The sequence below is a fragment of the Pollicipes pollicipes genome, unplaced genomic scaffold (assembly GCF_011947565.3).
Source record: "Pollicipes pollicipes isolate AB1234 unplaced genomic scaffold, Ppol_2.1 Scaffold_7261;HRSCAF=8764_pilon_pilon_pilon, whole genome shotgun sequence".
Taxonomy (NCBI): Eukaryota; Metazoa; Arthropoda; class Thecostraca; order Pollicipedomorpha; family Pollicipedidae; genus Pollicipes; species Pollicipes pollicipes.
Window position 1 is genome coordinate 29,717,903 of NW_023597054.1, and position 72,089 is coordinate 29,789,991.

A 72,089-nucleotide genomic window follows, 5' to 3' on the forward strand; every position below is an offset into this window, starting at 1 on the left:
TAAGGAGCATGCCGCCTAGCGTAGCTTCTGACGGTAATTCTAAATTCAAATATCAAAACGATTTTAATTTTTTGGGTCATGTTGAGCTTTTGAAGGTCAAATAAAGTGATAAACCCGATGTGAGATTGAGGAATAATGTCTTTGACGAAGTGTCGGGGTGAAAACTGGTTGCGTGAGAAGGTCTTGGGGGTCTTTCGACACCAATCTGGGATTATCCTTTTTTGACCTTATGTGACAAAAAATTACGGTGAAGGGACCTGACAAGTAAATATCAACAAGCTTGGATACTTTTCTACTTACCCTGATAATTTGGTGTGTCCAGCTTTTTTAGTATTGGAGATATCATGGGGTTACATTGCGCGTCGCATTCAACTAACCACCCGAACGCGTGTAAACCACGTGGCCAAGGTTAACACCCCGTGGTGTCTTCAAGTTTAAAGACTGCACCAGCGCTGGCGATTGGTGCGATATGAACTCGTTGCCGCGCCAGGCAGGTGTCCGGCCAGTCGGACACCTGCCTGTTGTCTCCAGAGTTCAGGGCAGTGTCGTTGGTGGGGCGAACTAGTGTGTTGCTATCAAGTGCGAAAGGCCGTTGGTCGGTTTACCGTGTCCGCTATTCGCACAATTTCACGGGAGCAGACCTCGGAAGAAATCTGGTTAGCCTCTGAAGCTAATCATAATTTTATGCGTAAGGAGGTAATTAAACAAAGTTAATGCAATGTACATGTACTACGTTACAAGACAAGAAAAAATCGACGATTAGGAAATCTAACTCACAATAGTGTGTACCTAATCGATATATGAACATCAAATTTGAGCTGGCCTTTAAACAATACAACATCCTGGCCTTTTCCACGCAAGCATGTATCCTACCCCGTAAGTTGTTCAGTGCACTAGCGAGGAACGTTATTCACGTAGATAAAACAGCAGTATGAGCCCTATTCCTCGGAAAAACCAGGAGAACGGAGATATAGTTAGGTTGATATTTCGGCAACATGCCCTTATCGAAACCTCTATCTTCTGGTATTGTTAAAGGCATAATGCCAAAATACCAACCTACTATATCTCCATTCTCCTGTTTTTTTCCTCGAGGAATAAGGCTCATACTACTGTCTTATTCAACCTCGTGGTCGTCCTCCCAAGTAACATGCATGCAGAACCCAAGTGTGTGCGAGCATTTAACCCTTGCCCTGATTGGGGTCGATGTGACCCCCAAGGGTTTTTAGAATCCCTCTCCGGTGTGCTGTGCGAACGCGTCCACATGCTCCGTATCCTATGGGGCATTCACATTTCACGTGTGTTGACATCAAAAACATTTTCCTAACTTTTCTGGTTTGGGAGCAGTGAGGGTTTTTGCGAAACACTGCACGGCGATCGACGGCCGGTGTGGGCGACGGGCTGTGGATTACCAAAATTTATGTTCCAAACACATAAGAGTGTACACCGCTGTACATCAAATTGAAAAGGAAAACGCCTGCTTATATCTTGTGTCGTCATGCGGTATGGTATCGTATGTATTCGTATGCACCTGGCAAAATCGGGTCAGTTAATGACCGAAGAACATACAAAACTGGTACCAATCGTGAGACCTTGTTGAGACCAATCCAATGGTGGTTTTCTCTAACCTTGATCTTTACTAGTTTGGAGACGCCAGGGATCATCATGAACTGAACTGAATACGAACTAAATACAGAATCAAACCCATTCTTAAATGTTTGCTCCGAAACCGCTGAAAGGAAGGATATTGGGATCAGAACTCACGCTAAGCGGCGCTTTTTAAGTGAGCCCTGGCCCCTACCTCCTATCATGAAATGCTATGGTGGGGTCAAGGCGGTTTAAACACTCGCTCAAGTTCATGAGATGCGCTAGCGCTATAGGAGCTGTGTGATGACTCTCGATAGGAACCAGGGCACTTTGTCTAACGTTTTGGCCATTTTCGCCATTTTCGGCCTGATGCACGAAATACCCAAGGCTCGAGAGCTATGCTGCTGCCGTGCTCCCCTTTCAAATGACGTCATACGTTTGGCAGCTCGGCGCATAGCCGGCGCTCGCACCGGGCTTCTCAAAAAGCTGCGATGTTTTTTTTTGCCTTGATCTGTGTAAGCACAGCACGGTGATCTTAAGATGATTTGTGTCGGGCGGGGCGACACTATCAGCTCGCCCACACACATTCACTTTCGCTTGGCGCCGCTTACATGGCGCGTTTGATTACAACAGGTGCCGGAAAAAAACCGCGGGGCGGCTGAACGAAGCTCACTGCGCTACCGACCAAATGCCAAATTCCGTTCTCCAGCGGGTGGCCGGCTGGGCTGCAGGTCTCTTTGCACCGGATTGTTCGCAGGGAGGATCTTGTCCGACCGACAGAATGTCGCCTTCGCACGCGCCGGTATGTCATCCGCCGATCTATCGATGTATTCTATTTTTTAATATAAAATGATGTATACACTCCGGTGGCCGCGTAATGAGCGCGCTGGCGTTGCAAGCTTACTAATGTGGAAAGTGGATGCACTGGCGTGAATCTCATCAGACCGGCCATCATATTCCTTTTCAGGTCATTACCTCTGCTCCCGCGTAGATCGACAGGATTTAGTACAAATTGCATGCTCGACACATGCAACAGCTAAACGTCACATGATATAAGCAAGCAAGCAAGCTATTGGGCTCTTGCTTTTTCAGATGCGCTATAAGTTTGTAGTTCTCATGCTGTCAGCCAATGGTCCTCAATATGCCGAGAGGCACTGGCTAAGCGACGTCATCAAGACAACATTGTTGAGGTTCTCAAAAATAGACGTTTCAAGCTGTGGTCACGGCTACTTGCCCCAAACTCCGGCCTGTGGTATTTGCAGGCAAAGCCTTTGTACGTAACCCGTGCGTCAGTTACCGTAACCGTCAGCGCAACGTCAGCAATCCACGCTGAAATCATCGACAGGCAACTGTCCTTTTTGTCCTTGTCCTTTTGTCTTTGTCCTTTGGAACAAGACGGCGTGCGGGCTTCCCATGAAACCCTCCCCTGTATGCCCAGCGGGATGTCAAGGGCTTGTATTAAGCTTGGACTTCTACTGACAGCTACCGATCTTCAATATACCAGTGGGTACTGGTCAAACGACGTTATCAAGCAAACGTTGGTAACGTTGGCAGTACTGGACGCTTCAAGCTGCAGTCATGGGCACGGTTGAGCAGCACTAGCAAAAATATTGCATTTGAAGATCGAGACAGATGATTCCGAAACACTCTCGAGATCTTTCGATACACTGCCACTACTAAGAAGTCAAAATCATGAATAATCTGATCTCTCGCATCCTAACAACCAATACAGGGTCCAACGCTGAGGACTGCGCGAAACACGGGTGGCTAAGCTTGAAGGTTGCGATGAACCTTACCTAAATAGACTTGAGTAAGACAATTGCTTATCATAAACATCAGGATCGAGAGCTTGGGCGTGAGAACCTGGATACCCGGGATGTTGGTCAGGTTCGCACAGTGTTCATGGTGCTTGTTGGATAACTTCAAATAAGATTCCAGAGATCATGGTGCCGAAAAGCCAGGACTCCGAGGCATTTCTTGCTGTATAAAGAACCTTTAGACCAATTTTCTGATCAAAGCGCATTCTAGTTAATAGTTTGATGATCTCAGGACAGCCGCGCATCGCGCATCGCCCTAATGTTGACTCCACCGAGCTCAGTTCAAACACAGTTTGCGGCCATTGCATTACTCAGGCTTTTAATCATATCCGTACACTTGGAGCCCAGCCGGGGGCGCAGCCAGAATTTGCAACGGGGATTTGCCGCAATTCGTAATGAAGGAGGAGAGGGGGTATCTTTTACCGGCGAGTCCTAGCCCCATGGTGAGTACCGATACACTGCAGACTAAAAAACCCACAAGCGCTAATAGGCACGGTACCTAGCGTGTCAATTACTATCGAAATTGGATTGCCCTGGCGCCTCGAACGATTGTATGAGGCGCGCACCGTTCACATTCACTCGACTATCCAACAGTACTGCTAATTACTCACGGCTATTGGGCTCGACATGTCGCCGCCCGTGGCAAAGTCTATTAGCTTTAAAACCAAAATAGTTGTCCTGACCACCAGGTTCCGAAATTACATTCAGTTCGATCGTGGTGAAGAACCGCGCTCGAACCTGGCGGGAGGAGGAGGGATAAAGCCCTATGAGTCCCCCTCCCTTGGCTGCGCCTGTGAAGTCAGAGCTGCGGATCAAAGCCTGCCCGCTTGGCGCCGCGTTGGCACAATTGGTGCGCAGTCCACAGCACGGCGCCACTGTCGCGCCGGTGCGTCGGTGCGATGCGTCGCCGTCCGCGTCGGCAGCGGCCGCGGGATCGCCAGTGCCGCCAGTCAGTTCGTTGGTGGGGCTCCCGCAGCGGGGAGCGCCTGGAGACATCGCTGGTGGGCAGGCGGCACGCCCGCCCAACACTGGTGAGTATTGGTCGGCCACCACGTGGTTTGACGTGCGGTCAAACAATGACCCAACGCATTACTCGGAAACGTGTAGTGATAAATGCCATGTGTGGTTGCGTGCAGTTTCTGAAAACTGGTCCCGGCCCTTAGGAGAGAACAAAAGTCATAAAATCACGGCGTGTAGCGAGATTAAAATAGCCCAGGTGAACTTGTACTGTGTACACAACTGGCACTGTGTGACGTTCTGAGGCAGTAGCTGACAGTTAGCACCATGCACTAGCTGGTCTCAGTGGTTGTCAAAGACTGTTGAAGGCTGGCTGCTTGTAATTCTTAATTTTTCTAGCTTCCTGAGTGTGTACTTTCTTCCTAAGTGCATGCTCACACCTACTGTGCTTTGTAAAGCTATGGAGCGCATAGGAGCTATTTATATTAACAACTTTATTCTAAATGTGTAAGTCTTGATTAAAACTGATAGAAACCAACGCCCAAAATGTGGCGCACCTGTTAACTAATTCCCAAGAGCACATTATGAAAAAGATGATTGAAATGCCATGCAAAGGGACAGACGCTGGGGCAATGTGATACCCACCTAGGCCCCTACTGACCTCGATATATTTTGCTCTGGAGCAGGGCTGTAGTTTCTTATTCAGCTGGATGGGACTCTAGCCCTCCTCCCCTCTCCAAGTTTGAAAAGACATTTGGTCAAAGTCAGGGAAGACATGGCTCGCACTTTTTATTTGGGCTTAACTATTTTCTCCGTGCACCCTCCACAAAGTTATGTATAATACTACAGCATCTGGGAAGTCCGACCGCCGCATGATCGGGACTCTTAGGTCAGTGCAGCAGGGGCGGAGGCATTGTTTCCTCCTCAGAGCGGGCCATCCCTTCATAGTTAGCACCGCTACATCTACTCACCAACGTTCAGTCTGATTAGAGCAATAGAACACTGGGTACTTCAGATTTTGTCTAGTAGGTATCCACATGCTATAAATGTACCAGAATCAGGATTAAAACAAGATTTAGGATGTTATACCAAAAGTTGGCAGTGCTGCGCTAGCAGCATATTTGCTTTGTGGCGATCAAGCGTAATCGCGTTTATCAGTCGCAAAACGCTTCAAGTGCGGCGCGTTGGTGAGACAGGTGGCTGGAGGATCGGATTGTTTTAAAGTAATTTCAGAGGCCTGTAGCCTAATCTAGTATATTTTTTTCTGTGCCAGGTTACACTATGTATCGGTTTACACATCGTGACTTATTTCAAACATTTTAAACATTCCCAGAACTCCATAAAAGTTTCGTCTGCTTACCGTCTGTTTTGACTTTAACTGTTTTAATTGTTTTTGTTTTAACTTCTGTTTAAGATTCAAAAGCATTTCGGTGTTTTTTTCGGTTTTGAATGGTGTCCCTACTAGGTACTCGCGAGAGGCACCATGCACTGGACCTCGGATCCCACACCAGCCAGCTGGCGACGAACGGTTGTCCCCCCCCCTCCCCTCCCCCAAAACTCCAGGCTTGATCCGCCCCTGGAGTCCAACCGAAAACCGCCCGCCGCACGCCACCAAAAACATGCCCACCATTCAAACTAATGGGCAGTACAGCAGTCAGCTGCCTACATGAGCAGCTTCATGCCGTCAAATATGGCAAACATGACGGCTTTGTGTCCAGACTACCTCTTTTCTCACTCAGCTCCGTGTTGCGACTTTCCGATAGCGTTGAACGATGCGGATGACACTCTCTGGGCCTGTTCGATGCGGTAGATTGGCGTATGCGGCAGATGCTATTGGCGATGAGGCACGCATCTCACGATAAGCGATAGTCTTAGTGGATCGTGGAAAACGGTCCAAAAGCTATACAAACTAAGAACCTAATCGTAAACGAAGATTGCCTCATACAATGCACGCTTTGTAACACATGACATACATACAGCTCAAATTCGAATGTAAACTGCAAAAAACATTGACCACTCACTTGTGTGGTCCACATCACATCGCCACATCACATTGTCCACATCAGCATCGCCTATTCGTTGGATGTTTCTAAAACTTATGGCCCAAAATATAGAATGCATACAATTTGCTCTAAGGCCTTGGCTAACTATAATCATAGCATTGTCAATTTAAAAAAGTTATGTTGCAACCGCGTAATACTTGACACTGAGACAGCTTTTGTGGCGTGGGACAAGCGAGGTCATGACATACGTGACTGGCGTGAGACGAACGAATTGATGACATACGTGACTGGCGTGAGACGAACGAGTTGATGACACACGTGACTGGCGTGAGACGAACGAGTTGGTGACATACGTGACTGGCGTGAGACGAACGAGTTGATGACATGCGTGACTGGTGTGGGACGAGCGAGGTGATGAAATACATGACTGCTACTGCCATGCAGATGAAAACGAAGCGCGGATAAAGAATCTTCGGGGACACCTACAAATAGTCATCATTATAGCGTTAGAGTATTTCTGCTCCAAGCCTTTGCGGGAGATGGGCCCGGGCGACGGTAGCTAGCGTTCGCATTTAATTCTATGCATAACAGTAGGTTTTGAGCCTTGCAATGTGCAGTAATTTTAATCGGTAAAATCAGGTTAACATTATTGCTGGCGGTAATTAAGACATTGCGGACAATGAAAATGTTTCAGGCATAATGCTATTTTTTTAGACATTGGTCACAGGGACCAGGCCTTTTGCCTATGCCTGCCTATGTGGTCTTGGTTCCTTAAGTTTATTTTGCTTAGATCGCGGCTTCTTGTGTTTGCTTGCGTGGCATGTGCATTTGTTTTGAAAAGCGATCTTGCCAGCTGGAGGCGCTGTAGGCGTCAGCAGCCTTCTGCTTAGCGTAGAAAAAACGCGGGAGCCGCTTGTCTTCTAATTCACTATTTTTCCGACGTTACGTCCGTCTGTCTGTAAACACGGACGGTGCGTCTGGCTGTTTGTGCACACATATAGTACGTCTGCCTGTCTGTGGACACATACGATGCGTCTGCCTGTCGGCGCACACATATGATATGTCTGCCTGTCTGTGGACACATGCGGTACGTCTGCCTGTCGGCGCACACATATGATATGTCTGCCTGTCTGTGCACACATGCGGTACGTCTACCTGTCGGCGCACACATATGATATGTCTGCCTGTCTGTGCACACATGCGGTACGCCTGTCTCTGCACGCAGATGTTGCGTCCGTCTGTCTGTGTACACGTACCGTGCCCCTGTCTGTCTGTGCACACCTGTCTGTTGAGTCTACCTGTCTGTACACGTACGGCGCGGCGCCTACCTGTCTGTGCACACATGCAGTGCGTCTGGGGACAGATGATGTGTTTGTCTGTCTGTGCACACATGCGGTGCGTCTGCCTGTCTGTGCGCACCGATGATGTGTCTGCCTGTCTGCACACATGCGGTGCGTCTGCCTGTCTATGCACAACTATGGTGCGTCTGTCCGTCTGTCTGTGCACACAGGCGCTACGTCTGCCTGTGTGTGTACACAGATGGTGCCTCTGTCTGTCTGCGCACATGCGATGCGTGTGCCTGTCTGTGCACGTATATGGTGTGCATGCCTGTCTGTGCACACTTGCGGTACGTCCGCCTGTCTGTGCACGCGGATGCGCAGCACAGGCGGTGCCTGGAATGCCCCGAAACGTACTCATTCGATGGGTTCAGCATGCGCAACGATCCTCGACACAAATTCATGCCCATCCGATACCCGTGTTGGTCAAAGAGTGTGCAAAAAGGGCTATTTTTGCACTTAGCGCGTTGGTACTTTTGGTATATGTAGACGACCTAGGACCTTTGCAAATGCCCAGCCGTTGGAACCATATTATGGCGAGGGCAGTGGTAAGTTGAAGGTTCTCATTGACAAAAAAAAACGTTATGTCTCTGGTGTAGGTGAATGCGCCGTTCACATTCTGAAGTCTGCTATATGCTATACATTTTTCAACTAAATGCCTTTAATCTTCATGCCATTTTAACTCCGTAACGTGTATAGCTATTACATTAACAGACGTCCGAAGACTAGCTGATGAGCATTCACAAACTGTACTTCCACCTCCACAATGACCCACGTGGCCTCCGGTCGGCGGGACTGAATGTGGAGCAACCCTCTCGAATTCCTTCGAGTTTTGGCGTTCTTGTAAGCAACCAATCAGTGACTGGCCAAATCGAGAAACAGTGTCATGCTTTTTAGCTGTTGACGTTGCGGGTAGAGATGAGCCGGACTCTGGATTCGTTATGTTCTCGCTATTTTCCCAAATGCGGGCGTGTGTAGTGTGCCACGCCATGCAGGTTGTGCTTACAAGCTCCCAGGACGACAGAAATAGGCAATACGTCCAGCCCTCTGGCGGAGCAGTCCACAGTTTATTTTCTGCGGCGGCGAGTCACTTCAAGTGCACTACAAGGATGCGCGGTAACTTCTGAATCAAGAAGGTTGTGGACCATTTCTGACGCTTCTGGTACTCGGAGCACACCAGCTTTCCGTCCCCGTCGAGTACCTTCTCTTTGCTGAAGAGGTCGAAGCAAGTCTGAAAGCGCACTCTGCCCGTCTTGAACGGGATCGGGAGGCTCAGGTCCCAGAACGGTCTACGGGTCTAAGTCACTGGGTCTAAACTGGGTCTAAGAACGGGTCTAAAGTCAATGACGCGTGGCCGCACAGCGTGCGCCGCAGCGGGGACCTCGGCTGTCCGGCAAGCAGTTCTTCAGGAGCAGGAAACGCTTCCGGTCTTTCATCAGCTTCAGATGGGGTGGTCGTTCACAGATCTCGCTCACCGAGTCGAAGTGCATAAATATAAACGGACTCCGGATGCCAGCCAGTGTAAGCGGCGCATATACCATGCTTTTTCAGAACACACGCGATCAAATGACACACATTGCCCACACTTTGACCCAATCACTCACAAGAAACCAAAGCAATCGAAATGCACTAGCTTTGCGCAGATAGAAACTTCATGATTCTCCGGGATAAAATATTTTATTTAGCAGCGTCTTCAGCTTGCGTATGTCGAGCGATTCACATATTTTGCAGTGGAAATGGTCTTTGGCTTTTTGCAAAATTTAAACAGCCGGAAGGTTTTCATTACGCTAAATACCATAGGTTTGGTGAGCAGATAGGCAATGATCATGTATGAGAGTCTTAGAAGTTGGTATTTTTGCGCCCAGAACGTACTCGTAAAACGTAGCCGAATGGGCCTTTTTGATTCACCAACATGCGATGCCTGTTCTCATGTGTCAAACAAGTTATGCAATACAATAGGCCAGACGCCAGACATTTACCTTTCTGGCCTGACATTCACCCATTGCAAATTACCCGATGATCATGCAGGTTTTGGGAAAACCGACCAAACCAGATTTTTTTCGAAGCATTGTGGTTTTGTCATGCTACCCGTACATTAAGAATATTTTTTTTGGCAGCTAATTTGACCCTCATACTCAAAGCTTCATCCGCATAAGTGTAGTGTTTCCTCGTCCTGCTCCACGTCCGCTCATGACTCAGCTAAACGCAGCAGCCTGACAAAGGGCATGACATTTCGAGCTCAGCCAATAACAAAGCGAACGGAGACCGTCACTGGACAGACCACCTTGCACCACCCCGGCCCTCGTTTTACACTGGACTCCCCCGGCCCGGCCCGGCGCACCCCACCCCACTGGTGGTCTGTGTGCTCGCGGCCGCCCATCGACTTAACGTGACAGTGCTCTCCTGCAGCACGCCGCGCTGTCGAGCGTATCCGTAGCATCCGGCCGCGCGTAGCGAAAGACGGCACGGCCTCCGAACTCCGTACAGACTTAGATACTACGGTAGGGTAATGTAAGAAAGCCATCTAGGCTGAAAATTTTATTTGCTCCTCTGATCCCGTTGGTGAAGTCGATGATGCTAATCTCTTTGGTGTTGATGTTGATGTTCTTGCTGATGCCGATGGTCTTGTTGATGTTGATGTTCTTGTTGGTCGTGATACTTACGCTGCCGTTTTTTTCTCGATGTTGTTGCCCCTCTCAATGTCGTTGAGTGATTTCTCGATGAATGCGGCGAACAAGTTGTTTGATGTAGCCGTTCGCCTCGAACAGTTTTTGTTTAAACGAGCAGTCTCTAGCAGTGACACAGTGGTATAGACGGTATGTACGTTCATGGTACGCCGAATATTTGAACGGATAAGGTCTTTTCTATAGACATGGAATGTGTTGATGTGTAATGGATGATACTCTGAGAATGGTTAGCTTTAATGAAGGGTTCAGAAGAACATGTGAAGTTTGCATCCGCCGTCACGAATACATTCAAGAATGCAAGCTTTTACAATAAGGCTTGCCAGTGGGGGAGCCCGTGTAGCAGGCTTGCCGCGGAGGAGCCCCGCGCGGTAAGCTTGGCCGCGGAGGAGCCCCGCGTAGTAGGCTTGGCCGCGGAGGAGCCCCGCGTGGTAAGCTTGGCCGCGGAGGAGCCCCGCGTAGTAGGCTTGGTCGCGGAGGAGCCCCGCGTGGTAAGCTTGGCCGCGGGGGAGCCCCGCGTAGTAGGCTTGGCCGCGGAGGAGCTCCGCGTAGTAATCTTAGTTGTGGAGGAGCCCCACGTAGTAGGCTTGGCCGTGGAGGAGCCCCGCGTGGTAAGCTTGGCCGTGGAGAAGCTCCGCGTAGTAGGCTTGGCCGGGGAAGAGCTCCGCGTAGTAGTAGTAGGATTGGCCGTGGAGGAGCCCCCGCATAGTACGCTTGGCTGTGGAGGAGCTCCGGCGTAGTAGGCTTGGCTGTGGAGCCCCGCGAGGAAATAGGCTTGGCCGTGGAGGGCCCCCGCGTAATAAGCTTGGCCGTGGAGGAGCCCGCGTAGTAGTATGCTTGGTCGTGCAGGGCCCCCGCATAGTAGTAGGCTTAGCCGTGGAGTGTCCCCTATGTGGTAGGCTTGATCGTGGAGGAGCCCCGCGTAGTAATAGGTTTGGCCGGGGTTCGCTCGACGTTCGCTGTCGGCGCAGCTGTCCTGTTATTGAAAATACTAGCCAGCGTGCTATAAGAACGCTGCCGTTGGGCCACACTGCCCCCGAATTCCAATCTCCGGGGTAACACTTTGAGGAGCACTCGAATTCCCATTTCAATCAACTTGTCCGGTAGGAAGTCGGTGATCGCTCCGTCGTGTCGACCGTACCAGCAGTTTTCGGCCTTCGCCACCGATGGGCCCGTCCGGCGACAGCATCTGCATCCTCCTCGCCCATTTTGCGCATGGGAACACATTCACTGTGATATGACATGTACCCTACGGCCGGACCGGTCGAGGATGTCTGCGTGTGGCCAGCGTGTCGAGCATGTCACGGTCCAGAAAGCATGGGGCTGGAATATGGGCTCAGCATGTTCCCCGTATAACCAACATCAAAATGTGTTAAAATGCTCGTAGTTCCTCCCGAGTTTCACTAATAGTTTAAAATATCGGGTCTGGGCAGAATGGGCAAGCTGATGACATGTCGTGCCCAATATTTCTCCATCTAGAATTGCAGTCGGCTGTCTAGCTAAAGTCGGCTGCTGTTCCTATGGCCATGGGGGCTCAGGTCGACCCGAACCAACTCCGTCAGCTTTTTGTGCGTCGTTGTTAGGGCTAAGGATTTCATTTCCGCTAGATAGAGGAGATAGCACGCCAGTGCAAACCACGCTAGGCGTCTCTTTGCGCTGCATACTGGGCTACTACCGCACCTGCATCGCGAATGTCGCGGGCGTCGCGCCGAGCTTGTTGCTAGATATGGTCTGTATGTGCGGACCCCTGTTATTGCTCACCGAGTCACTCCAACATAACAGTCAGTGTTATTTCCTATGCCAGTCAGCCAGTAAATACGAAGCTGAGACTTAAGTGATTAGCGTAGTGGCCAGTTTATTGCAGCCTCATTTGCCTGAAAGCTCTTGACATGCTCGTCGCCAGGCTGCAGGCTGCTTCGCCGGGTAACATTGCCTTGCCATCGGAGTACATCTGCTGACTCGGTGCCCAATCGGCTTACGGTGGTCTGTTCTCATAACGCCATTGACCATCGACAAAAGCAGAGCGTTGGCAGGTTTCCTGGCTCGCCTCTGAACAGACACTGCGGGCTTATGAGCGAGGGCCAGCCGCAGGTCCGCCCCCAGGTGCAGCGAGCTAGCCACTACACTGGCGGTATAGGCCGCAGCCAGGCTTCGTGAGGAAGAGGAGATACGCAGTCGGGCATTCAACTGCCCACTGATCACTAGGGTGCACAGAACTGACCGTCACGATCGCCGGGAGCAGGCTGCAGAAGACGCTGTGACTTCGCTGTTACGGTTACGCACGTCCTGTGCATAGTTTGGACTAATCATGTCATGTCTGTCGCCGCCCCGCACTGCTATCCCAGCACTGGCCAAGGCCAGGCGCCGTAACGTTACGAGTTGTGATGCTTCACCCCTTCGTTCACCTCCCGAGCTTCTGACATCACAGCCGGCTATGCAAGCTTAGAGCACATTGTTAGCTGAATACGCGCATGTGAGTGCGTTACATGTGAGTGCGTTGCCGGTGACACAAGGGTGGGACCCCATGATCGACACGGAAGCTCTTAGAGGGATGCATCATGCATTGGTCACTCCCCTGACGCCAAAGGCTCCCTGACCCGGCCATTTGTCCCAGATAGACGAACGGGCCCTCATTGATGCGAAATATCACATATCGTCGCAATCGTCCAATAAAGCACTCCATTGCCGCGTTGTGGACTCACATCGTAAACTTTCATTTCCTCTTGCGTAATCAGAGGGCCTCGACCAACGTATGAAGCCCCGACTTTCGGGGTCCCGTCCCTGTCCCTTTCCAACAAATGTTGCGGTGGCTGACTCGAGGCCCCTTGCAAACAATGGGCCCTGTATTTTAAAGCATCGTAAGCCCCTGACCAACAAAGATGCTCTCTTCGCTTCAGGGGTCCCAAACAGGGACGCAACTTTCCCCCAAAAGATTAGCCCTCAGCCCAGCCCGCCCGCCTACATCGTAATCCAGCCCGCAAAAGCCCTCCATGCTACAATGCTGATCCGCCATTTACCTGCAAATGCTAATTTATTGCGAGATGCATGATATCATTTCACCTTAATGTTAGACGAATACACTTAAAATGTGCATTACAAAGCTGGCCATCTCGTTTAATGCATATCATTATTTGACAAACACCAGTGATGTTACTCAGAGAGCAGCAATCGAAGTGCCTGCACGATGGAATTCATAATATACCGAAGCAGAGCTTAAACACTTTGATTGCAGTTTTCAACCACAAATGAGAATGATAAGGGTGGAAATTAAATATGCCCATCACCGAAATGTCCTGAAGGCTTTAAAATTCTACTTCATCTCCACAGATCGCAGGCCATTTCTTTAAAATTGCACGCCCCAGCTGATAGCTTTGCACCGAGGGAGTAACAAATGCTGGCTGTTTCAAGTCATGCGAAGTGTCACTTCATTACAATGCACATAAGCTCAGTCATTATTCCATTTCGTCACAGTCGCCACGGTGTCATATTTCTCATTGAAAAGGCACAGCCAGCCTCCCATATGGTGTTTGCTGTCCTCAAGTGGATACTGCATGTGGCCGCACCATATAAAAACTACATCGTAGCATTGACCTAATCCTGATTTTTTATCGTACCACTATCTGTGTTCCAGTCCACAACAATCCCTACGCCGCTCCTATGATATGGCCTTCAATGCAAGGAAAGCAATAATATTTGTCCACGAATAGTTGCCCCTCCAGTGCTTTCATCGACATTTAGTAATGCCATAAAAACCATGAAATATTGTTGCATCTGTAAAAATACCTTCGTGAAAACAACCAAAAGTTACCAAAATACTTTCCAGGAACTCTTTCTACAGCACAAAAACCCTTTTTTGTAATAACCTACATGAAATTGGGCTCAAGGAGCTTGGGGGACATACTAGCCGTTGGGGCCCAGATTGGACATGGTGGTTGGGGTGGCACTGCCCTACCCAAAGGAATGGAAATCGACGCCCATGGCAGTGAAGACCAGTCTGATGCATTTCAACGCATGCCAATAGTTACAGCGGGATGTGCACATCATTTCTTATGCTTGCCTCTATGTTTCCAAATGGGGCATATTCCCTTTAAAAGCAATCAGATTCATTCAAAACAAGGTCAGCAAGTTCAGTGTAGCCTCAGCATGCTTATCAGACGTCCATGTTACAAATCAACGTAAGTATTCCAAGTGACTCACACATTCATAACGTGATACGAATGACCTTCTTAGAGACCACATTTCACAATGCATATGTGATCGAGGGTGCAACACTCTTTGAGCCTGTGCATGACGTAGGAACATCATGACGCCGCGAGGTGTATCGTTGTCGATCACGAGGTCGTGATGTTATTTGCGGACTGGTTCATGATCGTTGGAGTATGTTTTATTTTACTAACTTGCACCTCTTAAAAGGTGCAAAGAAATTTGTGCACGGCATTGCAAGGCATTGCATGACATTGCAAGGTATTGTGCAGACCCACGCGGTTATCAAGTGAAATTCCGCTACACATGTATGACATGTCACAATCACTATCGCACATCGCATGAAAACCCCAACACAAACTGATCCAGTGAATACAAAAGCACGAACATGTTTATTGTTATTGCTTGTTTTTGCTGCACAAGGATATAGGGCTTTTAAAGGCTTCACTGGTACGCACTTGATGCCGATGTGATCAATCAGTCCTGATAATCTTGACACCTTGGCACTTTGCAGTAACGGGGCCACGCGTTTTGTTCCGGGCCACAATATTCTCCAGCGCGGGTAAACGACCTAAATTGTCTTCCTGCATCGTTAAACCAGCAGTGTTTTAAATGCATTCTTTTAAACATACACTCAATGCAGTGCCTTTCGTTCATCGTGGAAAGTAGTTTTCACGAATTGCTTAACCAGGAGGGCACTCATACATCGTGGTGAACACATTCTCGCGCGTGCTCCATCATACAAGTGGAGTATTTGGCTTTCGCATTATCGTAGGTTGTTACCATGCGGGCGTCTAGAGTACGGTTCTGGCCTAACATTTACCGGATCTCCTTAGAATGCGTCGTGTCGCTCAACGCAAATAGTCGGGATCTACTTCAGTGCCTTTGCATGGAAAAGTCGGATTGTCTAAAGAATGTCGATCAATGCGACGCCGACGCGTTGAGATCAGCTGGCTTGCAGCCGAGGCTTAGAGTCAGGACATCGCCGTGATGTTCACGCCCGCTGCAACACAGGAATGACGGGAACAAAGGTCCGATTGCAAGGCCGCATACGCAGGTGGAGAGAGTACGGTATCAGAGTACAGTGCACAGTACAGTAGAGAAAGTACAGTATCGCCGCTGACACATGCCAACGTGAGGCGTCGACAGGGGCTCAGGCAAGGCCAAAGACCAACACTTGTCGACGGACAAGTGAATGAAAACGCGCCGGTCCGGTCTGGGGTTGATGTGGACGCGAAGCATGGAGCATCGAACCGAAAGGGCTGCCGGTCAGGCGCGTAACGGCCACGGTCGGCTTCGGGTGTGAAAGCGACGGAGCCGAAGACATCTAGTATGCATTTAGCATGCGCTTGGGCGGGGTCAATTTGACGCCCCGAAAGTTTTTCCAGAACAATTTCCGAGAGGTGCGGCGTAGCGTAGCTGCTCCAATTTTTTAACAGTGAGGGAACTTTAAAAAAGATGAAAATTGGAGGTAATTTGTAAGGTCGCTGACCTGTGGCAGGTCGAAGTTAGGCCGAAGTTGTCAGCGAAGGTAATTTCTGGGTAATCGCTCAATCGGATGTAATAACGGAGTGTTAGATGAAGCCATACAGCCCTAAGATAGTTTCTAAGACAGACAGGCAATTTAATTTAGGCTTTTGACAAATTTCATTCATCGGCCATTCCGTACGGAGGCCAGACCGAGGTCAAAAACCAACCTGCTTTTCATTGGTTGTTTGGATGGGTAGTTTCTGGTGCTGAGTTAGGTTTTCGATAAAATCGACCACAGTGGACATCTTCCATGAACTTATGAAAGGTCAGAAAGGCCACTGACCAAAAATGACCCATATCAATAGTTTTTTTTTAGGAACGTACCGCCTAGCGCAATCCTTCACCCTTATTCAACTTCAAAATCAAAGCAATCTCGTAGCTTTTTGGTCACCATGACCCTGTTAAAGGTCAAACAAGGTCACTTATCTCAAATAAACAATAGTGACATTTTGCTTAGAAAAGGTATCTAGGTTCAAGGCGGCTGCATGAGGAGGTTTGGGGCTGTTTGGACACCAACCTGGAGTTTGACCTCCTTGTTTGACCTTATGTTACCCAAAAGTCACGACCTAAAAGCCTCAGATTTTGAGACGAGTGAGGTCGCAAACGTTCAGTCAACACTATAAATTCAGTATCTCTTAGCTTTTGAGCACTCAGCAGGTCAGAGTAACCTCAAGCCGAGGGTGTGGCATTCAGCCGGTCAGCTGGACGTGCGTTAATTAGAACCTCCAGCGAGATCACCCATTAGGGAGGCTGCAGCGCGATCGCACTCATTGAAACTGAGTGAGGCGCGCAGCTGATCTTCGCGTCGGGGAAGCGTGTTAAGGCGCATGCTAGCATAAAAGGGCGACTTATGTGGCATGAGGTGAGCTGGGCGATAACAGGCATGAGAGCTATCAATTATCATCAAGGTGATGATACCATAACCGAAGCTAACTGAAAAGATACTTTTGAAACCCCCCACAAAGACGGACAGTAGGCAGGGGCTCACTGCTGTAGCGCTTGTGCGCTAGCTCACCAAAGTGGCTTCAAAATTGCCCGCGTACGTGCCTCAGCAGAACTGACAGTTTCGCCGAAGGAATAATCTTGCGCGTTTGATGACTTGATCAAAAAATTGCAAAAACGCAAGCGCTTTGGATGAATGATAACCACAGCGAGGTAAATCATACGCACGTGTAATTTCCATTACCAGAATGTCTGTCGGGTTGGCTTCGTATTGCTACATTTGAAACCGGTCTCGAGAAATGTGAAGTTGCACGCAATAAAGCTGATAATTGGCATACACACGTTATGCCAATGGGTCGCATTCCTCGGATCAATCTTTCGATCGATGCCATGGTTCAGTGATTTATATATTATCAGTCCCTTGTAGACGGTCAGTGTTTTTAGGCGGTGCACCGCTGACCTACGCTTTCGGAGATCTGACTGAAATTTCTGAAAAGAAAGAGTTTGTAGACAGTAGCCGGCTCGCCTGCAACGTGCAGTTGGTGTCACGCCTCATCAGTTCCAGCCAGAGATCTTCTCTGAAATTGCATACAATCACATCATCACGTGTGATTGATGACGACGACAACGACGACGACGAGGAAAGCCCTTTACAACACATATTGTACAAACAGTAGCGTGCGCCCGAAGCAATGCTCGTAATGCCCCCGATAAGTGCTGGCGGTACGTGCCCCCCCCCCCCCCTTCCCCATACACATACGCGTGCCAGGTTAATGACATGTTTTAATTTGTGCGTGAGTAAATGTTGACAGCTTGACATTACACATATGCACATAAAACACATGAACATACAATTTTTTACGGCTCGCAAGAAATTGCGCTCGTTTACGGTGCGCATAGCCCGGTGTGCAGTGAATAGTTTTTGAGTTGAGCCCCGACCACCACCATCACCACGATAAAAACTCTACATGATAAGCACATTTTTAACTTCGGTGGCGGATCTAGCCTACACCAAAAATCAAACATAGACTTTAGACTTAAAATTAGACTTAAGGCTTATAGCACCAAGATATCCTTAAATGAAGGTAACAAAACACAAAAACCTGATTTATGACTGAAGTGTAATGGATTTGGCGGTTTCAAATTGTTATGTTCCTGACTTGTGATGAGCTAAAGGAATGCCAATTTTTGGCCGACATTTTTACTTACCTAGGCAATACTTATTCCACGTCGGATCTGAGAGCAATGAAGTTGTAACTTTTTGGAAATCTCCATCACTAAACAACATGGCGTCGTCGTACACATTAGAATTGCGCTAAAGTAAACTTGATCTGTAATCTGGGGTGGATCGTGTGTTACTGCATGTGCATTTGCGGTGTGTTTTATTTGTTTGTGTGTACTAGACCTGCATGGTATTCATGTTTAAGCCTTGGATGTTCAGCCTTAAGATGCTGCTACTATGCTGTGAAATGTCGTTAGTAGTCAATATATGCGTATATATATATATATATATATATATATATATATACCCACACCTATACTATCGTTTATCTGCGCATGCATATGGGGACTTTGGGTATTGAAAACCTGCAAGGCTTAGTGTTTTATTTTCGGTGTGCCTTTCCAACGTTTCTGCTGAACCAGCGATGGAGCGTACCACCCGCAGCCATCCTTCACTTCGTGCATAAATGAGCCAATGAAGTACCAATGCAGTCACATGCCACCAGTGGAGGACGCGCCTCTATTCTCACTCAATCTCAACGGGAAACGGCTGCCGTCGCGCTTGAATTAAATAAAAAATACATATTTTCCGCAGTGCTGAAATAACCTGTTTTAAACTCACCCTTTACACGTCAGCCAATCACCGGGTTCAGCTGGTTGGCTGACGGACGCTGTACGCGCATGCGAGCATTGGGACACGGGATGATCTGCTCTACCGACTCCCAATTCACCACGCCCCGGAGTGAAGATGGTGTTGCGCAGTGGTCAAAGTGTAGAGAGCTCACAAGCATAACTGGAAATGCGGCCTGATGACAGGTGAAACACCACTCCGCACTCCACATCTAGGGCGGACGAAGCGTAAATGGAGGGATTTTCCCGGAGATGAGGTGCTCCAAACTTATGCAAAGGTGTGCGCCAACCCCAAGTGTAGACACACCTTATAGCCTATCCAGATAACTGTTCTCAAGCCCGAGCAGGGAGGCACCCTTGACCCAGTTCACGAAACGACAGAGTCAAAAGAAAACCTAACGTCCAGACGAAGTTTTGCCTTTAACTTCTGAGCGACGTCGTTGGGAGCTGAAACAAGGTATCTGCCAGTTTAGACATCACACGGGGTCTATCCTAATGCTGGGGAAAGGGCGGCATCCGAACCGTAGCAGAGGAACACCCGTATCGACAACGCAACGCGCCCGTATTGTGGGATATTGCTTGCCTGAAAAGCACGCATTCGTACCGACAGCAAAATGCATTGCTGCCGACAGGGCCATCTAAAAAATAAATAAGCATGTTGTGGAATGGCTGTCACTTTGGTAAATGAACTCTCTTTCGCTGCCGTGATTGAGTATTTCCTTACATAATGACAGTTATTAACCGTCACCACGTGGGGTCTTTCACGACCGCCTGTGGCGGCTAGATCTGGCTTCGAACTAATATCAGACGCCATTAGTTGGCGCATATAGATTCGAGGCCAATCGACAGCACCGTCCTTTTTCGTCGTGAAGGAGACAAGCTGAAGTCATTTGTGCAACGTATGGCGTTACACGTTACAAGAGCATCCCCATAGCGATGCGTATTACCGAGTGCAACCGAACCTGTGGGGGACGTAGTTTCGTTTGCTGACCGTTAATACTGGGACCGCGGGGAAATATCTCATTTCCTGTCTCCAGAAATGTGGTTATAGGATGTCGCCGTTCAAGGTGAAACTGAAGGCATATCAGGTTGCGTCAGGAGCAGCCAAGTCAAATCATGTCATTGGAATTTATGTTATGACTGGCGTCCGGATCAATAAATTGACATTGACCGGGGTTTTACGATGCAGGGAACGGTTACTCCAGATTGAGCCTCGTGGGTTGCTAGGTTCTTGAGATAGAAACAATGCCGCAAGTAAGTTTTATGCTGTTGTTTGGGCCTGCATTGTTGCAACTAGAAACATCTTTCACTTTATGCTTGGTGCGGTCAACCATTTTAACACGCGCCCGTGTGGACGGTTGGATACCGTTCGCTCGGGTGGGGTCAATTTGACCCCACTGAGACCTCAAGAACTAAGAGACCTAGAGACATCAAGTTCACAGAGTACATTGGGCTGTACGTGAACTCACTTAGATCAAAGTTTGAGGTTCCTAGGTCATGAACTTTGTGTCAAATAAGTCAAATAAGGTCAAATTCCAGTTCGGTCTCCAAAGTGCCCCCAGAACCTAGATAGCTGTTTCTAAGCAAGAGGTCACATGCTCATTTAAGATCAGTGACGTTGTTTACCCTCTTGAAGGTCATGGCGACCAAAATGATACAGCACTGCTTTGAATTTTGCATTGGAATAAGCGACAAAGATTACGCTAGGTAGTACGGTTCTAGAAACAAAATGTTGACCCGGGTGTTTTAGGTCAGTGGCATATTCTGACCTTTAAGATGTCTTTGGGAGATTTATGATGCGGTTCCTGCCATCAGTAAATTTGAAATGAACACCAGGAACTGCCGCATACAGCAAGTCCTAGGGTAATAAAACCAGTTGCTTCTGACCTTGGTCTGACTTTCATACCTGACCCTAGGTCGATACAATTTGTTCATTCGTTTGTCGTGCTGCCTAAGAAAGTATCTAAAGTATGTATGGCTACTTCTAACACTCCACTGCTGCAATCGATTGAACATTTGCGTAGAAATTGTCTTCGCTGAGTACAGGGCCTGGCTTTGACCTGGCGTAGGCCAGCGACCATGCGAGGTACGTCCAATTTTCTTTTAACCAAACGATGCGCTATTTAATTTTCTAGAGTCATGCAAATTTTTGGTGCGGCTACACCGCCCCGTTTGGAAACCATGGCGTAAAAACTTTTGAGGATCAAATTTACCCCCGCCGTAGCGCGTGTTAGAGTGGTGTACACCGTGTACACAGTGTACTCTTTGTTCCTTTTGCACACTTTTTGCTTGTAACTGCGTCAGACGCGTGCGATTTGATCAGCTGTACCAGTTGTCTCAAAATCCTTATGAATGGCTTGGAAGTTTGATCTGAAGTAGCCGATCCTGTGGGATAAATTCATTTTGACTCCCTGCTCACCGCTGTGAAGGGAATGCATTTCACTGATCTTGTTTTTCAACGTGGGTGTTTTTCAACGTTTGCAACCCACTGATGTATTAAACTTTTGTGTAGTAAATGCTACGAAAGCTTAAAACACTGTCTAGACATTGCTCTCAGAGCCTCCCCAAGGAGTTACCGCCAACCCTGCTGTCACCTCCCGACGAATTTTCGAATTGCACCACGTGTCCGCAGTGGTGCCGCAGCAGCACTCTGGCCGTGATCACCAGCATTATGATGATCATCATCATCATCCGTTTATTACTAGGGTTTGGGTATAGATGGCTTAATGCGTGACCGGAGTCAATGGTTCCATGTTATGCGATAAAAACGATGCTGGTGAAATGATGCGATAAAACATGGTGAAACACCAAGAACACAGGAAGCGCGCACAGAAGCAAACACTGCCACTGATGACGCATTAGACAAGTCTCGAGATGAACATAGCACGGCCCTGCGAGGCACGAGAGCTGGTGACATGCGATTTCAGGACGAGGAGTGTATTCGCGGCGACCCGAACGACCCATTGAATACCGTCTACGTCATAACTCATAGGATCTGCGCCTTTTGGTGTTCGCAGCGGCCCGAACGACAGATATTCTACATGACGTCAGATGGAACTGTTGCCAAACGCGCGGAATATTTTTTCTGTTACTTGAGCAAAGTGTGACAGAAATGCCACAGCGGATTCAATTGTAAACAAAACATGTTTTTCCTCTCATGTGGTTCTGCCTCTCAGTCTGAGGTGTGGCTGCCGCCTGCTACCTCAATCAAGTGCAAAGTGTGATTTTCGCGATCTGGATCGTCTTGTGGGTGCGGGGCTGGGATGACATTGGATCGGCTTTGGAGTAGCTGGTCTGGCGCGGCATAGGTGATCCTATTTCATGCCATGACAACGCTAGCGTCTTCAGCGTTTTAAATGACCACTGAACCCCGGTGGTGGTCTAGTCGCTACCGACCCCTCCCACCGTTGTTAGTCTGCGGGTCGCGAAGTCGGTGGTGGCTGCCATTTTGGGGTTTCCTGCTTTCTGGCTTAGTCGCAACAACTGTATGAATTTATTGTATTATATTGTCGCCATTATTACATTGCCGCGCAGGACATTGTCGTGCTGTACGGCACCGTCCTAGAATCGCCTGCCGCCGGTCGCTGTGACCTTGCGGTGCCGCGCTGTCTTCATGTCTAGGCTTGACCAATGTGGCAAAGAGGGTGTTGTTTGCTTTTGTGCGCTCGTAACACGATAGTGGTATGTTTTTTATCGTTGCCGCATGTTCGCTTTTATCGTATAGTATGGAGCCCATTGGCTCGAATGCAACATTAAACCATAGATCTGGGACGATTCGCAATGGATGCAGGGCAATTATGGTCATGATGGTAGCGACCGCGGCCAGTCTTGCTGTGGTACGCTGCAGTCACACGGTGTGGTTGAAAAACTCGTCGACAGAGGGCAGCACAATCGGTAAAAATTTCTTGCGGATCTGGGTTATGCAAGGGTCTGCGCATGACCGCTCGCGTCGAACTACCGCCGTTCACCATGTGACGCGTAAACGGCCCGTTTCAGGCTGCTGGGGGCTGGCCAGCCATGTCGTCAGCATACGCCACGACCGCCCTGGCCATTGTGCTCTTCGCCCACGGTATGTCAGCTATGCCACACATGCGCCGCGCAGCCTGGGAAGCCCACACTGGAGATCAGTTTTTGTACTTGGATGGATTTGTCTGAATCAGGATGAGATGGCATGACTCGATGGCACGTGCGGCATGTTCTCTTGAGCTGAATCGTTTGATATGTTCTGCAATCTGTAGTTCAACGGTTATGATGTTTTTACGTGAAGGCTAACCTTGGGTGGACCCGTGGCAACGTTAACTCTGCACCTGCAAGTTTGCCCAAATTTTACGTGGCTATATCAACTTGATGTTTTGTCGCAACTTCACTGTAACTAAGGCTGTTCGGTTCATCTGCTTCTTGAGCTGAAAATTTTGGAAACAATATTAAGCATTGTTTGGAATGACCCATCAAAGCCATATATCGGAGGATTTTTAAACCCTTGACCTTTGAAAACCATGTTCGTTTCACAAGTTTGGAAGTCCTTAAGCCAGTACTGTCAATGTCGAGCCCAAACCGGAGTGCAGGGTCGGATATTGGTCGGAGAAATATACCGTACGTGTCTGGTATCAGTGCATCGCGAGCTTATCTGTTCAAAACAGTCTGAAATCCCAGAAGGGAAGGGAGGGTAGGGGTTGGGATAAATCTATCCGTTCTCAAGAGCTGCACGGGAAGATCGTTAATGCCGAGCTGGTATAACTTCAAGAGATGTAGGATGAGCACCAAAGCGAAGCACCTCAACTGAACAATCAACCTTCGTTGTTACATTGCGATTATGGCGATAATGTTGGCCAGCTCAAGACGTCAGGCACTATAGTTTGCGACGAAGCTAGGCTTAGATCACGGCCACAGTGCTTCCAGGAAGCCTGCTGGAAGTCCACGGGACATGCATAGATCAGCTGCAGGAGTGGTGCGCCGCCTGCCCGCCAGTGACGTAGCACCTACCACGGCCGCGTTTGCGTTCATTGTCGAGCCACGTTTGCCGGAAATACGATCCGTTGTTGCCTGCGCTGCCAGCCTGCGCACGCCGTTGCCGTGACGGTGTGTGTGTGGGGGGGGGGGGGGTATCGCCGGCTATCAGAGACCATTCTCCACTCTCCCCACCTCTATCGCTGTCTACAAAGGCGTCCATAATGCCGAAAACGCCATCATGACCGCGGGTTGCCGGGACGGGTGGCGGGAAGTCATCAAAACATCCAAGATTGTAGCGTCCGGTGCTTATATCATCCAGGATTGCAACATCCAGTGCTCAAAACGTTCAGCATGCGTCCAATTTCGCGCCCATTGAGGGCGTTTATGAGATACAGGTGCGCAACGGCCAGAGTCGCAAAGTCCAGAGTCGTAAAGTCCAGTGTTCGGAACGTCCAGCGTTCCTGGCACCCATATTAGTTTGGATTCCTGCCGTTAGATGACACTACAGAAGGATTTTTACTCTTGCCGCTTTTGCCCTCTTCTGTCAATGGATGGTACAGTCAACCTGGCATTCCATTGATTATCACGTGATGCGTACAGTGGAGCATGGTAAATATAAATTACCTAGACGCCTGGCGGTCGTGTCCGGCCTGGGCGCGGCCGCGCCCCGACGTCCACCGGCGGACTAAGCCCAGGCGCGCCGGGCGGCGCCGCAGCCGGAGATGTGGCAGCTGGCGCGGGCTCGGCCGGGACCTCTGCGCCCGCGGCGCAGGCGGACGCTCTCGCCCCGCCGCTGCTGCCGGAGTCCCATATGCCGGGGGGCGCCACAGCTCATCATACAAAGAAGATTTAGATTGTCATATGGCATGACCTGGTACTATTTGAATTTTTCAATGTTTCATCTTGCATTGGACATTTTCTGGAATGACGGTAATAGACAGCCGACATCATAAAACGTTTATAAGCTAAAAATTCTTCCTGCTTGTTCTTGCATAGATCTTATGCCTACATACAGCAGTTATTGTAATGCCGGTTAAGTGCGAACATTCTGCATACGCATCGCAACACAGACAATAGGATTTACACATTACAGTTAAGCATCATTGACAGGCAACAGTGTATTTTTAAAAAAATTTTCCCCGTTTATTCGCGACACTCAAAACACTCAATGTTCCGGTATTCTCCGCCCTTGCAAACACAACTCACTGCTAAGTACACTGGCCCCCTCCGACAAGGTGCCTCTATTGCTTCAGGGGCCCCGACCAGCGTAATTCGCTGGCCTTGCCTTGTCCCTGCTTGGGACTGTTCGGTTCTAGTGGTGCCTGATCGACGTAGAGGCCTTCATCGACTCCGGAGGCCCGCGATCGGCTCAAAGGGCCCTCTGACCGGCATGAGGACCCAGGCCGCAGGGCCGGGATCCCTAATACAATTTCCGCCGAGCCCTTCGGGCTCTTCAAAGCCACCAATCCGATATTTGAACGTCTGTCCCCAGAGGCCTAAGGCGGGGGGGGGGGGGGGCACGTACCCCTGCCCATCTCCTGTGTGTGCCACTGGAGTTGGACAGCCCCTGGGCTCACCTGTGTGTCTGAGCTCCGCGTCCATCCCATTGTAGATCGCTCTCCCCACAGCCATATACCCATTGAGCGGAAGCGTCGTCCGAGAATTTGGCTGCCGGCGGTTTTTTTGTCGGACAGACTATGACACCGATTGGGGCTTCACGCCTCACCGGCCGCCAGGGCCGTTTAAAGGCGGAACACCTCTATTACGGATTTAATCAGACATTAGGTATGTGGCATGCGGTGGTGGAGTGGGCGGGACCAGGATCAAACAGTCCAGAGATGAGCACCCAAACCACTAACCTCTTTACCAGCATCGCCCCTCTGCAGCACGCCCTGCACGCGTCTTGATAGACTGGTGGTGCTAGACCCCCTAAATTCTGCACTAACGAGGTTCCGAAGCGTAAAAGAAAGAAAGGGTATCGAGATTGATGAAGTGGATGGCGAATGCAAGCTCCCGATTCTCCCAATTCATCCAGCTTATCGTAAACCAGCCCAGTGGCATATACTCGGCTCCGCTGTTCAGATAGTGAATCAACAGCGCCTTTAAGCGCGGCACGTGCACAGTGTTTTGCGGGACGGTTGACAGACAATTAGATAATTCGCAGTCAACGTTTGCTTTTTGACTTTCTGTTTACTTGCAAACAGGAGTGCGGTTCCCTTTTCAGTTGCACAGGATTCGCCCCCGCCGTAGCTTGGGCTCCAGCCTGCAGATTTGAGAAGAAGTGAGCCAAATTCGGAGAGAAACCCGTTTATTGTCATATTACGAAGTTCTCTTCGTTGTTTTTTTGTCGTTCAACCAACCAACTTGTTTTGCGAAACTATGCTCCCGTTTTAAACGTACCTAATTGAAGAAACGATTTGTTCGTAGGCTGGCCATTGAGCGCGTCTGACCAGGTTTCCAGTAGAGATGTCAACAGTCTGACCAGATTTCCAGGTTTCCATTGGGCGCGTCTGACCAGGTTTCCAGTAGAGATGTCAACAGTCTGACCAGATTTCCAGGTTTCCATTGGGCGCGTCTGACCAGGTTTCCAGTAGAGATGTCAACAGTCTGACCAGATTTCCAGGTTTCCATTGAGCGCGTCTGACCAGTAGTTTCCGGATTCAGCTTATGAGACAGCCCCTCCCCCACCTCTTGAGAGCAGACGTGAAATTCGGAATAAGTCTTGTTTGCAGGAGCGTGCGAAAGAAGTTGCAGTGAGAGGAGGGAGGGAGGGAGAAGTAGCCAACTAAAATCACTAACAATACAGGTTAACCTATCAGGAGCTGAATATCAACATGTGCGCCTACCTGGAGCTGTCATCAAATCAATCAGCCTTACACATCAATCATCAGTTGCTTAAAAAATAGGCTGTGAAACATCACCTACACATGCAATAAATAATGCACCAAATTACGACCGAAAATTTTGTCCATAGCCCACAGTATTAAACAGCAGGTAACCCGACAAGTGCCTTCCATGATCACCGTGTAGCTACTGCCTAGTAGTAGTAACCTGGTATTTCCGATGCCACGAGCCAGGGATCAAAGCCTTGAATTCTTTAATACGCTCCGGCCAAGGGCGTGCTGACCCAGCCGAGTTTACGTGCATATGCGAAACGTTGCCCGTGTCCATGCACAGTGGTTTAACTGGGCCCTCTATCGGGCATTATCCGGCCCATTAAGCTAAGGGTTGCGATGAAGTGGTACAGCACCCTATCGCCTAGATCTCACACGCGCTGGATTCTATGAACGCTTGACGTTTTGAACTCTGGATGCTGCGGTTCTGGATGCTGCGCGCCAGAACATTCTGATTCTCTCCTGTTCAGAGACATTGGACGATTTCTGGATGTGAACGCTGGGTGCTGCGATTCTGCGCGTTTTGACCATAAGATGTTATGAGCTCTGGATATTTCAATACGCATCCACGGTGGGCCGGTGGTGGAAATTATGCAGGCGTCCACGTGGGGCTTTGGCACCGACGCAGGCAACAGTTCAATACGCTTTGTGCTCGTGATGCCGGGTAGGCCGGCCTAATGGTGTGCATGAAGCGGCTGGGCGGTTGTAGCGACTGTGGAAACCGCTGCCGATCCCGACCTGCTGCGAGCCGCCGTTGGCTCTGGCTTGCTGCGAGTCGCTGCCCGTCCTGACCTGCTGCGGCGCGCTGTCCGTCCTGACCTGATGCGAGGCGCTGCCGACCCTGACATGAAAACTGCTGCAGACCCTGATCAGATGCGAGCCGCTGCTGGTTCTGACCTGCTGTGAGACACTGTCGGTCCTGCCTTCCTCTGACCCGTTGATAGTCTTGCGATGTTGATGATGACGCTTTGTAAGGAACAGATCGGGCCGTCTTTAGAAAGCTCATTTTCACTGGGAGATGTGTAAACAATTCGGGAAATCACGATGACTCAGCACAGCACGACGGAATGGCACCCTGACCTTGCACCCATTGATATGCCGTACCGGCAGGCCAAGATGCAGTGTGCGCAGATATGGTATGCGAGGTACGATGAGACGCTTCGTAAAGCTCTGACGATGCAGAGCCTCGACCAAGCAGCTGCCTGGCACAAAACAAACGAAATAAGGACGGGCAGCTCAAGCCACGCAGTCCAGGTGGAAAGGTGACTTATGCGTGTGAGGAACCCACCCAGCCATTAGCAAACATCGGGCGTTTTCAAGCCCTCAGAAGCAAAAATTTACTATCCCTCTCGTCCTTTCTTTCTTCCTTCTTTCCTCTGTTCTTTCTTTCCTCTCTCCCTCCTTTCTTTGCTTGCTCGCTCTCTTCCTCCCTCCCCTCCTCCCTCCCTCCCTCCTTCATTTTCTCCCTCTCTCTCTCCCTCGCCCTGCGATGATTTACCTTGCGCTCGAACTAAGGAAGCCAAACATCGCCATCATTACCACTGCATTGTTAGTCTCGTTGTCCGTTGTCTGTATAAATTTACCAAAACTTTTGTATATAAAGTACGCATGCTGCCGGTGCTGACGTGCCGAGTGGCGACGCCTCGTGGAATTGCGATTCTAATGACGCTTGGACCGCGTTCTAGGAAACGTTCATTTAGCGAAGCTCCGTCGGTGCAGGCCTTCAAAGGCTTCTGATTAATCTATGTGAGTACGGCGGTGTGCGCTGGCCACCGGGCTCCCGAGCAGCAAAACTTACAACTTAGTATGACAGCAAAACATCGTGTTTCAGTGACACCTTGTGAGCACGCAAGTCATAAAATCCTTAGTTTCCGCTGCAAGTCTGTCACAATTTTTAGATCAGCTGGCGAGAGCTTCAAGGGGCAGCTCTGTCGTGGAGCGTCAGTGTGTGTCTTGCAATCTTCGTATCCGCTAGCGAGAGCTTTAGAGGACAACTCTCGCGAAGCGTCAGTGTGTATTGCAGTCTTTGGATCCGCTAGCGAAAGCTTTAGGGGACAACTCTCGCGAAGCGTCAGTGTGTGTATTGCAATCTTCGTATCCGCTAGCGGGAGCTTTAGGGGACAGCTCTCGCGAAGCGTCAGTGTGTATTGCAATCTTTGGATCCGCTAGCGAGGGCTTTAGGGGACAGCTCTCGCGAAGCGTCAGTGTGTATTGCAGTCTTTGGATCCGCTAGCGAGAGCTTTAGGAGACAGCTCTCGCGAAGCGTCAGTGTATATTGCAGTCTTTGGATCCGCTAGCGAGAGCTTTAGGGGACAGCTCTCGCGAAGCGTCAGTGTGGGTTACGCTTTGTCAGTCTAGCGGTGGGGGGCCGCTGCTGGGCGTTTCCCGACAGCAGATTGCCCCAGCAGCAGCCGGATGGTCGCGATTAGATTACCATGCAGGCATGTCAGAACAATGGCGCAGGCGGAACAGGCTCGACTATGGCGTCAGCTAGTGTTCACGGAGATGCCATGGCGCGGGCGGAACAGGCTCGACCATGGCGTCAGCTAGTGTTCAAGGAGATGGCATGGCGCAGGCGGAACAGGCTCGACCATGGCGTCGGATAGTGTTCACGGAGACGTCATGGCGCAGGCGGAACTCCGCTCGACCATGGCGTTAGCTAGTGTTCACGGAGTCGCCATGGCGCAGGCGGAACTCCGCTCGACCATGGCGTCAGCTAGTGTTCACGGAGACACCATGGCGCAGGCGGAACGCCGCTCGACCATGGCGTTAGCTAGTGTTCACGGAAACGCCATGGCGCAGACGGAACGCCGCTCGACCATGGTGTCAGCTAGTGTTCATGGAGACGCCGTTGGCGAGGCGTGGTCGAGTCTGGTCTTGATTTAACTCACTAACCCTAATTAGCGTAATCCCAATGTAATTACCGAACCTAGCAATTAAGGAGAATTTGAAGACGGCGGTCTCGCTGTCAGTGGAATCTGAACATATACTTCAGGGTATCGCGGTGCGGAACGTCAGCCCACGAGCCCGGCGTCGCTCACGTGGTGCGGGGCGTCAGCCCACGAGCCTGGCGTCACTCACGTGGTGCGGGACGTCAGCCCAAGGGTCCGGCGTTCCTCTTGTGACCAAACTGAAGTCCATCAAACTTGAGCCGGGCTTCGTGGTGGCAGCTGATGTTGAAGTCAAACAAACTAGTCCAAGAAAACCATGCTGTCATTTAATACAATGCTGACAAAACGATAACGCAAACGAATCTGGTTGAACATAGCACGCGCTGTGGTGTTGTTAAAGCCGCCGTATCATGTTCGTAATTAGTGTCATCGGCTGTAAACAGACCCGCCGCCGTCTCCGAGGTGCGGCGCCTGTCGTGCTGTCAGCCGGCGTCGCGCGCCGGCGGCCGGCCGTGGCCGCGACCGACCGTCGCCGCCCGTCCAGGCCACTGGGGCAGCGGTCGGCCGCTGCACGCGACAGATGGCCGGCGCGGCCAGTCGGTCGGCGCGACGACGGCGATTAGCGCGAAGATTTCTAGGCCAGCGGCGTGAGATCGCCGCCCGCAGCTGCACGCTGACCGTGTGGGATCGGCCCCGGCAAGACGGACATTGTTGTAGCACATGCGCGCGCATGCGGATAAACGCGGCTTACGGGCGCAGCTGGTGCGTGCTGCGCTTTCTTCGGGTCTGCTGGAAAGACCGGATTTAGCTCTGCAGATATGACGAGCAGTGGCACGGGTAATGATGGGATCCCGTTCTTTTCTACGGGACAGCTGAATGAACCCTTTCAGAAGAACACAGTCGCCTTTACTGACGGATTACAGAGGATCGGACGACACAGAGATTTCGCTCAAGAATGACGGCGACCGACGAACGTTTCGAAATCGATATGACACGAGACTTGGGCTCTGATCGCAGGACGTTCACTTTCACTGGCGCTCGGCGGAGGCCCGGTATCGGCCGCGCACGGCCGTATATGGCGACTCTCCGGGGCGGACGCACTGAGTGCCGGGCCATGTCGGGCCGCTCGGTGGAGAGCGGGCGCCGCCGACAAATGTGCGTCCGAGGACGAGCCCGCTACGGGACCGGACTGCTGAGTAGCAGAGGTCGGCCCGTCGCGCAGCTCTGCGGCGAACGGCACGTCGCGCGGGCGGCGGCAGCGTCACGTCAAAGCTGAGGCGAACGGTTGTTTCGCCGCATTGCTGTTCGGCTGCGTCGGAGCGCTGTCAGCTTAGCGTTCGCCATTTCAGCCCCTCCCCCCCCCCCCGCCCCTTTCAAGTCCTGAGATTTTCCTCATTTCTTTCGAGTTGCCTCAAATGAGTGGTAGAGATTAATCTAAATTGTTGGAAGTTTTAAAAGGATAGTAATGTTCTTGGTGATGGCATGAGCGTGCAATTTAGGACAAGGTTCTAAAAGCTTCAATCGCTTGCTTCGAATCATGTCTAGGATGTGACTGGTTCCCAGATATAGGTCGTTAAGATATTCAATGGTTTGATATACAATATATCAGCCATACATGCATGTTTATACACCAATGACACGTCTTACCAAACATTTGTGAGTAAGGCACGACCAATGTGTGTGTGTTACTTCCAAAACTAGCCTAAATACCCTTGTGGATAAACCATGTAATGCCTGCCTCTTCTGGTGCGTGTCTCCAGCCTCCAGCAAAATGACAAGTGCTACGCTACATGATATTGCAGAGAGAGGTGATTTAAGGTGGCATGTCTCTTCACCTGCGCTTGTGGGAACGAGTTGGTGCAAGTGCGGCCAATGTGGCACAAGCTAATGCCTTGAAGTTACCCTTGCCAAAGTAAAGTTCAGTGTAGAAGTACTGGGTGGTAGACTGAACACTTAGGTAGCAAAATGAAGCAGATAAGAGCTATCTGTCTTATTCAAAATGCCCACCTTGTCATAAAATTATTCTCGGAATATGCCATTTTTGCTAACATGAACATGCTCAGGGAAAAAACAGACCCCAACCCGTCTAAAAAGCGAAGGGAACAAATGCGAATACGTCATGTGTCAATAGTGCTGTAGCTTACCCACTGCCCACGTGTGAACATTGCCGCAGCTTACCCACCGCTCACGTGTCAACAGTGCCACAGCTTACCCACTGTCCATGTGTCAACAGTGCCGCAGCTTACCCACTGTCCATGTGTCAACAGTGACGTAGCTTAGTGCACCTTACCCACTGTCCATGTGTGGATAATGCGACAGCTTATCCGCTGCCCATGCGTGGACAGTGCTGAAGCCTTCTTCTGTCCATGACAGTGCTGTGGCCACCAAGTGCGCGTGCCCCCGCGAGCCGGCGGACCGTCGCCATATGTTCGGCCACGCGGTTGACGGCCGCCCCGGGAGCGTCGCTGCCGCTGCCCGCCGTGACCGGCCGACCGGCTTCCGCTGACCGCAGATGGAGGGGCAGAGAGGGCGGCGGCTGCCTGCACTCGGGAGGCCATGAGCCGCTGCTCGGAGCCCCTGCGCGTGCTCACCGACAACCGGGACTTGGGCTTCGCCGCCACCGAAAGGGAGCTCTCCAGGCTGTGTCCGTAAGTGGCTATGATGGCAAACCATGTTGGCGCTATGTATGCACATGTTGTAACTGTTTGGTGTGCTCCTTTATTCCAGGAAAAAAGGAAGTGTTCGTATAATTGCAAGCGTTTGAAGAAACTTTTGTAAAATTAGCATTATTACGCTTTCTGACGTAATGCTTCAGGTGTTCTTTGAGATGCGAGATGACCGGCGTTTCTTGCAATTAGCGTTATAAGGCTGTTTGCTTCACGAATATGCGCTACTACTGAACAGCATTGGGCGTTTCGAGTAAAGCCCATTCAAGTTATATATATATATATATATATATATATATATGTATATATAGACACAGATGTGGCTGATCTTTGTAGCCGGCTTATGTCGGATGTTCGATTGCGTGAGTTTGTTCATTATTGAGCACAACTGCGCTTTCCGCTCATAGCGTAACGCTAGAATATTTTCCTGCTCATGCTTTGACCGTAGTACTCAATCGTTTTTAGCCCGCATTCCACTTAGAGGAGAGTGAAGTTAAGAGAAGAGAGTGGTTCACTCAGCAGACCAAAATCTGGAATCGAGTGCCGGTACGTTGGGGCGTATTCCAACAGCCACCGCGTCGAACAGCGGTGATCAGGAACCTATTGAGCCTGCGAGAGGCCTTTTGTGATCAGTCCTTGTTTCAGGGACGGGTTTTTAGCAGGTGCATGTGTCAGGCGGGGAACGGACAGAGCAGCACCACGAGCTGAAAGTGCCGTATAGCACGTGCGATGCGCTCGTTTAGGCTTCAAGGTTCTGCGTCCTGTCAGCAAACAGACGGTGACGTAGGGCGACGTGTGTTGTTCGCACACACACACACACACACACACACACACACACACACACACACACACACACACACACACACACACACACACACACACACACACACACACACACACACACACACACACACACACACACACACACTATGAATGGCTGAATTTGAATAGAAATGAAGGTACTTACGTGGTGTGAGCACCTTTCATTGATGAACTACGAATTAACGAATTCAATGTTAGTTTCCGAAAATAAATCGATATTTCCTTTGTACTCTGTCGGAACAGTTTATTGAGATGCGTGTTTAAGACCGCTGTTTCGCCCAGTGTAACAGACCTTTTTGCGTGCACCTGTCCGAGAGAATCTTCCCAATGCTCTGACATCAACTGCTCTGACGCGAACGCGCCGTAGAACTGTGGGAACCTCGCCTCTCACCACCTGGCCTCCGGCCGAGTCAGACAAACAGCCGCTTCAGGGACTCTCTGCCATCTGCTGCACTTGGTGTCTGAAATATTTGGCCGCGGCTGTGGGAACCGGTATGAGTATTTAGAACACGTATGATGGTCATTTCGCGGAGATAACATACAACTTTGGTAATGCGTGAAACGCCTAGTTTGTTCTTGAAATGTCAGATTACACAAAACACCTGCGACGTACATACGTATGTACGACGCTGACCTAGATACGGCAGAACAGCAAGCAAGAGGTCGATGGTAACGAAAAGTAGCCTGACACTTGTGGCACACAGGCGTGTGCAGTGGTGTACTTCTGACCGAGACGCGGCCGAGCGGCAGACGAATGTGCGGTGGTACAGAGCAGTGTCCGGCGGTACAAAGCGGTGTACGACGGTACAGAGCAGTGTGCAGCGGTACATAGCAGTGTCCGGCGGTGCAGAGCGATGTCTGTCGGTACAGAGCAGTGCCCGGTGGTACAGAGCAGTGTGCGGCGGTACAGAGCAGTGTACAGAGGTACAGAGCAGTTTCCAGTGGTACAGAGCAGTGCCCGGCGGTACAGAGCAGTGTGCAGTGGTACAGAGCAGTGTCCGGCAGTGCAGAGCAGTGCCCGGTGGTACAGAGCAGTGTGCGGCGGTACAGAGCAGTGCCCGGCGGTACAGAACAGTGTGCGGCGGTACAGAGCAGTGTCCGGCGGTACAGAGCAGCGTGCGACGGTGCAGAGCAGTGTCCGGCGGTACAGAGCAGTGTGCGGCGGTACAGAGCAGTGTGCGGCGGTACAGAGCAGCGTGCGGCGGTACAGAGCAGTGCCCGGCGGTACAGAGCAGTGTGCGACGGTACAGAGCAGTGCCCGGCGGTACAGAGCAGTGTACGGCGGTACAGAGCAGTGCCCGGCGGTATAGAGCAGTGTCCGGCGGTACAGAGCAGTGCCCGGCGGTACAGAGCAGTGCCCGGCGGTACAGAGCAGCGTGCGGCGGTACAGAGCAGTGTCCGGTTCGCGATCACCGCTGGGCTTGGGTACGTGGTGGTGTAGCGCGTGCAGCAGCCTCCGCAGCCTCTGATGCCGGAAAACCTGACCACGATCGATGGTAGCGACGTCGGCTTCCCCGTGCGATATGAGGTCGGTCCCCAGGCAGCTCCTAACGATGGTTTCGGTATCGACCGACCGATAATGATATTTGGGCGCGCCTGTACTGGATGTAGTGTCACCCGGCAGGCATGACGATGTGCTCAAATTTCGCACACCGTGTCCGCAGCTGTGTTTCGACGCGACAGGGGTAAGTTTTGTCCATTCCGGGCGCAAGACATCAACCGTGAATATTTTGGTATTTTCTCTTGTTTTTACCAGAGAATAAAAAGCATACTATTCTACTAAACGAGGTAGAGGGCGCTACCTTAAAACGGTGCTAGGTTGTTGTAAGTAAGCAAGGCTTTTGCAGACAAATATTCTCATACGCTCTCTTATTATCGTAGTGGAAAGCGAGTGTAATAAATGGCACTGCCTGCAGAAGGACAATGTGGTCCGTCTAAATAAGCGCGAACCGAGCCGTGCAGTTTTAGTTCTCCAACAAGCGTTTTCACGCTTTCTTCGCTGCGCAAGGGATAGCAATTTAAATTCGATACGCTCTGCAGCTGAATTCACGTCCCTAGCTGCTTTGGGTGCCGAGATATGACGCAAAACGTGAAAGACGGTGCCGACCACATCCATCTCGCTGGTTCGTGCACGCGAGATACGCATCGCGTGCGACAGCACAATCTATGCCACGTGATTGTCTCTTCGATTGCCATCAATGCATGCCAGTCCACAGCGGCTCCGTGCCCTGGGTGCTGAAATGTGGCACACAGCTCTAAAACTTGCAGAATACGCACCTCATTGTTTCCGGAGCTTCTGAATGTGACACGTAACTCGTGCGTGCGCACTCGCGGAAATGAATAACTGAGCGTTTAAGTCCTTATTGTGGCATGCCAGTCCCGCGTCGCTACATGCCATAAGTGTGAAAATGTGGCGTAAGACATAAAAACTGCCGAAATCGGCAAACTGCATCTTTCCAGCTAGTGAACACGTGGCACGTGACACGTGTCACCGGCCATTGTCGTCACGCCCTTTACATTCCTTTTCTCGTTACATTCCATTATCCTGTCGCTCTAAGCCTTGGGTGCCGGAAACGTGGCAAAAAGTGAACGCCATTGAAAAATGCAAAATCCACCTTGCCAGCTGGTGTAATCGCGACACGTGGCCCGTGTGATCAAAAACTTGGTGCCACCTAACCGCCCGTTTGATTCACTATTGACGCATGTTACACCCGAATCACTTCGTAACCTAAATCGCGAGACGTGGTGCAAGACGTGAAAGTTGGCGTAAGCTGAAAAATCCATCTTGCCAACACGTGTGCGCGTGACACGTGGCACGTTGGACTGTATCATTTGGTAGTTTCCACCTTTCTATTCAATACCCTATTTAAGTATTTCATTCTCCGGTCGCTTCATGCCCTGGGCGCCGAGACATCGGAAAACGTGAAAACCCGTCAAAAATAGCCAAATCCATTTTTTTAGCACGTGGGCGTCATGAAGCGTGACACGTATGACCAACCATTGATGTTTTTCCTGTTCAATTCCCTGTCGAAGCATGCCACTTCCAAGTGTCCTGGGTGCTGAGATGTGCCACAAAACGTGTACACCCGCGGAGCATCGCAAAATCCATCTTTGTGCGCGTGTCGCATGACACGTGCGACCGTACCATTTCCCATACCACAAGTTTTGTGCCACTCTCGGGTTGTCCGAACCGTCCTCCAATTGTCAAGATATTGGTGTGAGATTGCGTAATCGGTCGAAAACAGTAAAATACGACACCCATTCACTTGATCGTATCGCCGTCTGACCTTGAACTCGCACCGGGGGTAGCCGAGAGGATACTTTTTGGTACATGCGTTTCCTAGCAACCGCTGTCATCGGTGTTAGAAGTAATGCTGACCGAAATCGCCCAGCTATAAATGTTCGGGTAAAAACGTTGCATCTTACGAAATACTTCAAACGACAAAGACTAGATTTATAACATCATTTTGTAAATACACTTATAATTTCCTGTAGCTCTACAACTAGCTTTCAGAACCAGCACAGTGCTCTGGAACAGGAAAGTTCACGCCACTAAAACCTACATCGTCGAGCATATATTGGACGAAAGTGATAGAAATACAGTGAAAGTTCCCCAAATATTCTGCGCTTGCTACTTTCTGTTGTTTCTGTGCTTTTTTTGCAACTAATTTGGGCCTCACACAGAGCCGTCCAATGATCATAAGCCCGCTACGTGGTCCAGGGGTCTAAAGTTATATTTCCCTGAGGGCCTCGACTTCTCAGGCCCTGAATAAATCGCAACTGAGCCCACGAGCGTACGTTCCGCTCCCTCCTCCTTCTCCAGTTCCCAACTTACTCCTCCGTAAAGACATGAATTCCTGCAAAATAGCACATCATACTAATGAAAATCCCGCGAAATGCAGGCTTCCCTGAAAGATCTTGGAAGATGTGATATTATCAAACTCATTCCTATTTCCGATTCCCTTTTGCTATGCAGTCCTCAGAGCCAAAGAAAAACGTGGAGGCATAGTAGCCTGAATGTACTCCTTTTGACGTGCCAAAACAGCGAGGCCCACATAAAGAGAGCGTAGGCATTTAGGTTTAGATTTATACTTAATTACATTCATTTAGAACATTTGGGCTTCATAATGTTTACGGTACCCCAGGTCGGCCAATCCTGTGCTCACTCCTTTCCTTAAAACATATGTGATAATTATAAAAATGTTCTATGTTTCGAACATACTTCATGCAGTAACTTGTGTAAGGACCGACGTAAAACCGGCATCTCGGATGATCCCACGAGAATTCCCAATGCACGTGATCCCATTCAGGTCAGACAGGTCCCGCGCTACATCAACTGGCACCCTCCATCATTTCTTGGAACTCCGTCGGCTGTGCTCTTAAAATTGCCTAGCCATTAAATGAGATGGTGCACTGTGCTGGATGTCATTGACTTATCATTGTGATAGTCTAGTGGTCCGCATACAGGAATGCCGGCTGAGCACTCGAAGACATGCAAATCGTAGACGGTGATATGGACAAGATCATCAGCTTCAACATGCCATTCAAATGTATTCAAATCGACAACACACACCGTAGCAGACACAACGAGACGACGACAGTTTGGACGCATTCCGTCTAAACCAGACATAACTCCCTATATCAAAGGAATTGTCAGAAACACAGCAAGATAACATTCACAAGCTGTACAAGTGATTTATGCAGCCAAAAGGGAGCCAAGCACGGCGTGCAGTTTCCCGTCTTCAGGCAAAGTTGTATAAGGAGTTTCTGACGTAAACTTTTTCTGTTAACTCCAAACGCAGTCCTGCAGGCTGTGCGGCGCTGTGATCACAAACCCATCATCATAAAACCATCAAATACACCGTCAAACGCCATCATCACAAATCATCGCATCAAGCCACCCCCACTTCCGAAGCCACAAACAAGACATAAGCTTCGCAACGTTAAATCGGACTCCTTCCCAGCCTGCGCACTGCAACAGCCTGAGCCGGGCTGACACCTGGACCGGCATGTAGTGAGCGGCTGGATACCCCCAAAACAAGCGTTATAGGTTCCCGTGTGCGCACCAACTCTATTCTTCCATACATGCAAACACCAGAAATCTTGCACACTTCCCCGAACACATTTAGACTTAAATGCGTGCCATCACTTCAAACTCCGTATCTGGAAAGATTCGGAAGGTCTCAGACAGCAAAGCCCCACTAAGCCTGTAGCTAGAGGAATATACTGAAAGACCCGGATATTTCCACAAGAGGGCACCTAACGTAAAATAAATGACCATACCTCTGAAATGAGAAAAAGCAATCTGCATGAGAACATTTCTATGGTGCGTTGTCTGTTTGTTCAAGCACTCAACTTGCCGTTCCCTGACATCAACTTTATATGACATGTCCAGCGACCCAGCGCTCGATTTTGCTCCACGCAGTCCTGCAGGCTGTGCGGCGCTGCGGCACCGCTATGCCCAGATCCCGCTGCTACGGGTGGTAGTTTCTTTCTGCCTTCGGAGGATGACCAGTGAGCACACCCCGCCGTCCACGAAGTGAACAGCTCTTCCGCCTCGCCGGCCGGAGGACAGGGAGGACCGGCCGGAGGACCGGTGATGGTGACCACGTTATTCTGCTGACCTTGTTGACGCTGCTCATAGAGCTGGCTTTGACCGCTAAAGGCTTGTATTCGACGCCAACTTTTAAAACTTAGCCGCTTGCAACTTGTCTCACAGTTCACAGCGCAACCGCGCGTCTCACAAGCTTGCGATGCACTCTGCGACTGTAGCTGCCTCAGTCGTGAATGTTTGGAAACAAAATTCACGCCTCTAGCTGTGTTGCCTGACGCGATATCAGCCAAAACAAAATAAAAGCGGTCAAAAACGGCCAGTTTGATATGTTTACCCATCGCGCACGTTCAACGCGTGACGTGGCGCCACCAACTTGTTATCATCCGATGACCCATGCGGTTATCTGTTTGGCCGTATAAGTCTCATGTTGCTGCGACCCGACGTTTTTGTGATATAACTCCGAGAGTGCACGTGTGTCGGCCCGCATGCGTTGGCAGGCGCAATCGATGTCGCCCATGCTAAACCTATGATGGATTTTTGCGCCCTTTTTTCGCCTATCACGCGCTCATTTTTGCGAAATGCAGAATTATAACATGAAACAGAGTACTATGGCATCAGCCCTTGGTCGTGTGAAAATTTCACTTTCAAATTTCCTTATCGTATGGCCTGTGCCTGATCTCAAAGAATTTTGGCGGACATGCCTACACACATTGTTCTTTTCGCACATTAGTAGATAGAAGTAGATAGCTAGAAGATAGAAGAAAGATATACGATGAGCAATGTTCAGGTATAGCATAATGACGTCAAGCGGGAATAACAGTAAAAATAGTGGTAGAAGCCAGAGCCAACTGATGGATCAATTACGGCGTACACAACTCCGTCACGTTTAGCAGAGGGGTTATAAGGGTGACTTTTACTAGCTCGTCAAAAAATATACTTTCAAGTGTAAGATATATAACACGCCAGAAAATTTCAAACACAATGGGAAGTGATACCTCAGCGCAAAGATGAGTCTCATGTTTGGCACAACCGGCAGCAACGAAAGTCTTATTTTGTCAGTTTTAGTTCAGTTGGTCAATGAAGGACGGGTGCAGTTTTGCGGAAGGATTGAGACAAGGCATTAGTTTTACGGATGGAATAGTTGCTGTGTGCATACAGCACACCAGATGAGCACGACATTCTGAACAAGCACTCCATCCGTGAAATAGGTGATTCGGCTTCTGTCGGCGAGTAGAGAACACACATGTTCATCGTCGATTCGCCATGAAGTGATAAGTGTTCTCCGTTTCTCTTCATTGATAGATGACGTGTGCTCTCAGTTTATATCCATCAGTGGACGATGCGTGTTCCCGGTTTCATTACACCGATGCAGGACACGCGTTTTCATTTTCTGCTGTCCAATGCAAGGTCCGTGCCATCATTCAGAACTGTCTGATGGAAGTTCCGTGCTCTCGGTTTCAGCACGCTGATGGAGGGAATTGACTGCATGGAGAACTTCGCAGTGGACTGCCTGAAGCCCCATCACCGGTCGTACTTCAATACCCTGTATGCTGGCACACAACGTCTGATCTCTGGCCTGTGCTCGCCTGGAGACTACCAGACCGGTGAGCCAGTCGCTCCGGGGGCACTGCCGTCGTGTCGCTTACCAAAGTGCTCTTCTTTGCGAACTGTTCTCCCTCGGGCCGCGGCTGCAACTCCGGGTCCGTGGACCGAACTCTGAACCGATGCAGCGTCCCACCTGGGAGATTGACACACATCGTCATTGATGCGCCAGGGACTTGACAACTTAACAGAACGCACCTGAGCGTCGTGAAAGCCGGTTGACAACGCATTCGCATCTTCAACATTTGCTGAAGCTGCGCATTCAGGGGCGGCCCGCGGCTGAGACGATCGCTCACGTGACCGCTTTGTGGCTTCCCGTCCAATAAAAAGCGTTCGATGATTTGGATAATCAAAGGCGGTCGACTGGCAAGGTCATGTCGCATAGAGTGGCCGCGGGATTACGTCACATGGCACGGAAAATCTTCTTGTCTTGCCTTACTTGACGTATTCCGCAACAGGTCAAGTTAACACAAATTACGTGAAATTGAAGTTAATGTATTGGGGTGGTGTCCGTTTGAGCATCGCTGCCATCCGTGCTCAATGCCAGGGCCATCACTCAAAAATTAAATCACTTTAGTTACTAAACCAACAGAGGGCGCATGCGTGACCGCGCCAGCTGTATGCCATTTGGGCACTGTTGTTGAGCATTAGTGTGCGTACTAGAAGCAATAATCAGAACCAGTGGCGCAGACAGGGGAGGGGGGTACAACGGGCACATGCCTCCCTAGGTCCCGACCCCAGGGTCCGATTTCGCGGCCCGAAGAGCCCGAGAGGTTGTTCGCAAGTCGTATTAAGAGGACCCAGCCCGCACGTCTGGGTTATCAAATACCGATCAGAGGGCCCTTTGCGTGAATTTGAGGCCTCTGAATCGATAAGGGCCTCTATTTCAGTCAAGCACCAGCAGTACCGGATAGTCGGCTCCGCGTCCATCTGGGCCTGAGGGATGGTTCCTTTGGCAAGGACACTTTCGGGGCCCGCCATTTACGTTGGTCGAGGCCCTGGAGTCAGTGAGAGACGCCTAGTATCGGCTAGGGACCCACAGTGCCTAATAGGGTTCCTGTGCTGGCTAAGGGCCCGGAGTTGGCCACGGGCAGTGTCGAGGGTGGCCAAAGAGGGGACCAAAGCGCCATGCGAGACCGACCATCAAGGGTCCGATTAGGGGCCGAAGGGCCCGAAGGACTCGCTGTAGGCCACATTACGTACCCCGGCCCGTAGGGACAGGACCTACAGTTTCAGTCAAATGGCCTTCTGCATCGACTGGGAACCCGTGTGACAATGCGGGCCAGTATTTCGGTCGGAGACCACCTGCACCGAACAGTCGGCTCCGTGTCGTTCTGCGCCTTGAGGACCATTCCCCAAGCCGGGTCATGGCTGGGCCAGCGATTTGCTTTGGTCAGGGCCCTGAATCAATGAGGGCTCCCCGTCTTGGTGAGAGGCCCACAGTGCCTAACAGCGGGCGCTATGTGGACGACGGGTCACGAGTCGGACAGGGCAACATTTGCTGTACAGGGACAGGAACGGAACGCCGAATGCCAGAGAGCTTCATGCGTTGGTCGCGGCGACTGACAATGAAAGGAGCTATAAGACGTTATGATCAGAGTCCACAATATGAGGCAATGAAAGGCTTTTGTGTCCGTCACGGCTCAATCCCGAAGGTCATCCTCCCCACTTCAGCCAAGGGCCTGTTGAGCTGAACTGAAATCTCAATGCCAATTATAGGACTCCCGGCAGCGATAAAGTATCTGTTTGCGTCAATGAAGAACATGCATCGATCCAGAGCCAACTATCCGGCTTAGTGGGCCTCCCGCATCTGGGAGCGGACCACTACATGATGCATTTCCTTAAGGACCTCCGGACCAACCAGGAGAGCCTGCCGGCCATGCTGCCAGAATGACAGCTGGCAGGCTCCCCACGCTTAGAGTGAATGGCCTCCAGCCCTGACCGGCAACGATAACGCGCCCCCTTATGTTCTTCCCATGGGCCCCCTGCCGAGAGAGATCGCGTTCTTTCCGCGGGGCCCACTGCCAGGAAAGATATGGGGGTTTCATTAGTGTTCAATAGAGTGGATCTAAAGGTCACAAATGAAAAAGCCCCACCCATCTTTGCCCAAGGACGTCCATCATTTTGCAGCATTGACTGGTGCAAAAAAGCCTGCGCGCTCGCAATCTTGGGAGCAAGACCATCGATGGCCAGGATTCCAAGTTCCGTAAAACTGAACGGCATTGGCCGCTGCAGATGATATGAGGCGACAGGCACCTGGCGCGCGAGATCGACAGTCGTGAAATAATTATTCCGGAGGTCTTTCAAAAATAATTTTGTTCCGTTCAACGATAAGACTGGGACGCATACCTCACCCGTACAATTTCCAGACTCTCCCCTGAACTGATTAACAGCTGCAGCAACACGAAACGTAAGGGTTCTTCCTTTTCTCTTCCAGTTCAACCACCTCATTCCAGCACTAGTTAACGGTGCTATAAATGCTAATCCGTTTCGGTTGTCAATATCAAAATCGCACAGCTGAAATATCCCACCCGGACTATTTTGTAAACGCATCAACGCGTTACCCGACAGGGGCACGCTTCGACAGGCGTGCTATTTCCATCGTAGATTGAAACACTTACACGCACGAAGTTGGATAGAACTTTACTCAGACCTGACCTTCGCACCAGTTGAGTGCTGAAATGTCTCCAGTGTGGCGTCGTGTTGAGTGCGGCCGCAATATCTGGCGGCCCAGACCGCCGTCGGTCCTCGCCGCGGGCAAGGATTTGTGGCCGTCAGCTGCGCTGCTCTGCCCTCGATTGGGCCGTGATTCGGCCGGATCATGGCGCCATTAGACCACGGTGTCATCGGACCCCAGTGCAGTCGTACTACGGTACCACCAGACCATCGTGTCACCGGACCATGATGCCGTTAGACTACGGTGTCATCGGTCCCAGTGCAGCCGTACTACGGTACCACCGGACCATCGTGTCACCGGACCATGGCGCCGTTAGACCACGGTGTCATCGGACCCCAGTGCAGCCGTACCATGCCACCATGAAATTTAAGTGCGGCCGGACCACAGCACCACCGAACCGAGGCGCCATCGAGCGATGGTGCCATGTGACCAAGGGTTATCGGACCAGGGTGCCAAAGAACGTACCACCTGCGGAGCGCGGTACCACCGAAACATAATGTCATTTGGCCAGGGTGCCCCGGAGCCATGTGCTCTTGCACCGCCGTGTTTTCACCGAAGACTGCGGCCACTGCTCCGTGTCTCCTGACTTTAGCAGGCTAGACACTGGGGCTGCGACTTTCAGAAACGGTGAATGCATATACATGTATGCACGCCACACTGAGCATTTTTGTCACTGCCTGGACGGTTGCGAGACGCGGGCCGGATACACCGGATACCGGACGTTGATACACCGGATACCGGACGGATACACCGGATACCGGCGATACCGGATACCGGACGTTGATACACCGGATACCGGACGGATACACCGGATACCGGCGATACCGGATACCGGACGTTGATACGCCGGATACCGGACGGATACACCGGATACCGGCGATACCGGATACCGGACGTTTTTGCTGCTCGTCGCGCCGACACCATTGTCAAATTTATCGCGACCCGAACATGAGCGTTTGAATTCGCGTATAAATTGAAACGGTTTCTTTTGCCTGTCTGCTACCTGCTACCTGCGCTTAGATCTCAAGATCAGTGTAATAAGCTACCAATGCACATTTGTCACGCGTCTTGAGTTGACTTAAATATTACAGATTACTGCGGTGCATTGTGAGCACGATTTTAGCTCTGCCAAATTGGGCTCATTTTGATATGATAACTGTGAAAAAGAACTGCAAAAGGGACAATACATTTTTGCCTTCTCCGAAAGTCATATCTGAAAGCATGACACATCCCATGAACAACATCTTGAACAGATGATTATGCATTTCAAACAGGGACACGCGTGTACCTTTACAGCAAGACTATTGCGAGTACATGCATTGGAATAGCGTTAAATCTGCGAACGAAACTATGCACGGTAATTTCCCGGGCACAGCGGTCAAGAAGTGGTAAAAGATGGGTGAGCATCTTTTGAAATTGAGCCAGGTTGGTGCACTGTTTCTTCATGCTCTGATTGTAGGTTGTCTTATGATTTGTTTGCCGTAGGCAAAACTGGAACACGGTCTAAAAAGCGCCTACAGGATGCAAAAGTGCAACCAAAGTATACCTGTGCACATTGGGTAAGGAAAACAATGGAGACATTTGTGCAACCATTGAATCACATGGTCTCAGGGCTTACACATCGCACATACTGTAACACCTACTTAATCTCAACGTGAGCAAACGTAATGTCAGCATTTTACTTTCATCGTCATGAGCAGTCTTAAGAATGTTCAGGTTAAACGTCGTCCTCGCTTAGAGCGCACTACAGAACCGCGACAGCACTGGGCTGAAACCACGCTCTCAACCAGAGTCGCTTCTGCGTTCTCTGAGCTTGCAGTCGCGGAACGGCTGAGTGATGGCTTCCGGCGGGGTATCACAAGCATTTTATAATTGCATTCCAAGCATGTCCTTCACTGCATCAAATGCAGTGCACACCTGAAGCTGCCTCTAATGAATTGTATTACGTTCCGTCAGTGGAATTACGACGCCCTCCTCGTTCCCTTCGCATCCAGTTTTTATCACTTCCGCTACAAGTACTTACAATAAATTGACCGTCATATATCATCACGCCGACTGCCATGCCGTGACGTGGACACCAATCGCCGGGTGGTCGGACGATCATATGTCATCAGGCCGACTACCATGCTGGTGGTCAGACCATCACATGCCATCAGGCCGACTACCATGGCGGTGGTCAGACGATCATATGTCATCAGGCCGACTGCCATGCCGTGACATGGACATCAATCGCCTGGTGGTCAAACGACCGCTGCACAGTACTGACGAGAGCCCCACGGCGTCTTGACGGGCTGAGCCGCGCCCGCCGCCCTGCTGCCATCTGTCAGTGGCCGCTAACATCGCACTTCGCTCTTCGCCCTGCAGAGTACCTGCTGCACGCGCCCTGCATGCGCACCGTGCAGCGCGGGTACGAGGTGTGCGCCGACGAGTATCACTCGCAGATGGACCTGATTACAATCGACTCGCCGGCGGCAGACGCTGGTGACTCTTCCGTCCAGATCCAGATGCTCTGCTGGTAAACACGACCCTTTGATGTGTTGACAAATACTGTGTGCTTAGTTTGTGTTGCGCTGCTCGATGGATATCTGTGTATTTGTGAGCACTTGGCTGTCTGACTAGGTTTGCCAGCGGAGGGAAAATGGGACTACTCTCGTTTGTAGAAAAAATATTTGAGGCACTAGACGTCATATGAAGCCGTGACAGCATGCAGTTCAGAAGTGTTGTTACCGACGCCGGAGCACTTACATGCTGGACGGATCCGGTTAAATCCGGACGAGACGGGTGAAAACGGTATGAAAAGGAAACATTGTGCTGAGCAGGCCACGGGCATGACGATCGTAGTCTCCCACCGGCTGGCGTGAGTTGGTCGCGTCGCTCATGGCCAAAGCGCTTAGCGTGCCAGGATGCAACGTTGCAATAAACATCATAAAAGAGGGATGAACAGTATGACAGACCTATGCCAACGCCGTCCAAGCCCGTGCGATTGCCGACGTTTGTATGGCGGGGAGCTTACGCTGATCTTAGCTTAACTTCCCAGTGTCATGTGAAACCACTGAATTTGGGATTTAATGCAACTTGTCATCGTTACAGGAAAGGAAGCAAATGCTCAAATATAAGACTGCGACAGAAATAAACCTTTAGGCAAACCTAGAAATGAAATTAAAAAAAAACATGTTTGCATCAGAAATGTTGCAGAAAGCATTGCGTGTGAGAAACAAATGTTGTGAGCAAAAAGCACATGCGAAGTGCGCACGTGCATGCGATGTCTAGAACTGTGTACTCACCCAATGTGTCGCAAAGAGATCTGCGCACAAACATTTACGTGTAGAGTACTGCATCCACCACGTGATTTTTATAAACCATATTTGGTGCATGCGAATGATTTTTTTTTGTATGTAGATATTTGCACCCGGGGCGTGGCGTATGAGGGTAATGACTTTCACTAGTTTCGTACGTTTTTTAAACTAGTGGTTTTAAAGTTAGCGAAGATTTGTGTGAGAAGATTTGTGTATGGAGTCTGGGATAGAAGAGTTTTCGAGAAAGTGTAGGCACGCATTGTTGATTTATTGATCCTCATCGGTAAAATGCACGCTATTTCAGTTCGTTCAAGAGTTACCTTCACTGTTCTCAACAAGCAGTGATGCATAGATGTGGAATCGGCACGGCAAACTTCACCAAGAACTTTCTAGAACGACTGGCGGGACCACTTGTACAAGTGAGTAACAAGCAAGACCAACCACACGCCCACAGTAGCGACTCTTCTCTCTTTGCTCTCGAAGGGAGCTCTTGTCAACTTGTGTATGGTATGCGGGATGGCAGATCTTGAGTGTCGGTACAAGTGCATGCATTCGGCCGTGGCCATCCAGGCTTCAGTTTGAATCGCCGCAGCTGGTTCCGTGTTACAAGGCTCCTTCAGTGTCACCTTGTATGTTGTGTATTATGGGGGCCGTTCGGGCAGTGTGTGTGACCTGCGGGTGGTGTGGTTCTGGGACTGTTTGACCGGTGTGTGGCACCTGTTTGTGGTGCAATATTGGGGCCGCTTAGGCAGTGTGTAGGACCTACGTGTTGTGTGGTATTGGTACCGTTTGGGCAGTGTATGTGGCCTGCGTGTGTGTTCTATTGGGACCGCTTGGGCAGTGTGTGGGGCTTGCGGGTCGTGTGGTTCTGGGACTGTTTGACAGGTGTGTGGCGCCTGTTTGTGGTGCGGTATTGGACCGTTTGACCATTGTGTGGGGCCTGCTGCAACGACCTACAGCTGTGTCACAAGCCATCACTTCATTCCACCAAGACCGTGTGTGTGTCATGAAGGTCTGTGTAGGAGTGGTGCTTCGTAAAAAAACAACATTTGATCGAGGACGAAACACATATTCTGAAGGGAAAGAGCGAGGGGGCAAGACAAGGCTAAATTCTCGACCCCGCTCCAGTGCTTTTAAGCGTGGGGTTGCGTGCTATTGGGGGGAGAGGCTTAACATCGGGGTAAGAGGCAAGCATTTCAAAGATGAATAGAGTATTTCATCTGTGAATCTGTGTTGTTTAGAATTTTATGCTCACAGATGCTGCCCTTTATTACACCAGAAACTACTGGTTAGACGAAGATACCACACCATCAATGAAGCGCATCATGAAAATATCCAGGGTTTTTAGGTGCGCTCATGGTCACCAGTGATACCAGTTACGTAAACAAAGTTAGATTAAAAAAGTTGATGCGGGTGAAAGATAAAACGTGTTCCAAACTTTCCTTAACTCTGCCGAGCAAAAAGAAAACAAGCAACCAGAACAAATAACATGATAAGGTATTCGTTCCAAGTTCCACGCACTAACAGTATATACCGCGCTCTGGAAATGGCCGGCTTGAATCGCATACGGCTGGGCCGAAAGGTCACGACGTTTCCTGCCGGATATATCGTCAAGATGAAACCTACCAAAGGCTGTCAAAGCGAAAGGTCTACCAAGAATTTCTCTCAGGACTTGGCATCCTAACTCTCGATACGTCGGCTAAGCCGAAAGCGCCCAATGAACCACACAAAACATGAGGTTTAAAAATTCGCTCCCAAAGTCCATTGCTGTTAGACCCCAATGTTGTTAACGCACTGACTAGTGAACAATGCTGCCCAAATCTTGCAAACATATGCCCTGTTTGCAACCGCCATTTACGCATCGGAAGCTGTGCAAACGGATGAATATCGCCATACCGTCAAACATTTCGCGTTTTTCTTGTTAGCGCGGACTGATGGTTCTAGATTGTCAAAAATCAAAAAGCCAAATTTAGCCCAATCACCATAGAGACCCTAACGTGTCCACCAGAAAGAAAACATTGTCATGTTTGTGCGAATGGGTGGAAAATAAAATGCACGCGTAAAAAAATGTGATGTGGCCAGTTTTGCCCCGGTCTTTTCATACTGGAGAAAGGAAATTGGCATTGAATACTGGTTTATGAACACCTTGCGGGCGCGCGTTTACGAAGAGCTTGCCGATACCGCTAGGGAATATGCTAGATAGTAAAGCCCTCCACGGCTACGATGTCCATGCCGGTAGCGTACCTCTACTCGTTCAGCCAGGTAGGTACCAACCCACCACCCACCGCAACAAAGGCTTCATCCGCTCGCTCACCCACCTGTCTGAAATGTTTTACCCTCCTTCTGTCTACCCACTTGTTTGCAATATTCAAATGATGTCTCGAAATAACTTAGTTTCAGATCTATTACCTGCGTATTTCATCCACGTAAACTTCAGTGACATGTTGCAACTTATCCGCTTATAAGCAGGTTTGTATTTGACTCATTTTTGTAATCGGCTCTGGGCCGACTCACCTATTTTAGTACCCGATTCAGCTCACGACTCGTAACGGTTCCAACTTTTTAATAGACTCGGTTGCAAATTAAACATCTGATTGAGTTCGCGTATTTATATATATATATATATATATATTTTATATATGTATATATATATATATAAATAATGCATACACATATAGTATATTATTATAGAAAATACATAAAAACAGCCTAGTAGCAAGTTCGCAGTTTGGTGCTACCAAATGCAGTGCACCACACAATATCTTTCCTGTCACCGGTTACACACCAGGTCTCTCAAATCTCAGTTATAAGGCTAGCATATTCTACCTGGCACCTACGACCAGGCCCATAAGTTATATAGCATGCAGTATGGACTTAACTGCACTTAACCTGACATTTGACAGTCTGCACCGCCAGGCGCCAGCCTAGCACTTTCACACGCTTGTCATCTCATTTTCATTAGCCAGTATTAGCCACGCCGTCATCAATGGACCAATGGAGCAATGGAATGCGATGGAGCAATAGAACGTGTGTCAACAATTTAACATCGGACTACAGTTCTTGCAATAGCGATAAGCTAGCATAAGCTACAAACGTAAGATGACTTCAGCTACTTACCTGTTCTAAGTATTACCAATTACAGTTGCAGTTCTCACAAACCTCACAAACAATCCCAGCAAAAATCCATTTCACACAACCCATGTCTTCCATTCAGCAAGGGGCTGAACTGAGCTGAACGGAAGTCTGAGTAAATGAATAGATAGACTGACGATCTAGGCGCCGACTGTCGTTTCCAACAGAATACCTTAAATTCATCTCATCACGTCACTCTATGATGGGTTAGGAGTCAAACACGCTCCCGCGCTCCGTAAAGATTAGTGCTGTGCGCCACATTACCAGCACTCCAGGGCCACTTAATTTGGAGGCAAAGTTCTCACAAGCTGCATGCTGCGTGGAAATAGCTATTGACGATATCCCTGGGAGGTCATGTGCGACATATATTGCGCATATGAGGCAAGACGACCTTTCTGTTTAGTTCGTATAGCCTCAGCAAAAGCATGCCGAGAACAGTACGAGTAGTAGTGAATGAGAGGTGAGGTATGAATTAGTTCATTGTTGTGACAGTTGACGATGAAAAATATCAATGTTCCTCTGACTTAATAGGTAGCAGACAATTTTTGACTGATTTTGAGATAGGATATAGGTATGTAAGATGTCTGTGCCGTGCAGTACCCTCTGGTTCCTAGCTGAGATTTGGCAAACTTCAGTTCAGGTTGAACAACATTGTGTTTGCTGCTTAGGAGTTACAGTGGCAAACTTTTGTGATGGCCTCGTAAAAAAACTTTATAGATAATGCTGCATGCTGTTTTTGAGCACTGAGAAGTGGTCTGTTTAGTTGTGTGATTTGAGCGGCTCGTAGCTGAGCGTTCTTGAGGTGCTATTATTAAGTTGTTAGAATGCGGATGCCTTGAGAAGATCTGCCAAGCCCGTCGTTCCTATGCTGACGTAACGATGATCAGTATACCGGGGGGCGCTGGTGAAGCGACGTTATAGTGCTTAAGTAGCGACCTTCAGTATACCAGGGGTCTTGCTGAAGCGGTGTTATATTGCTGAAGTCGCAACCTTTAATATACTAGGGGTGCTGGTGAAGCGATATTATAGTGCTAAAAAACGATTCTTTTAGCCCTGCGCAATATCTCGTGCTACAGCTACGAACTCACGATGTTCTTACATCTTTAGATTTTTGTATCGGCAGGTTCGACGAGATAGGAACATATGTTATCTTTGACGCACCTTTGGTTTATGCACCCTAATTTTTATCAACTCTCTCTCTCTCTCTCTCTCTCTCTCTCTTCTCTCTCTTCTCTCTCTCTCTCTCTCTCTCTCTCTCTCTCTCTCTCTCTCTCTCTCTCTTCTATCTCTCTCTCTCTCTCTCTCTCTCTCTCTCTCTCTCTCTCTCTCTCCTCTCTTCTCTCTCCTCTCTCTCTCTCTCTCTCTCTCTCTCTCTCTCTCTCTCTCCCTCTCTTTGTGACAGTTAACAAAACTGGTAACGTTGGGCGCCTTCATGATAAATTTGCATTGATTGGCTGCTATCTTGTTTACAAGCAAACTGAAGGTCGGTTATTTTTAGTATCAAAACTCACAGCAGCAAAAACAGGAGTTTAGGGCATTTCCCACCGGTAGCAAGATGCATGCCATCGGGAACGTGCATGCCACGAGATCGGATATATCGCTGGGACTGTGTGCGCCAGCAGGACGAGATTGCCCATGTCACGCTGGCCCCGTTAACGGCGCCAGGCCGCCAGTTCCAGGTCGCCAGCGCCTGAAGTCTCGGTCCCGCCGACCGCCCCGGGGTCCGGACTCCGTCGGAGCCCCGGCCGTCCCGCTGGCTCGATGCTGGTCCCGCCCTGAGCCTCCTGTTGCTCACTGCCGCAGACCCACTGTGCCGGCTTCACACATGGCTCGGACGCGTGCCTGAGCGGCGTCGGCGGCAGACGGCCCGCTCTGCTGCCCGGTGTCGCTGCTCTGCTGGCGCTCTGGCTGACGTCACGGCTGATGTAGCTCGCCGCGCCGCTGCTGGCGGAAGCTGCTCTGCTGGCGCTCTGGCTGACGTCACGGCCGATGTAGCTCGCCGCGCCGCTGCTGGCGGAAGCTGCTCTGCTGATGCTCTGCTTGACGTCACGGCTGACGTGGCTTGCTCGCCGCTGCTGGGGGAAGCTGGCCTGCTGGCGGGCTGGCATCATGGCTGATGTAACTTGCCGCGCCGCTGCTGGCAGAAGCAGCCTTGTTGGCGCTCTGACTGACGTCACGGCTGATGCAGCCCACCGCGCCTCTGCTGGCGGAAGCTACTCTGCTGGTGCTCTGGCTGGCGTCACGGTGTCGTTGAAATCCTGGCGGCGGCACGACATCCATCGCCATAAGCTTTGTATCATTGGGAGGTGTTAACTGCACAACCAGAGTCCATTACGCACTTAAGAAATTTGTAATGTGTGTTTGCAATGAATGCGGTGTCGGCGACCAGATCTCGAGATCTTCGCAGGATCTTAGACTGGCTGTATGTTTATGATATCGTGTGTTCCGTGGCGATACGGTTGTGATGTTGCTCCGGTCAGTGCGCGCCACTTCCTTTGAGGCTATGGTGAATCATTGTGTGAAAAGACTCGCGTATTTTCGCATTCCAAATACATTTGAATTTCAGCTGCCTGGAGTTATGAAACATCTTTTCTCCAACAGCTCTAAACACAATGATTACATTGCTCCGATTATATCTGCGTGTTCTCAAACATATCTAATGTATCTGTGTGAAAATACATCATACTATCTGTGAAGCTGTAAGCTAAATGCGCTTGCCACTCTGCGCCACCCCACAGCTTGCGCGCCCACCTGCCACCGAGACGGGGGAGCCTGCGACGGCCGCGCGTGCGATGCGGTACACCGTTTTGTGAAGTCTGGGAAATCTGTTTCAAAGTTTGTGGCGGAATGGTTGCACAGGAAAGAACGCAACTATGGCAGATGACATCTTTTTATTGTTGTTTCTCAATATTCCATATATATATATATATATATATATATATATATATATATATATATTGCTCAAATATCGTCATTCCATATATATGCTTGACTTAACAAAACATTTTTGGCTCGCGTTGCCTTAAAGCTCCGGAGAGCCTCAGTTAAGTCAATGAGCCGATCAAATAGAGTATCACCGGGTGAGTAAGGTGGGTAGCCAGCCACCCCGCTTTCAGGCAGGGTGAGCGAGCAAATCTTTTCACCATTTTATAAAATCACCGAAAGTCATGACAGATCTAGTGCACATGATTATTGGCAATAATGCGGTCGTGGGGCCCGGCCATAACTAACGACGTAATGCTGTAATGATCGGGAGTGGTGTCCAGTTATGAGAGGATTGGGTATGGGCGTGAGTGAGCGCACTACAGGTGGCCCCTTTCTTAAGTGAGAAAGAATTCTTAAAAATGTAAGGCTCTTAAGTGGTTGAGAACTAAGATGCGGCCAGGGTTACATGTCACGACCCAGAGCAAATCCCAACCTACTATAATGGACGGCCTAGTCATATGGATCAGCTGGATTGTCTCCAGTTGCTGCACAACAGGCAGGAGGCCACTGTTCCGACCGAGGGAAGGTTTCACTGGGTTCCAAAACAAGACGTGCCGGGCGACAGTAAAATTCAATAACGAGGAGTGAATAACGTGACGTAATGGTGAGATATGACACGAGGTCCTGTAATAACTGGGAGCACGCCAAGCCCTGTAGTGTAGACAACTTGATTACTGAGGTACTTGGTACGGTGAGAGCCCTCGTCACGACGGATATGGTCGTGATAGATATGGCAGAAGACCCGCTCAGATTAGGATGGAGACCGTTTTATGACTCTAGTGTTAGTCCATTCCTCGTCGCAACTGAGAGGAGGTTCCTGTCGCGATGGAGCGGAACACCAAGCCATATCTTCATCAGCAGTGCACATCCCTTGCACAGTTTTATGAAATTATATGAACGCTCGTAGTGCGTTGAGATCATGGGATCTGAAACATGCCCGAGCATATTTTCAGACTAATTCCCCCAAGGCGATTAGTTCGCCCTATGTTGAGAGCAGTCACGAACAACCCTGTATTTACGAAACGTAGATCACTGCTTTTGTTCATGCTCTTGGAAAATCAATACATGAATAGCATGGCATTACCAGCAATTGTACGCTTTACTCCTACCGTAATGCACTGGAGAAGATGCACAGTCTGCGGTGAATGCCCGCTTTATGAGCACTGGATTTCCCACCCTACAGCGGCACGTATAGTGCATCGCATCAGATCATAATAGGTCCTCTGAACAAACCTATATCTGAGCGGAATCCTGTCGTCTGATGGCTCACATGAACTGGTTAGAAACATATAGCATAAAATATCGACGTTGGTGTAGCCCAAATATGCCAACAGGCGTGGAAAATCGATAAACGAGATCGGGACACTGCCAGAAGGAGACAAGGACAGGACAACTGTCCTAGCAACCTGTCGTACAACAGCGGAAAGCGATCTACATGATCGACAGCCCACCGATGAAGTCCCAATGCCATGCTGCAGAGGAAGGAACACATTGGAGAGGCACTGAGGAACGAAACAAAAGCATACAGCACACTACTGTAAGCCATCCTCCTTCCTCTGTGTCCTTGGCAGCTCATAGGAATCCGTTCCTGCACATGTTTCTCAACGTTGTTCCACTTAAGTCTGCAGTAAAGAACCGAGTCTTTCAGAAATGTATGTGCCAGTGGAATGGTCGTCAAAATAAACCTCTAACGCTTGATCCGCCCAAGATGTACGATTACGTTTTACAGAATTTCAAACCACTGAACTGTTTGATATTTTTTTCCAAATTTTATTTCTTTAAGTCTCAAAATCGCAATCTGATTTCCCATCCCACAGCCCGTTCGGGGTGGCTGTTGTTTGCATGATTCAGTAGACATGCTATTTCCAAACACACAACTACGGTAAACGTGTGTCGTATATATCCTGGGTGTCATGAAGCTGGACGAAGATCTATGTGATGCCTGCATGTCACATGGTTATTAAGTTAACAGGCTTACTGATTTAGCTTGTTCATTTATTTAGCTGATTTCAAGATACTCTTTGAATGCGTTTAAAATGTCATTCAACGGGGCAGCATTCAACGCTAAGACCGTTATCATACCAAAAATTACAACAAATAACGCCGATGGTCCGAAAGTTTTACTTTCACTGACAGGCTTTGGATTACCTGGGTTAAAATGTTTGGTTTGATTCATCTTAGGTCACGGGAAAATTCTGCCGTGCCTGGCCGAACGTGGAGATTGTTTGTTTCCCACATTGTTTTATGCTTATGTTGGTTCCATCGTTTGCATAACTTGTTCATGTGCTCCAATGTGTAAGGTCATGAACACAGCATAGCACAAAAAAACTTTTTTAGAATATTGACCTGTGGCCTAGAAATAAGGAAAAATGACCCATTCACGACGAGTGTCGCACAACTTCGCGCGGACTGTACCACATGTGCAGCATCATCGCCTTTGCGAATATATCAGCGGCCATGCTGTTTTGACCATAAACAAAAAAACCGCCTGTAATATCGCGGGGATCGAATGACGTTTCAATGACATCATTTATCAGAAGGCGAGTGTGAAGTTGGCTGTAAATAAGCCATTTCGTAATTTGCGCGCGTGTAACTCAGGAACCAGAGCGTTTTGGGTCTTAAAAAGGACATATCCGCGAACTGCATCAAAATGTCCTCAAGATGGCTATTTCAGCTCAAAACGTCATACAACTGTGGAACATTCCCTTTAAGTACTGGTCTCTGGCAACTTATTGCACATTTTTTCCAATGTAAATTAACAAATAAGTGAAATTTAAAACACGCAAATGAACCAAATTTGCCGTACAAATTTCAAAAACTCATTAGTTTGGAAGCGGATTGGTACGGATTCCTTCCATACACTTTTCTGGTAAATCGCGCCGGATTGTATTGAACTGAGAAATCTGGGTAGAGCGGATTCCGAAAAATCGGTGGGCGGATCGAATCGGGGTAGCCGGATTGGAGTGGACCCGATTCTGAAAAATCAATCCGCGAAGTGCTATAGCCAGAGGGTCCAGAAGAGCAGATTACTTCAGATTACTTCCCCCAAAACAATTAGTTCCCCCTAAGTTCAGAGCAGCCACTTACAACCTGGTATTCACGCATCCACAAGATATACAGGTTGGCATCAGTGCGGTTGGCCAGCATCATAACGGTGTATTGCTGCTCAGCTGTGGATGTGAGATGCAGCATGTTGGTGATCAAACCACCACAAAGATTTAAAAATAAGCACATTTGCTGAATGTCAACGGCAATTTCACCGCTTCTGCATTGCTGTTCCCTCAGTATTCACACGATCACCGTGAAACCCTGCCATGATCGCGCATGTTCGCAAGCCGCATCTTTCACTGCTTATCCGCATATTTCACGCACCTCTCACGTCCCAAAGATTTTCTGTGACGTAACAAAATCATGACGGAACGGGCCCTGTATTCTTTACGCCCGTAATTAAGTGTTAATAGTAATATTTTACATCACAAAGCAACCGAATCTTTGCAAGTAAACTTGTTTTGCCAGCTCGCATACTTTCTCAATTCTTTTAAATGTGAAACATTTACTTCAACATCGGTAATGTTGATTATCGTAATCATCATTTCATCTTAATTTAATCGTCATGATATCATCATTGTATCATGATTACATCATTGTATCACTATCACATCGTTATCACCATTTTCTATAGTATCTGTGAAGCATAAACAACTGATCATTTACAGCTCTGATTACGTTTGAGCAGCTGTACCGTAGTCAAGACACCTTGCTCCAAGCATCTGTGGAAATAGGACGGACTTTATGCGTTGCATCGAAACAATGACAGGCGTACTCAACACACAAGTTGAATAAGTCCGGACTCAGCTATCGGGTCTCAACCAAATCTGGATCGGGGAAAGGGTGGTATGCAACAGGTAATAACATGAAATTCCATTTGGTGACGAGGGCGCAGATGTGGATAATTTCTGCTTGATAAGTGACCCAAAGAACTCAGAACACGGTATTTACTGTTAATTTTCCGATCCACAGCGTGAAAATTCCAGCTTTGCACGGACGGATGGATAATTTTGTTCGCTCCCAATTTACCTTACGGTCCCTGCAAGGTTAAATTTGCAGCATTCCTGTACCTTACCATGTAATACACTTTTGAACAACAAATGACAAACACACCGGTGTGGTTGTTTTTATATTGTGAGTTTGCTTCTTCAGTTCACGAAGCATCTAAGAGACGTTAGCAACGGCTGTACTTACACAGCGAATCCCCCTCAGAAATCTGACAGCGGATGCGGGCGAGAGGGTTGGGTCCAGGCTCCACGACCCAGGCCGATCGGGCGGGTAACCAACTGCTTGCTTTAACACGTGCCGGGTTCTTGGTTACCTTTGCTCGGGTGAGGGTCAATTTTACCCCGCTGAGATATCGAAAACTAAGGGAGCTTAAGATATCACATTCGCAGGAGCCTACTTGTGTCAAAACTGCAGGTCCATACGCCATGATCTACGAGTCAAATAAAATAAAGGCCAAACAAGGTAAAACTTAGATTGGTGTCCAAACTGCATGTAAACCTCCTCATGCAAACGCCATGAGCCTAGATGCCTGTCCTGAATAAAAGGTCACTGGCACAAGGTCACAAAGGTCACAAAGGTCCGTTGTGGGTCAGTGGCGGTGCTTGACCTGTAGACGGTTATGGTGACCAAAAAACCTACGACATTACTTTGGGTTTTCAATTTGAATAAACGTTAATAATTATGTTATGCGGCACGTTGCTAAAAACGAATTGTCGGTATGGGTCATTTTAGCTCAGTGACCTGCTCTTAACTTAAGGAGGCTATGGAAAATGTCTGTATCCGAAAGGCAGCTGATTAAGGAATGAGCACTAGAAACTATCCCATAAAGCAAGCTCTCCAGGAAAAAAGCTGGTTGCTTTTAACTTGCGTCGGGCCATCGTACCTGCCCCTAGGTCAATGGAATTTGTTGTTATCCTAAATCCAACTGTTTTATTGTTTAATAAATTGTCTCAGAGATGTATGACTTCATCTAACACTTCGTTGTCGTATCAAATGGAGCGATTCCCTATAAAACTGCCCCCAGTGACAGCCGTAACCTGACTTTGACCTGGCATAGGTCAGCGACCTTACAACGTACACACAAATGTTTTATTTGAGCCAATCTGCTTTTCAGTTGCTTGCAGCTAGTCAAATGTGGCGCGGCTTTGCGCTGTCTTTCAAAAATAATCTTGTAATAACCTCCGGCGGAGGCAAAACTGACCACTGCCTGAGCGCATATCAAAAGATTGTCGAGTGACACATTCGTGAGCAATCTGCCTTACAGTAGCGACATCTTCTAGGTGAGAAGCAGATAACTAATTCCAAAGAAGAAGCCAGTTGCGGAAGCAACGCACCCTTAACGCCCAATTACGAGGCTGACGCATGAATCGCATGAATCATTCCCAAGCAAATGGCAGGCGCAGGAGCAAGAGCCATCATCACGATAACACAGCGTTGCGCTTAATGACGCCTCCGGCTCACCAGTTGCTGGTCGCCTGCTGATTGGTGTATTCTTCCTTTGTGTTAGACCCGGCGACGGGCGCCGGTCAGGCGCGCCGCGGCAAATGGCCTGGAGGTGACCCCGGGCTCGGTCGTTCACAGCCGGGGGCGGTTTTGCTGTTAGCGCGGGGGTGACGCCGACCGGCACATGAACGGCGCAGGACGGGGATGGAGAAGATGCATGGCGCTGGCTGTACCGGGTACTAGGGCAGGTAGGGTCTGGCTGTACCAGGCACTGGGGCAGGCAGGGCCTGTCTGTACCGGGCACTGGGGCAGGCATGGCGCTGGCTGCACCGGGCACTGGGGCAGGCAGGGTCTGGCTGTGCCAGGCATTGGGGCAGGCATGGCGCTGGCTGCACCGGGCACTGGGGCAGGTAGGGTCTGGCGGTGCCAGGTTCGGGGGCAGGCTTGGCGCTGGCTATACTGGGAACGTCAGCAGAAACGTTTAGGTGCGGAATGTCGCACGAATCACATCATTTGGCAGCTGGCAAAGAAAATAACTCCCGAAAATTGCACTCTGTTCGTTTCTTTGCACGTTATTTCAGCACAGGATTACCTTTCTGGTAAAGCTTGGCGCAGGATTCCTACGTGGGCAGGTGATGAAAAACTTTCTTGTTCGTCAGCATTTACATGTTATTTTTTCCTCAGAATTTACGGCGGTTCCTGCATGCGTGATAGGATGCATTGTTACGTATGGTAGCTGATTCTGCCTCCCGCGTCGGTCATTTGTTAGACAAGAATTCTCGTGGAATCGTTAGTATCATGATTGCGTCTTCCAGAAGTTAATGCTAGTGATGAGGGGGCATGACAGACGCAGGGTAGTGTAATAATGACCTGTAGGTCTATGCAACATGCACATGTCAGGTAAACAAGCTTCCGTGCATAGCCCAGGAAGAGAACAGAATAGCCCTACCTGGGTGACTTTCATATGCAATCCCACGTTCGCCTTGCTGGCAAGTGTAGTAGTGCGATAAAATTCGTTTCATAAAATATTTTTTCCTTATTGCTCGGCTAAAATGTTCAGATGTTGCTCCGTAGTAATTTTCCAGCAAAGTTTGTTGAGTGCAACTGGTGTTAATTCCACTATTCCAAACAGCCTGGGCCTACTTCCGCTCTTGTGCGTCCGCGCTGGCCACCGTCGCCCGATAGTGACCAGTAGCCCTTCTCTAAAAAAATTGTTACAGTCCGTTCGTATTTTGTGATTTGTAATTTAGAGAATACAAAGTACAAGTTACAACTGTTTCATAAAACCGGCGCGCGTTGTACAATCCAAGTTGTAAAACTCGATGCCGTGTGTAAGTTGTCACCGCCAGCCAACGGCCTTGCCAGGGACGTATAAGAAGTACGTCCGACCGGCTTTTTAGCCGCCCATATGCCCAGCGTTGACGTGACATCACTGGAGCCTTGAGAGCAAAGCGCAGCCCCTTACAATGCATATTACGATCTGAATATTTGCGTTTCCGATGGTTACAGGTGTATCGCATGTCCAATTTGCTAGGAAAAGCTACCGTTTCTTTCCTCCGTCCCTAAAAATACCTTACGTTATTTAATGGTTAGTTTGGTACAAATTCGGTAAACAGAACCTAAATTACATCGTCCATACCGAGCTTTGGTGGCAATGCATGCAGTCAGGCTCACGCAGTGAGGCTCACTGTTCTCGCTATTCCCGCTTCTTCCAGCGCCGGTTTCTGTGTCGCCCATGTGTACGTGCCCAGAGTTGCGCCCAGAACCTTGGTGGAGCAGGAGTGACACAGGGCTTTATGAAAGGCCCCTGGTAAAATTCCCCAAGTTTTGAGCGGGCCCCAAAGTTTCTTTTCCTTTCGTTTCTTTTAATCCAGTTATTCCGACAGACTTGTTCATGAAGAGGCCATGGAATGGACACTGACACCACATACTTGTTTCGCTCAGGCGCTGTCGTCAGTGAAACACTGGGGGCCACAGAATACTTATGGTGCGGCATTCTGGTGACACGGGCGCCGGGCCTCATGATCGATTCAGAGGCCCTCTGGGGATACATTGGTCTCCTTTACGACGCCGGCAGTCCTCTGACGGGAGCAGTTCGTGCGACTCGGAGTAGAGGCTTTCAGTGACGCACAATAATTTCTTGCAGGTACTAGGGATCTACTAAATGCCACAGGGATCGCTTTTAACAAAATCAGGCCCATAGACAAAACGGAGCAAGTCCATTTGTTGGGTATTGGGCCCACTGTCCAACACATTACCATGCTATTGTATCAATCAATGCGGGCCCTTCAAGTGCCATATTTCCTATCTTTCCTTATTGTTGGGGGGCCCCGAACAATGCAAGAGGCCCACTGACATTCCAGATCCCGTCACCATCCCTTTCTAGCAAACGGGCAAACGGGCAAACGGGTCTAGTTGCTGACTTGGACTCCCTTGCTGACACAGGATCCCTTGGCATGCACTGTGGCCCCATGATAAGGCACAGTGGATCTTTTTCATATGTGCCTAGTTAGCATCCGCGCCCACTTGCCATTAGTTCGTACCAACAGCAGGGGCGCAATCAAGATTTTCTTGACAGTGTGGGGGCAGACTTCGGCGAGAACGTATCTTTAGGAGCGCTATGGTAAAAATGAAGACCTGTGGGCCGAATGGGGCGCCCTTTGACTGTGCTTCCGCGTAACAATCAAACAGCAGCGACAGCAGGGTTTGAAGACTACGATGTTGTAAGCAGGAGTTGGTTTGTTCGCTTCGAGAGGGCCCTTGTGTGACACCCGTCCACCATATTTGGATTGCCCCCCCTCACAAATCTTCTGACCCAATGCTACAAAATCTTAGGAAAATATCAATACCACAGGGACCTTCTCCGGACGTTACCTGCGGTTAGTGACCGTGCTACTAAAAAAAATGACTATTCCGTTCTACCAACTTGAAAAAAACTACGGCGCCTCAAAATAAAGTGGCCTAAGAGATGGTGAGAAACGTATTTAGGGCGAGGCTAGGTTCACAAATCCTCACAAGGGCGTAATGTCGCTGAGCAATTTGTTGGTGTGGGGGGGGGGGGGGCGGGAAATGGCTCACCCTACCACAAATACACATTTTATCTTGGACTCCGGCTTATCCCTAACCATTTAGAATAGCTGACTTATAAAAGTCAATATTAAATACTTGCAGGATAACAGAAACACTAACCGGACCAGTGCGACTTTGCTTGATGCTTCTAATCAAACTTTAAATGGCTGTTAATTGCCTTGCTTCCAATCACTTTGAATGCTGTATCTATCTTACGTTTCCGCTACGCCACGGCGATGGAGCCAGCAGGTGGGGCCAATCACACATTAGGGCACCAGTGACGTCATTGCCCCGTGCTGAGCCGCACGAGGTTTCAACAATAGAAAATCCAATGATGCCCCTCCCCCTCCGGTGTTTCACACGTCAGCTGACATTGCCAATGTCCGACAAGCGCAGGAAAAGCAGAAATTATGCTATGGATCATCACCGCTGTTTGTAAACAAAAACAAAGGAAAATGTATTGGAAGTGTTAAGGAACAGAACATTACGTTCCCCAATGCCATCAATCAAGTGCATCTGTCACGGTATTCACCGTGGGTTTTACAGTTTTAAGCAGAAGTAAACAAACATAATATTGGCACTGTCGTGGCAAACATCGAAACAGTAACTCAAAGGACCAGCATAATATTTGTGTTCTGTTGCCATGAAGGCACCTTTATTCTTCTCACAGCCATGGGATTCATGCATCGTTCACATTCGGCGACAGCTGTCCTTGTTTGGCGTCAAGATGAATGTCGCCGCTTGCCCGCAGTTTGAAAGGATGAGGCTACCTGCTTTCACGTGTGTGAATGGAAACTACATTTAAAATTAAGACATGTCATAAGCTATTAATACATCCATTTCATCCTTGCAGTAACTTGGATGCCAGTAGGCCCAATCACGGAAAATGATCACCTTCATATCAGTATCTCTCTCCCCCCCCCCCCCCCAACACGCGAGCACAAGACAACGCAGGATTTGGATGGGATCGGTGCGGCTGCCGAGGTCACTTATAGTGATAGGTAATAATGCAAAGGATTAAATTTGCTGCAAGCTTGGTTGCACGGGCCATACGCGGAATAAGAGATTATTTAATCCATCAACACCGTCACTGGGCTGCTTCCTCTGAGCGTGATGTTCTGCGAGCTTTTTAGATAATCCTTCCACTTCCTCAAAGAACTTGCTTATTTTGCCCCGAGAGATTCTTGCAAACCTTCTGCAAGCTTCGTGTCCACAATCCATTTTCGCTACTGTCATTGCCTTAAGCTTACGATCACTTTTTCTACAATTTGGTAGGCCATCGTTGATTTTTAGTTGTGATTTGTACTTAAAATTTTGCAAATGCACCACGGCTGGTAAATCAGCTGGCGTTTATGAAGTATACCAAGGTACGGTGTAGATATTCTCCGGAGATTTGTACACTTTTGTGTGTGGTTTTGTGGATTTCTAATTTGTAATTGTTGTTTGTAGGTTTCTGCTTTATGAAACACAGTGTTACAAATACACCTACAATTTACAAACTACAATGCAAATTAATTCACACTGTCTTTATGAAAAAGGCTATTGGTGTGCTCTAATGTGATGCAAAATGCCTTGGCTATGATGCAACATTGCGGGGTTTCAATTCAGTAACAATGCCATCGTTTACCGGTGAACATGAGGCTTATTTCGCCCGGATCTGATCGACTCACATCAATCAAACTTCCGCGCTACGCCATTGAGAAACAATGGCATTGCTAGTCGGTGAACATCAGGCTTATTTCGCCCGGATCCGAATCGGCAAAGGCCTTGGCCTTGACAGAATCTTGCGCAGTTTTTTCCAGGTGTTCTTTACCTTGCGGCCGACAGCGCTGTGCGCAGGAAAGAGCGTGGGCTTAGGTCTCTTATGAGGGTCGGCTAATCAGCTGACGATAACGCCATTGCCAGGCAACCGATGAAAAGGTGCGCTTCGGCCGACGGCATTCAACGGCAAACCCCCCTCTCCCAGCAGGCTCCAATTTACCTGAGCCCCTCCCGCCACGCAATTTCGACTTGAGCTAAGCGACCTTTTTTGTCGCATTAAGAAGTTACAGCAAGGAGATTCAAGTGATCCATGAACAAAACGCATTTAGGCGTGTCCATAATGAGTTACCCACAGGGTGGGAGAAAGGCATGAACTGTTTTAACGTTTTGAGCCACCAGCATTATCAGTCTCTAACAAACATTCCAAAATAGTGTCGATCGCTTGCAACCGCTGGCGGACACCATTTTAGCACGATTTAGACGGCAGTAGGTTCTCATAGACTTAGAAATGCGAGTTCCGTGGGTGTTACGACACCTCCACCATTCGAGAATGTTAGGCTTTTTACATATAACAACCGCGGCGAAGGATGCGGAGAATTGACTGCAGCATGATCAAGAACAGCACCATTTTCGGAGAATGCAGAGCATTAACGCTGTGGCAATGGGTGGTAAGAATCGACTACAATATGATTATTGGCACCCTCACTTTCTGAGACGTTCCTCCGTCTATGTTTCGGGTGTCGACGCCAGTCCTTTAGTCACCTTTGCAGCCAAGCTCTTCAATTTGCCCTCCGGCCGCCTGGTACCATATTGCCAATTTTACTGCATGACGTAACTTTGCTGCATTTGGAAACTGCTGCAAGGTGTTCCAAACGAATCATGAACAAAATACTTTTAGGGAGATTCCGCTTCAAGATAACGATAGGGTTGATAGGCATAATCCTACCTTTAAGCTTTCGGCCGTTAGCATTATCTGCCCATTTTTAACGTATCAATGTGGTTTCCACCAGTGCAAGCACTAGAAACACCATTTCAAGTATATACATATGGTTTTACTCATATTGTGGGCTCAGCGCCATAATGATTCCTGAGCCAAATGCCATTAACGGGGTCCATTCTGAGTACTTAAAATGGCCAGTGATAGGCATGAGCGTACTCTCTGCGTTTTGGCCGTCAGCATTATCCGCCCATTTCAAACACATCATTATGATAGCCATCGGTGCAACCACTGGTAACATCGTTTTAAGAATATGCATATAATTTCCCTCATATCGTGGGGAAAATGGCCCAATCGTTTCTGAACAAAATGCCATTCGGATGAGTCCACCCTGAGTTACCAAAAGGGTCGGTGATAGGCATAAGGGTCGGACAGGCATAAGCGGACCGTTTGCGCTCCGGCCGCCATTATTATCTGACCATTTCAAACATGTCGATATATTTTTCGTCGGTCCAACCAACATCAGACACTTTTTAAAAGTGTTTAGATAAAATTGCTTAAAAGTGCTAAAACCAGCACAACAAAAATGTGGAGAGGGGTAAAAAGTATTAAGATAAAGTGTTTAATGAATCGTCAGCGAAGTAAGTAAAAGTGTCAACTGAAACGTGCAATCCTCTGCAGGTTATTCCTGCAGACCACCACAGGTTGAGGCACATACTCACAGTGTACGTCACGGCCGACACAATGCCATACCGCCTGCGAGCATGAACAAATGTTGGTTTGCGGCTATGAACATATACTTACCATGAAGCGTGTGCTCATCTGAGAATAAATGACGGTGGTCGCACGTGACGAAGCAGATATCTGGGACGGGGAAATCAAGTGAAATGTGTCTACGGCTCCCAGGCGGAGGAAGCGTTGAGCGTCAAGGCATCCCCACTCTCTGAGAATGTAGAGCATAAGCCTTATAAAAATGGGTGGGAAGAACTCACTACAATATGACTATAGGCGCCCTCGCTTTCTGAGACTTCCTCCGTCCATGTGTCGGGTGTCAGCGCCAGTCCTTTTTTAACCTTTGCAGCTAAGCTCTTTAACTTTTCTTTCGACCGCCTGCTATAAATATTCTAATTTTACTACCTGATATAGCTTTGCTGCCTTTGGCTTTGGAAACTACTGTAAGGTGTTCCAAATGATTCCTGAACAAAGTGCTTCAAGGGAATCTGGCCCCTGGGATCCACTTGAAAAACCGAGGCAACGCTCGGTTTTTCGATCGATCGGTCGGGGACCCTGAGTGGACTGGGGGACTCCTGTGTCGGCTAGGGGCTCACAGTGACATACACACTGAAAAACAGGCAAGCCTAACGATTGCTCTCAAAACCTATCGTGTGGTCGATCTTGTCTGTACTGAGAGCAACATTTTACGAAAACTGTAGAGTGAAACTTCTTGTCTCGTGACTTTATTTTTTTATTTTTTGCTAGGTTCTCGGCGTCGTCATAAATTATCTCGCGTGGGAATGCTTATGAATGCTTATTAAATGATTGAGATTTGATTTAAAAGATTGAAAGATTGAAAGATTGAAAATGCTTACTAAATGATTATCTCGGTAACCGGCCAATTGGAACATGGAAACAATCGAGCATTCTCAAGCGAGGTAGCTTGCGCTGGTGCCGAAAACCGCGCAAAAAAAGTTTTCAGACCAAAGGGACGCCTGGATGGTCTCTGAGCACTCCCGAGGGTCTCACCCGTTTTCAACCATCGTGTTGATAAACTTGCAATATGCGAACATGCAGTATATTTCTACTTGTGATCCCAGTTATCTCTATCGAGCTCCAGCCAGAACAAAAAGACAAGCACTGAGATCAGCGGAATATGACATAATCAAGTGGTCAAACTGAAACCCAAAAGAAGGACACATCTGCTTAACAACAACAGGACGACGTGTCTCAGCAGATTTACCCGTCCCACAGCAAAACGGCCCGTCTCCACCGACAGACGCCACAGACGCTTCACGAGTCGTGTCGTCAGAACACAGCGTAGCAGAACTACGCATCCCACAGCTGAATGACAAATTCCATAGCAGAGCAAGTCATCCTACAGCAGAGCAACGCATTCCATGGAGAACGGCGCATCGCCACTGACATACGCTGACGACAAAAACCAAACCTTCCAAATCAACATTGCGAACAATCTTGTGCACTCAACAGAGCACAACATAACGACGCATCGCAATCATAGCGATAGAACATATTCCACGGCAGAACGACACATCCCTCGGCAGCACGAAGCATCTCTATCGACATACGCATGAGATCAGGTTTCCAAATCATCCACACTACAAACCCACGCTAACTAACGATGACGCTTCAGCGCCGCTTGCACTTCCTGGACCTGCGTGTCGTTAACATCGTTCGGGAAGCTCGTTTGCGCTTTCCCCCTTTATGTCCTGCCTTCTGATCAGAGCCCGGCACAACCTGGGCAAAACATCGCAATCGTGCAACCTGCAGCACGAAGTGTTGCAGGAAGACGGGTGGCGGGTAGCGCTCGACCAGGCCCAGTGCTTTAGCGAAGGATGTGCGTGACACCACCTTCAGCAAAACGGCCGCCACTATCCCCTTCACCTCCACTGCTGTCATTTCGTCCACCTCCACGGTAAAGAGGCTTCCAGCCAGGCCACCAGCCCCGCCTGCAGGCTGTTGTCCCCAACAGCTCGGAACAGGTCAGGCCACATCACCGGGATGTCCACAACAACCGCACGTAAGGAACAAATCTAAAAGGTAATCAGTAAAAAGCAGGATGTTAGTAAGCTTTGACATTAACTCCAGATTAGACATCAGCGATTACAAGGGTCATATCCACGACTGAACGCTTGCCGTGGGGGTCATGGGACGGCGGTGTCAGATGGGCAAGGTGGTAGCCAAGGGCAAGGCATATATGTGATATATACGTCACCACCGCCACCAGGGGCGGGGGAGGAGGTGACACACAATGGATGCCGGGAAGATCCCCCCCCCCCATCTTGGCAGGTACACCAGCTCCATGCATTCGTCCGCAGTAATCACATGAGCCACGATTCACAAGCCAAGTGAGCCAGCGAGAACCAGTTGGAAGAGAAAGCAGGGAGTGCACAATTCATATTTTTCCGCAAAAAGAAGAAATATCTGCCTTATCCAAGAGAGGAAGAAATCACTCATCCACATCAGCACAGCACAAAATGACTGCAGAGCTTTGCATGAGCGCTTGCGTTGAGTACTTGAGTACTTAACACTGCACCATGTGGGTTTGCTTTCTTCGATCGCAAAAAAAGTACCGAGGGACCTCGGCATCCAGGGCAGCAGGCGGAAATTGTCAGAATTCGAATCAGTGGCAGGCTGCGCTTGGGATAACATATGATGTGCAAGTCTCCTCGAGTGCACGCCCCCCTATGAAAATAGCATGTGCACTTCAAACCACATCTCGACCGTTATCAAATCGTCCACCATACCTGAGACATGCTCCAAGCCTGGCACGACAAGTGTTGCCTGGTGGGCGCCATTCGCCGTGCCCCCAACAGGTAAACTGCATTGAAATTGGTTAATAACTTCACATCAGGCCGCTAGTTCTTTTTGAACAACATGCTCGTGACATGACATGACATGGCAGGGAGGACATGCTCACAACGACACTCGCCATGACAGAAAGGGGTGGCGGTGCGACCCTCTACCCTCGGTTTTCTTAGAATACCAATCCGGCATATTGTGCAGCCTCGCTCAAATCTTTGGTAGCCTCTGGGGCATCCATTGCACATTTTTTGCACCAAAACGCGTCCCTAGCAACTCTGGTTTCGGGGCAGCTATGTTTTTTTTCCGAGCATTGCAGGATGGTTCATGGCCGGCTGGTGCGGCGGGCGGTAAGCGATGACCCTACGGACCGTGTGCGGAGGGAACGAAGTATTATGTACATATCAATTACAGCAAGGAAGCCCCACATCGTAAATACAGACTCGAAATAAATAAAACTTTATACCATTGTACCCAAAATTAGACAAGGGACACACCTGTTTATGCTCCATGTCTCTACCCTGTATGGTTTTGTGTATATGAACGTGCAAAGATGCAATCGTTTGGTTTGGATAAAAATTTGACCTTAGAATTGGTCTAGCGGGATCATTAAAGAACAGGAGGCTCCTTACGACTCGCGAGATTTCGTTGAACAATTCACAGTTGTCGTTTTTCGCGAGGCTCTACCTTTCTTAGTTTGCAAACGTCAGGAAATCGTCCCCCTATCAGTTCACGTTATGAAAACCTGCGAATCAGAGTAAGGTTCAAAATCGTTGGCTTCCATTAGGTGTCTTTACTTTCCTTATGCTGGTGTACTTATCTGCATTTTACAAAACGAAAAACTCACTTGCAACAGCAGAATGACCCATTCCATTACCAACATCCAAACATTGGCATGAATTCCAACAGCAAACCAGAATTGCCCTTTGTATGCCAAGTAGTATGAAAATCTATGGTTCTCTGTGATGGTTGTCATGTGCAATGCAAGAGTGTCAATTCAGTTTAGTTTCTGAGGCCCTACCCAAATTCCATATTGGGTTGGATCTGTCAATGCTGATTCCTCCCCCCCCCTCCCCCCCCCCCCAACACCCTAACACTTTTAGCTGGAAGATTACAAAAAGATCGAGAAAAGACGAACTCTAACACACAACAAACTTTTCTCGGCTTCATTGACGATGACCCATGGGTTGCCGCCTCCCCTAATCATGCACAGAAATGGACGCTCCGATCATTATGCCACCACTACACAAACTATGTATAATTTCTACTCTCGCTGCAGGCAGCATATAAGGTAGTCTGTCTGCCTTCACAACCTGTACTTAATGCATACAGTGGTGATGCTAAGGGTTTCATCAGGACAATTTTTCCATTCAATGGCAGCAAAACATTAATAACAGATACCACATTTGCATCCATGCGATACAATGCTCACAAACGCAAATAAAATATGCAAAAGAATGAGCACTGCAAAATGAAATACTTCCCTAACACACCTGAATCACTTACAATGGATCACGGTGGGGGTGCTGTCATCGGCAAATAGTCTACATTGCCCTCAGAGACAACCAAATGTCAACCTTTCACTGAACTTATAGGACAGATGAACCGCAATCCCGCAAACCTCCTGCTATTTGATGTAGAATGATTGGTAAAGAGGACATGACAATGAAAGCTGTACCTTCCCCTCCATCTCATTGCCTAAATTTGCTACACTGCCTCACTCCTAAATTTTAATTGCCTTTCCATGGCCCACATAATTGGCTATCATATACATTTCAAGTAGCCCAGATATGTGTTAGCAAAAGCTTAAACTGTGAATAATTATTTGAATGCCATCAAAACATTGATGATATTATTGCATTCCAAGCAGGGGCCTATTTTGTGGAGGTAGGTTTAAGAGCAGTGCAAAATTACGCAACCTACACCTTAAATGTGGGTGTGTCCCCGATTGGCACACTTCTTCACCATTTTAGGGGTGAGGGCTGGAGCCCTGAACCGAACAAAAAATTAGGTACACCACTGATTTGTTGGTCTATGTGACTGGTAACCATTCTCAATTAGGACAAGATCAAAGATGGTATAAATTGGCATTTCACAAACATTATCACCTCCTGTCACTCCTCTTCAAGAGGAGTGTCATCAGGCTTCAACATCAAGGCACGGTTCTTTTCAAAGGGAACCTGGCTGGTTGCTTTTACTGCTACAGTGAGTCAACAGCCTTTTCGGGCCTTGAAAAGGCGGTTTGGATAATTGCAGGCCAATTTGTACATTGATCGGAGCATCTCTCCGACTTACCCTGAAATGTCAATGCCTCTCGTCACTGAGGACAGAATGCTGAATCGCGGTACAAATCACACCCCAAGTAGCTATTCGTGGCACTGTAAAGCGAACATCGCTTGCAAAGTTGCAGTGCATTGAAAGTCACCGCTCACCGCAAATCAGTCGCATCGCAACAGTTGAAACATGCTCCTGCGGCCAAATCAGTCCCCACACCTAGATCTTTCTCAGTATTTTATGCTGTCTAGTTCGGGACACTGAGAGTCGGCTGGTAAAACAGCGAATCGGCCAACCGGCCGGGCCACAGGAGATACACTGATCTGTCACCGACCGTCACCGAAGCGAGCGACCAACTGATTATCGTGGGATGTTCTTGTCGCTGGGCTGGGATGAAACCCCAAAAAGTGTCATGGTGCCGCAGCGCGCGGTAAAGAGTCATGACGGCATTGTTTGCTTGCGTTGTGTGACGAAATTTATGACTATGGAGGCATCACATCTATGTATGGAGACCTCATGCTAGGTTTTGCAGAGTGTGCCGTATTATTTTGCCGCGGCCGCCGTCAAAATTTTCTGTCACAAACATTTTTCACACCAATCTTCGCATGAATATATAATGTATTTTTTTGTTGCCGACCTTATCCACCAAGTCAGCAGGTTTTACCACGCCTGAATGTATATTAAAGATTGCTGCAGCGGTGAGGCTTTGACACTTGGTCGCAGCCGTCACAAAAAGCCGGTTCTCTGTCAACTTGCTCAACGTTGCCAATCCTGAGCACCGCCTGAAAAAACTCAAGGCGTCAACGATCCGTCGTAGACTGCACAATCACTCAACGAGACTCTAATGTCAATGTCAATCCACGTGCAGCAACGTTCACTGCATTTCACTTGAGTTCATACCCATGTCAACTCTATGTCAGCGTCGCACACATTCGCGTTCCTCACCACGCCGTGCCACGCTCCCCACAGAGCAGCTCTCCCTGGCAGCGGTCTGACCTGCCTCCCGCCCACCGTCCCACCGCATTAGCGTTGCGACAAAAACTCTTACCGACAGGAGTGCTGCGAAATTACGTCTACCGCCAATACTTGTACATGACATTAATGACAGGGGATGAAGATTATACTGTAAAAAATTATGCCCGTCATTACTTACGCCGCAAAAACACATACAGTCTATACATATATACGACTTTTCTTCTACTGCAGACCTATACGCGACATTAGTGCTACACGATAGGAATTGTGCCTCGGAAATTTATGCCTATCATTGCCTCTGCTGCAAAGACCTCTACAGACACTGCTTGTACACAGCATTGCTTCTACTGTAAAGCCTTATATGTAACATCAGTGCTCCAACAAAAACTTGTGGTCAAGTTCTTACTGTAGAAGAAATAAATGGTATATGTTTTTGTAGTACGAGTTGCATGGTGCAGCACTTATGTCGTGTATGGGTTTTTGCAGCAAAAGTAGTATCGCGTATGAGTGAAGTGTGGTATGTCTTTGCTGCATAGGTCATGACGAGAAGAAGATCTCGCAGTATTAGTTTTGTTGCGTAGCACTCATATCATGCATGAGTTTTTACAGTAGAAAAAATGCCGCGTATAAGTAAAGACTGTGCAAGTCTTTGCAGTAGATGTGATGACGCGTATACATTTTTTGAAACCTAAGTTTTGTCATATAGCACTCATGGCATACATAAACCTCGTAGTAGAAGCAATGTCGCGTATAATTGAAGCCTGTATAAGTTTTTGCAGTGGAAATAATGTCGCGTATAACTCACGACTAACACTCCTGTCGGTAGAGGTTTTTGCAGCAGCAATAATGACGTGACACCCCACCCGCGGGGTCCCCGGAGATGCTCGGGTTCGTATCGCCGGCGAACAGTGGCGCACTGTCATCCCGGGTACGGAGGTGATATAAAACAGCTCCAATGCTATGCCGCGTAAGACAGCCATATCAACGTGTCCGTGATGAGAAAGGGAAGGGCAAACACGACAGAATGGACGGCTGAGAGCATCAATGCACTAAAGGCCAGGGACGGAGGAGCATGAGACCGTTTAATTAACGAAAGCTTGGTGATGAGTCAGCACGCTATTCGGTCAGAAAGACGGAAATCTGTGGCCAGCCGCACAGCAGCCGGCAGGCTCACAAAGACAGACCGACCGGCTGACCGGTGTTTCTCGCTAGCGTAATGCGCATACAAATCGAAGTGCAAGTGGTGAATGGCTTCCTGCTACAAGCACCAGAATTGGGCGTGTAAGGGATGCTTCAGCTTCCAGGAAGAAGACCTGCGTGGATAATGATCACCACCAGTAGCTGGAATGCACGCTAACGGTACGGGCCCGGCAGACAGGCTCGGTCGGTGACGAGCGGCCTCAGCCTGTGTAACTAGCGGCTTGCCTCGTTCGGTGACGAGTGGTCCCAGCCTGAACAGCCCGCGACTTGTATCGGTCGGTGACGAGTGGTCTCGGCCTGTGTAGCTAGCGACGTGCCTCGGTCGGTGACGAGTGGTCCCAGCCTGAACAGCTCGCGACTTGTATCGGTCGGTGACGAGCGGTATCGGCCTGTGTAGCTAGCGACGTGCCTCGGTCGGTGACGAGTGGTCTCGGCCTGAACAGCCAGCGGCTTGTCTCGG

The 72,089-nt window shown here is 49.1% G+C and overlaps 1 protein-coding gene across 1 annotated transcript; it reads left to right on the forward strand.

Annotated features, from left to right (window-relative positions):
- The first annotated feature begins 4,336 nt into the window (after positions 1-4,336).
- LOC119112644 (uncharacterized) lies at positions 4,337-51,967 on the forward strand. Its single transcript, XM_037236882.1, has 7 exons — positions 4,337-4,432; positions 22,905-22,977; positions 32,156-32,291; positions 40,147-40,289; positions 45,329-45,479; positions 46,565-46,679; positions 51,196-51,967. The coding sequence occupies exons 2-7, from the start codon at positions 22,926-22,928 to the stop codon at positions 51,319-51,321; spliced, it is 723 nt and encodes a 240-aa protein (XP_037092777.1). The 5' UTR covers positions 4,337-4,432; positions 22,905-22,925; the 3' UTR covers positions 51,322-51,967.
- Positions 51,968-72,089: the final 20,122 nt, after the last annotated feature.

Coding starts and splice junctions, on each gene's coding strand:
- LOC119112644 (XM_037236882.1), top strand. CDS start 22,926: ATGTCGTCAGCATACGCCACGACCGCCCTGGCCATTGTGCTCTTCGCC. Junction 45,480..46,564: donor CAGATCCAGATGCTCTGCTG/GTAAACACGACC, acceptor ACGCTATTTCAG/TTCGTTCAAGAGTTACCTTC. Junction 46,680..51,195: donor TGGCGGGACCACTTGTACAA/GTGAGTAACAAG, acceptor TCACTGCCGCAG/ACCCACTGTGCCGGCTTCAC.